Raw genomic sequence first — 72,089 nt, forward strand, 5'->3', positions numbered from 1 at the left:
TCCGTCAAGCCCTCATGTAATTGTAGACACTTCCAAGGAGGGTTCAAGATAAAACTTTTTTTTTTTTCAAGATAAAACTTAAAAAAAAAAGCTCCTAGGCAATTGAACCACTTGAGCTGTGACATAAAATCATTTCCTTTAATCTAGTTTATTCATTGTGGATAGCACTCCAAAATAATACTTTAAAAGTCACCATGGTCTTTTGGCCTTTATTTCTGAAGGTCTTTGCTGGTGGGCCCCATTTGTCTGAGGAGATCGGTATATGAACATGAAACAGCATCATTTCCAGTCTGATGAAAGTTGCCATTTTCCTCTTCTCTGCAAGGGAAACACCACCTCGGCTCACCCCGCAGCTATTTCACAGTGTCAGAAATGGAGACCAAAAAAGCCCCTGTGCTGTACTCATAAGTTTAACTGGATCCCTTAGAAACCAGCCCAGCTAATCTCCACCCTCAGGAGCTTTAACACCTTGCTACTCAAATGCAGCCAGGGGTCTGCAGGAATTGGCATTTCCTGGGAGCTTGTGAGAAACGCGGAACCCCAGGCCTATCCCATCTGCTGCGTCCAATGCCGTAAGTATCCTTTATATCACTGAGAGGAGCGAAGACTGCAGACCCTGAGGCAAAGCTCAGTGCTTCATCTTTCTCAGCAATTGTGAGAGCACTTATCATCCTTCCACCATTTTCTTTTTTTTAACTGATGCATAGTTGACATATCCCTTCATATTCATTTTGGATGAGCAACACAATGACTCAATATCTGTATGTACTGTGAAATCATCACCATGATGAGTCCATCGCACGTCCATCGTCTCACATTGTTACATCTTTTGTGTGTGTGTGATGAGGACTTTTTAGATCCACTCTTTTAGCAACTTTCAAATATAACAAATTAATTGTTTAAAATAGTATCATTAGCTGTAGCTGCCATGCTGCACATGATGATCCCATGAGTGACTTTCTGTAATTGGAAGTTTGTGCCTTTTGACGACCTTCACCTACTTCACACACCCCCACAGCCCACCTTCTGCAAACACCAAGCTGTGCCCTGGAATGAGGACCTTGGTGCTTTGCTTTTTATTTTATTTATTTATTTTTTTAAGATGCCACATGTAAGTGAGCTCACCCTTTTTCTGTGCACCTGTAGGACTAGTGCAGGTCTTAGTAGGTCCTGGATCTGTTACCCTCTCAACATTCATGTGGAATCTTGGGCTGCTGTGTGAGAATGATCATTCAGTGGATGGTAAACTCGTTAAGACGGGAATGTGATCTCCTCCCACCGCCTGTCTTGGGGCAGATTCTCCCAGCCCTGGTGTGTGGCTCTGGGGCACTTCCACTCCACATCAGTAAAGTGTGTGGTCATTCAGTAATCACTCTGTTTCCAACAATCATGATAATGGACATCACCTTTGATAAATGCTTGGAAACACAAGTCCAGACCTGAATCTCTCCCTTTGAAATATCAAACATCCGGCAAGAAAACAACTCCCTGGGAGACTTTCCCCCAGATTTTAGTCACAGAGTCAGCAAACCATGAAAACTTCACATGTTCTATAGGCCTTTACAGAAGGTTGCTTTTACATTAATTAAACCACAGGAGTGGGTTTGAACCAGCCCTAATCCTAGATGATGCAGAACTGACTTCTGTAACTCAGGGAACATTAATTGTGCTCTTGGAATCTATGGACAGATAGGAATGAGAATTCACTCGTATAAAAAGCCACATGCAAAGATCTTAACCCTGTCTCAAATTTTAATTGCAGGCATGGCTGGCAGAGTCTTGCCCCATATACTCCCCATTTCAGAGATTGTTAAAAAACTTTGAATAAGGTGAAATTCCCATGGGGAAGACCCCTTGTGTTTCTAGAGTACAAGTTTCAACCTGATTGATTAGTCCCCCCAGAGGGACCTGGGGTGAGGGAATTAAAGCCAGTTGATCATCAATCACTTTCCAGTGTCAGTATTTACCAGAAGATAAAGACTGCCATAAGTTACCTTCTCCATTGTCCACACATGGCTAGTTCCTAGACCTTCAGAGATGACACTTGGTTCTTTGGCTACAGTGCTTTGGTACCCAGGAAACTATGGCCAAGTGCATGACTATGTGATTTTGGTGGCTATTCTCTGACCTGTGTAACTGGAGAAAGATCACAGAAATTATGCAGATTGTTTTATGTGTCTACCAAGCAGCTGTCACTTTTAACTCTTTCATCCACAGCCTAATCTTGAATCTCAAGTTCAGTACAATGAATCTTCAATCAAATATCTAGGAGCAAATGGAAGAGGCTGGGGGTAAGCCTAAAGATTAATACATGTCAGAGCTGGTGAACGTTAGCAATTACCTACTCCAGTCTCCAAATCCTCTGAAAATGTGTGGCATCTCCAGATCATCGCAGAGCCAGGCCCCTCCCAGCACACCCCCATCACTCATCCTTCAACCATCCAATCAACAGTGACCGAGAATCAAATCTTGTGAAGAGCCAGGAAAGAACCTTGAGCAAGACACAGCCCTGCTCTTGCAGAGTTTTCAGTCCGGCAGAGGTTACATAAGAACTGGCAATCTGATGAATGTTACAGAGGGTGAATGCAGGTGCTCTGGGAGCTGATGGAAGGGTTAGGGAAGACTCCCCTGAACAAGGAGTATTGGACATCAAGATGAAATGATGGGGAGCTGGTGGAACAAGGTGTAGGAAAGAGAGCTCCTCAGGCAGGAGAAACAGCATATATAAAGCCTTGACTCGGGGGAAACGTATGGTGCCAGGCTCTAAAAGAAGTCCAGGGTGGCAGGGAGATTAGAGTGAGAAGAAACACCAGGGTCACTCATGGAAGGTCCTGGACTCTTGGACCTGGTGGTAGTGAGAAACTACTGAAAGTTTTAAGGAGGATTTCGGTTTTTATTTTTTTAGTTACATTTTCTGCTGTAGGAAGGATAGGTTGGAAGGAATGCAGAGAGACTCTTTGAGGGCAGAGGTCAGGCAGAGATGGAAACTTTGACAAATCCAGGCAGAAAAGGGTGGGAGATTCAATTAAGGGGTGACATTTGAGACAGAAAGTAGAGTGAACATCACCCTGAGAGCTCGATTCAGCTTGACCATTCTCCTGAGAGGTTTTCCTGGTGGCTCAGATGGTAAAGAATCCACCTGCAATGAGGGAGACCCGGGTTCAATACCTGGGTTCAGATCTCCTGGAGGAGGGCATGGCAACCCACTCCAGTATTCTTGCCAGGAGAATCCCACGAACAGGAGAGCCTGCAGGGCTACAGTCCATGGGGTCACAAAGAGACACAACTTAGCAACTGAGTAGCAACTGAGTACACAGGCTCAGTGTTCACTCTGGCTGAGATCACTGAGAGCAATGTAACCAGTGTTACATCTGCCTACAGGAGGTTTGTTTCAAGAACAAAATTCACAATGTAATGTGAATTAAATTCACATTAATTTGTAATGGGAACAAAATTCACAATGTTTCTAAAGTATAGCTCTCAGCATATGTGTTAAAACAAACAAACAACAACCAAAAAAAAAAAAAAAACCTACCCTATTTCTACAGTGGAGGTGGGCAAACTTCTATAAAGATCCAGAGAGTAAGTATTTGAGCTTTGCCATATGACATCTGTTGCATCCTCTCAGTTCAGTCATTGTATCCAAGAAGCACCACAGATAAAAAGTACATGAAAGAGCCTGTTTCAAGAAAACACTTATAGACCATGAAATCTGGATGAATATGAGTATAATGAATATAATTTTCATGCTGCAAATATTATCTTTAAGAATTACTTTCAACCATTTAAAAATATAAAAACCATTTTTAGCTTTCAGGCCCTACCAGCACAATCTGGGAGTGGAATTTGGTCCATGGAACATAAGACGCAATGGGCTATTCTATCCATTTATAGTGGATTCTCCCACCCATAGGGACCACCATTCCAAAACAGAGTGACTGTGCTATGTGCTGTGACTATGAACCCTATACTCAAAAAACAAAACCCAAATTACCAAAAGCTGCCTGAGGTGTGAGGGGTTCAAGTCCTCCCCCCACCGGATGCTCCCCCACCCCCCACCTCCCACTCATGGGTGGCCACCCTGTTACTGCCAAAATCTCGCCTTTCTCTGCCCACCAATGCCCAATTAAAAAATACGGAGATGGAATTTTGGAGGAAGTAGACAGCTTTACTCCTCAGCTGGCCAAGGGGAGCCCACAGCAGGCTAGCACCCCAGGAACAGTGCCCTGTCCCCACCCGGGGGGCCTGAGAGACTGTACACAGCCGGGGTCTCCTGGGTCCCTCAGCCTGCCACCTTCCTTCCGAAATGCAAACAGCCCCAAGAGGTGACTGCTACAAGAGGGTGTAGGGAGAGCAAAAATGTGGTGCAGGATGACGATTACGTAGATTAGGGGACTTCTGGTTACAGACACTACAGATTAGTAACACTGCAAGTAAAACTAGGGGCGAATAACTCTGACGACCGGTCGTGTTTCTTCTCCAGGCTTCGCTGTTCACTGTCCTTGTTCTCACAGAGGAAACACTTCGTTTCTATTTTTGCTGCGACAACCTCATCTGTGCGTCCCCAGCCTCCAGCAGGGAGTGAAGCTGCCCTGTCCGGTACCCGCTTTCCTGCTGTGTGCTGGCGCCCATCGAGTTTTGAGCAGCAGTTACTTGCTGGGCAGAGTTCCTCACCCATCAAGTCGTCAGTAGCTGCTGAGGCTCCCAGAGGGACAGAAGCCGCCACGCTTGGTGTCCCCGGCCCTCGGGCTGCAGACGTGGCGGCCGGCGGAGCCAGAAGCCGAGGCGGCCCCGTGTCCCCGTCCGACGGCGCCTCCAGCGGCCGCATCCTCCTGGCTGGGGCTGCCGCTCGGCCGGCCGCTCTGGGAAGCCGCGCTCGTGGGGCAGGCGACGCGCACGGAGGGTCCGGGGCCTTGCAGGATCTGGGGTCCCGTCCCCACAGAAGCTCCGGGCCCCTGGCCGCCGCTGGAACCCGGGAGCCGGGTGCGCCCCGAGAAGCCGGGAGGCGGCGAAGAGAGAGCGGGGCGGTCTCCGGGCGTCGGAGCCGGTTCCGATACCCCGCAGGCCGAAGATGCGGAGGACCCAGGGATCCCGCCGGCGGCACAGCGGCCCCTCCGCCGGGCTAAGGGCTTCCGACCGACCGGGCTCGGCCCCGCGGGGAGAAACTGCACCCGCTCCCCGCACGCGGCCACAGACGGGGCGCGAGTCCCCGCCCACTCGCCTCCCCGGGCCCGACCCCGGGCCTCCGGCCGCTGTGCGAACCCGGAGAGGAGGACCGGGAGAAAGGGCGCACTTGGCACACCCGAGCTCGGTCGCGGGGCCCAGGGCTCAGACGTGCGGGCGCCCGGGCCCCTCTCCAGAAGAGGACCGGAGAGGGAAGCTCCGGGGCTGGGGATCACCAACGGGGCGGGGCGGAAGGAGTCTCCCGGGGCTCCGGGCTCAGCAGCGCTGCTCTTTCTCAAGTGCTTCTTGATCTCAGCGGTCCGAACCGCCCTCTGCAGTCCTGCCACGCTGCTGTTACCACGTTGTGCTTTTCTGTTGAATGGACGCTGTAGATCAGGACATCACGGGGGAACTAGGAGTTAGAGAGGGTGGGCACTTGCACAAATAGGTGGTGAGAAGACTCGGCGTCTCAGGGACCCCCACACCCGCAGCCACATCCTGCCCACCCAGCTCCCACCCTAATGTCTGGGGCTCCTCCTGCCTGAACCCTGCAGAGGCCTAGCTGTCCCTTGGATTCTGTGCCTGTGTTCACCGGGACCTCTCCAGACTCAGCCCTGTCTGTGCAGATCCCACCCACCCTCCCCGACCTCAGGCTTTAGGAAACGACCCTGAGAGGTGTCACCCAAATACAATCTGATCGTTGTTTCTCGCTGGTGAAAAATTAGGAGAGCATTCTTCTAGGCCTGTTCATTGTGAGCCACATTATGACCCAATTGTTGTATTATCTGTATATCATATTTTCATAGGTGATTATACTCTGAGCTGTTGTGAAGGTCCTTCGCAATTGTTTAAAGTAATTTTCTCTCAAGTTGTGCAGAAAGAGTAGTGTGATCAACAGTTTCCCTCCCCCCAAAAGACGTCCAGGTCCTAATCCCCAGAACCTGTGACTGTTAACTCAAATGGCAAAAGGGACTTGTGTGGATGTGGTTAAAGAAAGGATCTACACCCAGAGGCCCTCTGGGTTACTGGTGAGGGTGCAACGTAGTCCCAAGCGTCCTCAGAAGTCAGAGAGGGAGTCAGGAGGGTCACAGCTGGTGAAGGAGACATGAGGACATGAGCCACAGCGGGGCTGAAGTGGCTGCTGGGCCCACAAGCGAGCAGGACAGCGACCCCTAGAAAGAACAACCCCAGATCCTCCAGAAGGAACACAGACCCTCTGACACCTCCATCTCCGCACAGCGAGATCCACATTGGACTGCTCCAGAGGGATGGGAAAGTGAACTTGTGCTCATTTGTTATTCCAGCAGTAAGAAATGAATACAGGTAGGGAAATGTATCTTTTTTAAAGATACATGGGTCCCTACTGGTAGGAAGAATTTCTTTAACATTTAAAATATGTTCTTTAAAAAATGTATCTTTTTAAAAGATACATGGCCCCACTACTGGCAGGAAGAATTTCTTTGTATCAGGAAGTTAGAATGAGAAAAGGTAACTTGATAATATGTATCCTCTGAAAAGCAATTCAGAAGCCACGCTCCTGAGAAAGAGGGAAGGGAGGATGTGGGTAGATATGAAAGGCCCTCCCTGAGGGCAGAAAGGGACTGTGGGCAGAGGAGCCTCAGGGAAACAGCTGGGAGGGTTGTGCTCGTGATCTTACTTAGATCTGGAGATGCTCTGGAGACAGCTGAGCTGAGAGAGGGTGATGCACAAGGGGGTCCTGGGGCCTTGCACCTGCATCTTGACCACCAGGTGAGCGCCGTCTCTCAAAGATGAGCATCCAGAAGCGGGGAGCCGGAGGGGGGGTCCCACTGGAGGGAAAGAGTAACCAGGGGAAAAAATGACCTTATATCACAACGTGCCCCATGGAAACTTAGCTTTGTATCTTTTTTTTTTTCTTCTTCTGATACCTATCCGAAAGTGACAGTGATATGTTACCAAATGCTGAGGTAAGAAACCAGTCGTTCTCAGTGCACAAGCCTGAAGTAAACTGTGCTTGTGAGTCGGGGCGAACACGAGCCGGCTCTGAGTCACACAAACATCCACATCCTATCGCTACCCCTGTCTACTTGTGTGATTTTGGACAGGACACCTAATGTCTTTAATCACCTGTTTCTTTACTTCTAGAGTAGAAATGGCAATCTTATTGCATCATAGAGCTGTGTGGAAAGTTACATGAGATAAGACATGTACTGACACTTAGATGAGGGTAGCTCAGTTCAGTTCAGTCATGCAGTCATGTCCAACTCTCTGTGACCCCATGGACATCAGGCCTCCCTGTCCATCACCAACTCTGGAGCTTACTCAAACTCATGTCCATTGAGTCGGTGATGCCATTCAGCCATCCCATCCTCTGTCGTCCCCTTCTCCTGCTTTCAGTCTTTCCCAGCATCAGGGTCTTTTCCAGTGAGTCAGTTCTTAACATCTGTGAGGGTAGCTAGCGATCTCCCAGATCCCAGGGAATGACTCTTGATACTGAGCACAGGGGGATCATGCTTAGCATCCTCTGGATTCTGGTCCTGCTTTGGATTCTTTCCATCCATCTGGCCTGTCTCCACTTCTGCATCCCCCTTGGTTCAAAACACCTTATTACTCTCAACTTTAAAAATCTACTTTTCACTGTACAAGGTTGGAGGAGTTGGTGAGAAGCAGCCTGTCTCTGTGCCCACTCTGAGCGCTTTGAGTTCAGGAAAGAAGGTTCTGAGGCAGCTGACAAAACTCAGACTTTGGTACTTTTAGAAACCTAGCCAAGATTACATCACAAGTGAGGGTGACCACGATTCAAATGCAGATACGTCCTGTCCCTGGGTCTCAGACCCACAGGAGGTCCACTTCCCATTCTACTCAGATAGCCTCAGCAATTGCTTTCATGTTTCTAACTTTATAGATTTCTTGGGCTTCCCTGGAGGCTCAGCTGTAATAAATCTGCCTGCAGTGCAGGAGATATGGGTTCCATCCTTGAGTCAGGAAGATGCCCTGGAGAAGGAAATGGCAACCCACTTCAGTATTCTTGCCTGGGAAATCCATGAACAGAGGAGCCTAGCGGGCTATAGTCCATGGATTCACAAAGAGTCAGACACAACTTAGTGATGAAACCACCACCACATTATTATCAAAGCAATCTATGTTTTATTGTAGCAAACTTTGAAAAATATTGATAACTAGGAAAGAAGACATTTAAATTTACCTGTATAGAATTCAGAAAATCTACCTATCAGAGATGATCTTGCTTCATATTTTGGTTTATTTCCTTTCCAATTTAAACATTTCCATGGTGTGAAAGTTGCTATACTTTGTTTAACCAAATCTTTATGCTGAGAGTAAAGATTATTTCTCATTTTAGAGTACATATTCTAATAGTCAAAATATTTACCTATTACTTGGTATAAATTCCCAGAATTGAGACTTAAAATTTCCATGCCAAACATAAATAATTTTTACTGCTTTTTGATCTGTATGTACTGTCAAAGGACCAAACAAGAGGGAATGTTGAATACTTAATCTGCTAAGGATGATAGCTACAATCTTTGTTAAATGTGTATGATATATTTTATGAGGCACTTGTCTCTATTTAATAGAAGGCAAAATAATATCTCAGCCTTAATTTGTTGAGGGAAGTTGACTTTTTTTTTTCCTGTCTTCTAACAAGCATTTGTATTTCTTTATATGAACATTTCAGTTTATGGATCTTGTCAAACTTTTTGCTAGATTGTTTTATTACACACTTATAGGGGCTATGTGTTGGTAATGTCAGACTTTTGTCAAGTGTATTATAGTCTTGAGTTTGTAATTTTTCTTTTCCTTTTTGACATGTAAGTGTTTAGCAATGTTGCAGTAAAACCCACAAAGACTTTTCTATGTAGTTTGGCCTTCAATGTAATGCTTATATATTAGTTTTCTGGGGCTGCCATGACAAAATCGCACATCCCCAGAAGCTTGAATGGCAGACATTTGTTTTCTTATAGCCCCAGAGGCTGGACACCCAAGATCATAGTGTGGTTGGGGTTGATTCTCCCAAGGACTTCCTCCTTGACTGGCAGACAATGGCTTTCTCTGGGTCCTCACTTGCCCCTTCCTCTGTGTGCACCCTTCCTGGGGTTTCTTTCTGTGTTCAATTTCCTTTTCTTTTACGGACAAGAGTCATACTGGATTAGGGCACAACTTAAAGGCCTCAATTTATTTATCTCTTTAAAAACTCTGTCTGCAGATATAGTTACATTCTGAGGCCCTGCAGGTTAGCACTTCAACACATCTCCCTGGGGGGACACAACCCAGTCCATCCGAGTTTATCAAGGTCTTCCCCATCTCAAGACTGCATACATGTTTATACTTTATTCTTAAGGTTTACGGTATCAGATTTTATATTAAATGCCAATTGGAATTTCTTTTGATATGTGGCACAAATCTTACTGAGAAATAGATTATACAAAGAAAAGCTTGTAGGTAATATAAGTACATAATTTGCAGAATAATAGTAAAGCAAATTCTCATTTTTTCAACACCCACTCTCATTTTTAAAAATTCTAATTTTTCTGGATATCTCAATTCTATGTCATTCCCTGCCTTTTATTTGAGATTTGCACATGCATATGAGTTCCTAAGCATTACACAGGCTTTTCCTCTTTTGTCCCTTTATGTAAGTAGAATCACAGTGATTATCTTTTTGTGACATACTATTTAATTTGTGTGTGGTATCGGTTTCTGAGGTTCATTCATTCATATGCATGCCATTGAATTACTTTTACTGCTATATAGTAGTCCATACTTTAAATGTACCAGATCTATCCATTCTATTGTTGCTGGATGTTGGAGCTATTTACAGCTCTTTGCTGTTAAGAATGTCATTCACATGTATCTGCTTTATGAGCTGGATGGGAATTAATGAAGCCTAGGGTGTGCACTTGTGCAGCTGTGCTATGTTACAACAGTTGCCATTCTGATTAACAAGGAATGACAGCTTCTTCTGTTCCACATCTGAGCCAACCTTTTCATAGTCACTCACAAATGTTGCTCAACTGTGAGCTGTGAGATGGTGTTTTGTTGCAATTTTAACTAGTATTTAATTTATCACAAATGAAATTGATCACATTTTAAGTGTTCGTTGGACTTCCATGTTTCACCTTCCATGCAATGCCTGTTAGCGTGTTTTTGACATCTACTTTAAAAAAATATTTATTGGTGAAAGACCTTTACACTTGCTGCACATGTCACTTCCCACTCCCTAGCTTTTGCTTTCTTCATTTCATGATGTCTTTTGATGAGCAGCAGTTGTTACTTGTAACATGATCATATTTATCCATCTTTTGCTTACCCATTTGTTCGGCTTTTTAAAGTAGTTCTTCATTCCCCAGACATCATAATAGCATTCTGTTACGTATTATCCAAAAGGTTTCATGTTTTTTGTCTTTCATAGTTAATGTTTATTAATACCTTCAATTTAAGTTTCAATTTACCTGCAGTTTATATTCATGCCTTGTCTCTGCAGAAAAACAGCTTCTTCTCCAGCAAAGCCTGTGGAGAGAAGATAGCACCCTACCCTCTCCCCACATCTCCCTTCACCCACAGCCCCATCCCTAGAGGCTGTCAGAGATGCAAGAAATAAGAGAGAGAGAGAGAGAGAGAGCAGGACGAGTGGAAGAGAAGGATGGCGCTGATGCCCTCCATGTGGTGTGGGGTCTCTCCCCTAGGAGGCAGCATTTAAGTAAAGGCCTGAAGCCAGTGGAGGAATGAGATGTCTGTCGCTGGAAGAGAAGTGTGTTTCAGGGGAATCAGAGAGAAGGGAAATGCTCTATGACTGAGGGGGTGTGGGGATTTCAAAGAACAGCCTGGGGTGCCATGTGGTCCAGCACCTGAGAGGGGAAGGGGTTCATTTTCACAAACGTTCCCATTCTTCACATGAGCTGCCTCCACCTCCAGGTAAAAAAAGTCTCACTTTTAAAGACTCACCTGAACCTCCCCTCCTCTATGAGACTGTCAGGGCCCCCAGACTCCTGGGCGGAGCGAGTGGACTGTCCACTACCCTGTGATGGGGGTTACTTTCTGTATTACCAGCAGAGAATGAGCTTCTCAAAGAGAGATTTGTTCTTTATCACTATTGATAAAAATGTCCAGTAAATATAGGATGAATGTAGAAATGAATCCAAGAAGGAATGATGCTAACATTTTCTTCCATCTTCACCTTGGCCCATTAGAAACTGGGTATAGTAGGAACCCTGGGCTTCTGTTAAAAAGAATCTAGTAACAGTCAGGTCCATCTTTAACCTTGTAGGTAGGTCCTAGGAATGAGACTCAGGCCAAAGCTTCCCGCCCTCCCCTCACTGAGAGTTGGTGACCAGTCAGCATTTCTCTCTGTGTTCCGCCCAGTGAGTGTCAAGGTCTGCAGGCTCCATGGGCCGATCTTCCACCTGGCTTGGCTCTCCTTGGCCATCCCAGATTCACAAGTGCCCATCTGATACAGGGACCAAGACGCTGGTGTCATTACCTGCTGTGAGTCACAGCCCTGGGACCCTGGCTGATTTTTATTTGCTTCTGGTGACAAGGGCACCTGCCTGTCCCTGAATAGAGGGGCTGGCTATGCTGCCCTGGTCAGCTTCCTGCACAGACAGCCTCCTGTCTTTTCACCTTGACTCCTCCTGTCCCTTTGTCTTATTAGGACGTCCTGCCTGTCACAGCCACTGCTGTTCCTCACCCTGAATGAGGAAGTAGGTAAGTTCTTATGACCCCGAGAATCCCCGGGTGGTGAGTTATGCGGCCAGCCCTGGCCTTAGCACCCCAGGATGATCAGCGACCTAGCCTGCACTGAATGCAGTCGATTCGTTCTGCCTGAGAGAGAGGAGGAGAGGGTGGACTTGGGGTGGGTCCTGAAGGTATTTACTGAGTCAGAGATGCTGAGATCAGGCCTGGTTTTCCTGATGGGGAGTCTGAATCATCATTGAAAGATGGCAGCCTTCCCCAGCAGTCTGGGGGCTCAGGAAGCCCAGCCAGCCTGCGGGCTCTCTGCTGCCCTGAGTGAGCCCCGCAGACAGCTGCTCCAGGTTCCATGGGCTGCTCTCCTTGTGGGGTTTTCTGGTGGTTTTTGTTCATTGCTCCCCTCACATCTCCTTGGACTATTCAGCACAAGTGATGTGTGCCTGTTCCCTGAGATGCTGAACACACTGGGAACTCCTCCTTTTCTGTGACCTGGAGTTTTGTAAGCCTCCGAAATATCTAACAGAATCAGGTACAAAATGTGAGAAGAATGAAAATAAAGAGAAATGAAATGTCATTCTTTTTTTTTTTTTTTTTTGCTGGACTCTGTCTTTTAAAAATTTAACTGATTGATTTCTTTTGGCTGCACCGGGCCGTCACTGCCGCACACCCGCTGTCTGCAGTGTGGCCTGCAGAGGCTCCTCTACTGCGGCGCCTGGCTTCTCACTGTGGCGGCTTCCCTTGCTGTGGAGCACCCGCTCCAGGGTGCACAGGCTTCGTTGCTCTGTGGCTTGTGGGATCCCCCAGACCAGAGATCAAACCTGTGTCCCCTGCATTGGCAGGTGGATTCTTAACCACTGCACGTCCAGGGAAGTCCCCGGACTCAATCTTTCAAAAGAACTGAATTTAGTTTCAGAAGGGAAGTATAGCAGTGCCAAACAAGGTCAATGGTGGTTGGGGGATCTTTCAAGAACTACTCTAAAGGAAGTCCCAGGATGGCTGGGAAGAGCCCTCATGGTAAAATAAATGAAACAAGAAGCCAGACCCAGAATTAGAGCTGCTGGGGACAGAATGGGGCGGTGCTGGGCCTCTGGGCACACTCTTCTCTTTCACATCAGCTGCTGCCCACAGACGTCATTTACGACAATAGCCCTGATCAGGGGAGACTTGGCAGGTGAGTTGGGGAGGGAACGCAACTTCTCACCACATTAGCGACAGCTTCTCGTTCTCCTGTGGCCATTAGATCATCTGAGGTATTTATTTTGAGGGCGAACTTATGGCTGAGGCCCGAGCTCTCTTATGAAGACAAGAGAGTAGGTGGGACTTGTATTCAGAGGAAGCACACCCTTCTGGGAAAATGGGAAACCTGGAGATGAGCAGGGTGAAATGAAACAAGTGATTATATTTCTTATCTTTGAAGAAGATGGAGAGTGTCAACTAAATGTCAGAATATGTTTTGAGTGAGCACACAAATTTGTTTGATGAAGAAAGTAATTATTTTAATTTTCCTTCCTTAAAGACAAATACTTTCCTATACAAAAATTATGAAATGAGGAATGTTTCTGCCAATAATATTTAGTAGGACAGAAACCCATGTAGTATTTTATCATGCCTCTGAAGGTGTCAACTAGATTTCACCCCAAAGTAAACTTCCTCTGCATTTGATGAGCGTGTCTGCCCTGTGGGGCTGTGACAACCACCAGGGGACTCATGATGTATGTGCTCCTGCTTCTTTCCTGTGCAAGGGGGTTTAAGAGCTTATCTGTGTGACCAGAGTGCCTGACCTTCCACCAAGACATGACCCCTTAGGTTGTTTCACCCACCACTGAAAAGGTTCACAGTGGCTTGGCCACATATCTGAGGCCATGACAGAAGTAAGGTTAGGGCTCCAAAGCTGCCTGATTCCCCCATAGGGAGGACTCAAGATGACTGAAGGCGCTTGCATCCAGAGGGTCGGGGAGGGCACAGCAGGAAGGGTGGGGACTCTAAATGACTTCAGTGGGTATCAGAGAACAAAGCCTGATGCATTTGATCAAGAATTAGTTATGGAAATGTTTGAGAGTGGTGTTTGTTCTGTGGAGTCAAGATTCCCCAACTGATCATTGTGAGGGTTTTCTGGGATTTGATGTAAATCATAGGAATTGAATATTAATTAAATAACTCTGAACAAGTAGGTCTAATCAGAGTATAACATCTCATGACTTTCATTTTTTTTTTTCTGCATAAAATGGAAATATTACTACCTTGTTTATGTGGGGAGTAGCCCACAGTGCTTTGACCCCAGAGAGGAGGGTTCCCCATATCTCTGCATGCCTGTGGTTTGGTAGGAGGGGTCACCCCCAGGTGAGTGGTTGGGGACTCATGCCTGGAATATCTAGCAGGGCTTTAGAGGCTTGGATATCATGATGGTTTCTGTTTCCTGAGCTTCATCTGGTCAGTTTCAACTGTCCTGCATGAGGATGCAGAGGAGGACAGTGGTGGCTGAGTTCTTGCCTTGAAACAATGAGAGGGACTTGCTCTAACTCCTGGTTTGATCTGTGTCTTGCCAAATTGTCCGGTTTCTCCTTTCAGCCTGGATCTTCTAACATCACCCAGCAAATACTAATGCCAGTAACATCCACCACTCTGTTAGGCATATGGCAGCTCAGGGACTGATATGGAAACAGCCTCTTTCTATCATTCACACCCACTTGTTATAGCATCCGTAAAGGTTGTGACTTTAGAGGATATATCGGAGAGGTTCTATTAAAAGAAAAAAAAAAAAAAAATACAACCCTCAGGCTCACTAGAGAAAAATCCCCTGATTTACCATGTGAATGGCTACAATGGCCTTGGGTGTGTAGTGAGCGTAGAGGATAGTGATGAGTGTGAAAGAAGTCTCCAAACCAGGAGTACAGGCATGTCATCAGGTGAGCCCAGTGTGACAGAAGCTGGGGCAGAGGTGGTGATGGGCAAGCAGGAGTAATGAGGGATTATTTACTTTTCCTAATTTTAAAAAAATATTAAGCTTTTATAGACTATATTTGAACATTTTGGTAGCTACAAAAAAGAAAAATAAAGTTTCCTCACTACCTTTTTCACAATAACTGTTTCTCTCTGTTAGTAAACTTTGTTCAGGCCTGAAAATTGAATGCAGTGTGTGTCGATTCTTATTTCTTAATGGTGACTGTGCATTGAGGAGAAAGGGGAGAGTGGACCGAATAAAGCCCAGGGCGCTGGACAGCAAACTGCAGACTAGGGCGCCCCAAGCCCGCACTCCCCCACGGTGAAGTCAGCAAAGCAACCAGGGTCTGCCAGTGCAGAGGACCTGAGAAACAGCAACAATGATCTCTTTTCTGCTCCCACCATTGCCATCCCTAGCAGGAGTCCAGATTATCTCCTGGGGTGTGTGTGTGCCTCTATGTTTGTATGTGGGTGTGTGCATGCGTGTGTGTGCGTGTGTGTGTGTACTTCGTATTTCTTCCTGCCACATAAGTGAGCCTGGATGCTTCAAGTAAGCAATGGCCATACCATGCAAACAGCACAGTGAAAAGGGTAGTGTCTTTGGGAGTTGAGTGTGCACACACAGTTTGTATAATGGGTCCAGGTGCAAACTTCCAGTTGTTCCCGTGGTTCATACCTGTTTTGTGAGGGGAATGGTCTTCCCTTGGGATATCAGCTCAAAGCTTATGGAGAGAAGGACTGCACAGGTGTATGTTAGAGCCAGCAGCTCTGGGCATGGGTGATTGGGCAAACCAAGTGAATTGCTCGAGGCTCCTGACATGAAGGAAGAGACTGTGGACATAGGGACCCCAGGCCTGCAGAGTCAGAGTTCTGATTGCCTGCAGGGGCTGTGGGTGTTAGTGGAGCAGAGACGTGGAGGGGCTGAGATGCCAGCTGCCTTCCCAAGACTATAGTAGGAGGGAGCAGAAAAGCACGTAGTGTGGCCCATCTTTGTTTCTGGCACTTCTTTCTGTCCAGACAGCAGGTTATAGGAAAGACTTGATTCTTGCTCTTTAAAACCGCTTTAGCTATTCTAACTCTTCATTTTTCCGCTTCACTTTTTTAAAAGATATATATATATATATATATATATATATATATATATACCCCTACGCTATGCTATGCTAAACTAAGTCACTTCAGTCGTGTCCGACTGTGTGCGACCCCATAGACGGCAGCCCACTAGGCTCCCCTGTCCCTGGGATTCTCCAGGCAAAAACACTGGAGTGGGTTGCCATTTCCTTCTCCAATGCATGAAAGTGAAAAATGAAAGTGAAGTCGCTCAGTCGTGTCCAAACTGCACCTTCCTGGCTTCTCCATCCATGGGATTTTCCAGGCAAGAGTACTGGAGTGGGGTGCCATTGCTTTCTTCGATGTATACCCCTGGAAGTGCTAAAACTTTCTGTTTTCATTTGACAGTTTGCCATCTACATCTTTCCAAGTCAATACCTATAGATTTAACTCGTTTAAATAACAGCAGTAAACCAAAAAGCATATTGATAGTCTTGTGTTATGTGAATGCACTGAAAATTTACTTAACTGATCCCTTGCCGTGTTTTCTAAATATTCTGTTTTTACGTAATGCTGATATCAACATTCTTAATATATATGTAGTCACACAAATGTTCTCACACACCCATTTCTTGTCACCTGGCTTTGCTTGGTAAAGACTAAAAGATCAATTACGTAGTTAAGTTTTCAGTCGTTTCCTTTATGTCTTCTGAGCCTTGTATTTTTGTACTTTAGTAACATCTCAACTCTGAAATTACATAATAAGATGTCTTCCGTGCTTTCGTTCTTTCCGTTTTACTTTCGTTCTTTCCGTTTTCCTTTCGCTGTTTCAGCTCACAGTTCACACAGCCCAGCCCCCTGCAGAATCTCCCTTGCTCAGGTTGGCCTGCGGCCCTGCAGTCTCGCGGGGAGGGCCTCTCCGCCGCGGCCTCCCGCTCTCCGCCCGCCCTCGTCTGCCGCCTGGGCCGCTCCGCGACGCCGCGTCGCGCTGTCCCAAGCGGGGGGCCCCCTCCGAGGCAGAGGCCCACGGGCGAGCTCGGGCGTTAGGGCGGTCGGTGCCGCTGCGGCCTGCCGGCGAGTCGTCCCGGGGACACTCGAACCGGTTGTCGGGCGCCCCTGGCGGCCGCTTTCAGAGCGTTCCTTTCCTTCGGCGACCTTCATAAGGGCTGCCACTCAGCCAGCGAAACCGGGATAGAGCTCCAGAGACTGGCAGCACTGGCGGCGATATCCCCGGTGCTGTGGTGACCTAGGCACGTCTGCTCCTGCTGAAGATTGGATCCGCAGGGCTTCGAGAGGCGGTCTAGTGCCGCGGCCTTCGGTAGGTTGCCGCTCGCTCTGGTCGACCAGCATCTCCCCTCATTCTTCCATCCGCAGAGCTTCGGAGCAAGCAGGTAGAAGGTCTTCAGCGCCGGAGTGCCTGTGGCTCGGCGGCCAGGCTCCTGGGTCACCGTTAGGGGCGTTCGTCTCCCCTCCGCGGTCCCCCCGCTCCAGGGTCTGGGTCTTCGCCACAGCTTGGCCGAGACCGTGCTCGCAGGCCTCGTTGGCGAGCGCCCCTGGGCCCCGTCTCCGTGCCTGGACGCGTCCTGCTCACGCCGTACATGAACGTTCAGGCTTGCATGGCGAGGACGTGCCGTGTCTCTAGAAACTGTGCGGCGATCCGAACGTTTCGTCTGCCTGGGGTACAGCTCGCGGCAGAGAGAGTAACGGTGCCCCGCGTGGTATCCTGGGTCCACATTTTCCTGTTTTCCCGCCTCGGGTGATTATGGCCATGTGTCTCCGTCGGCAGACGTTGCAGGGTTCCCGCCTACCGTCCATGAATTCCGGGCGTCCTACCCCGGAGTGGGGCCTAGCCGGACGCGCTGAACAAGGCTGCGCTGAGCTGCACGCCCAGCCCCCCACCCCGAGCTCGGATCTACCGGCGCCACGTCCTCGCCGCTTGGGGGCCCAGGGCCGTGCGGCGGGGGGCTGCTCCCTGACGGACGCTGTCGTGTCACCAAGCCCTGCGTCCGTGCGAGCGCGAGCTGCGTCTTTGCGTGGACCGCCTGTAGTTTCTGCTGTTGCGGGCTCGTCGTTTGTGTGAACCACACACGGGTCCCCCGACGCGGGCGAGCAAGGAGGTCGCCCAATGCGCGTCTCTAGTCCTGCCCGGGCTCGTTGGTGAGAAGCGCCAAACAAAACTTTGAGATCCAAAAAGTGGCCGGAGACGTCCGTTGATGGTACCAGGGTAACGAACCTGGCTCGGTCTTTACTTCTGGAAGAGCCTCTGAACACGCGTCGACGGGAGGACGCTTAGGGGAAAGAAATGCAACCTGCGTCGAACTCGTAGGAAATGAGTGCAGAGTGGTGGTGCTGTACCTTCTCCGCCCTCCGTTCCGGATTTATACAGGTGGCGTTCATGCTGTTTGGTCGTAGCCGGGTGGTCACAGCCGACAGGTGGCCAGGCAACTTTGGCGCTCTCAAATTCACTATACTGTAGGTTGGAGTAGATGAAGGACATTAAAATCTATAATAATGAAAATTACTATTATCGTTATCACTCGCCGTTACTGTAATTATTACCATTGTAATTAATGATAAAAGTTTACCCACAAAATAGCTAGCTGCTCAATTGAAGAGGACCAAAGAGGAGTTTCAGTATGTCTTACATATTCGTTTAAAAGCAGAGGAAACTATCTACAACCCCCGAGGCCCTGCCCCATGCCCCGCAGCAACCATTCTGGAAACCCACACCCCCAAATTCTGCAGCAATAGGCCTCAAGGTCTGGTCTTGGTGAGTGACTGTTTCCTCATTTATCCTTTCCAATTAGAAACAAATCGGCGGGAATATGCTCCTCTAAGCAATCCCGTGGGTGCCCCTGTTCCTGTCAGCCTCCAACTTCCCTACATCACAAGCTCTCAGCAGGACATGCCTTCCTGTTTTGCTACCACTCCTATGCGTACCCCTAGTCTCAGCCTAATGCAAGTGGTGCTGGCTGACCCCTTGCAATGCAAATAGTAGCTGCTCAATGCACTTACTGATCTGTATTTTTAAATATTCATAAACCTGATAATGGAAGGATAATATTGAGTTAGGAACATGTGTGACATTGTTAACAATTTCCTTAGTATTTAGACATTAAATGGAGGGCTCCTTATAACGTTTCCATCCTAAAACTAAACCTATTGAAAGAGGGGAGAGAAGCTCAAGAAGCAAGTGATATACAAATATATACATATATATATAATTATTGGCTAATTTGCACTGTATGGCAGAAGCCAACACAAAATGGTAAAACAATTTTCCAATTAAAAACAATTTTTAAAGACTACTCAAGCTATTCAAATGCCTCTTGTATGCAAAGACATGTTGCCACGTTAATTTTTTCACTTTTAGTAGGATTCTAAAATTGGAATGACAAGAGGTTTGTTGACATCTTTAAAAAATTGCTTTCTAGAAACATATCCATTTATGTATGTGTGTACTGCACACTATCCTTCATTTAATTGCCATATTTTGAAAAAAATTAATGTAGAAGGAATTGATTTTTTGCTTGTGAGACCAATGTTTTATGTTTTTGTGTTTTTATTCATTATGGAATCTCACCTGTGTGTCCTCATATTGATATTCGATAAAGATTTAAAGGGATCATTAAGCAGTTGTGAAACTTTTTCTCTGAGTAGCTCCCTCCTTTTTGATGCTCTGTCACACAGATTATAGCCTCCGTGGCCTCCCAGCTCACCAGTGTTCTCAATTCAGATTTTTGCCAGAATGTTTATGGTTCCTCTACCCTCAGCTGCAGCGTGAAAACCGCCTGAAGGCAGAGAACTGCGGAGTCATGAGGTTGATGTGTGTGCTCACCTTCACTCGAGGAACCTAGTCCTGGAACCCTAACACTGCCTGCTGTTCAGGGTCTGAGAACCGGTTCCTATTTTGTTCAGCTTTCTAACTCCCAATAGTAGGTGAGGAAGTCTAGACACTGTTCCTCTTATCGTTGCAGGAAGGGAAACCCTTTCCAGGGCCCTAGAGTGGGCTCACACGTGCTGACACAAAGCAAGAGACTTGATTGGGAAGGGCAGGTAGGAGGACAGCAGCAGAGTGAGGAAGCCCAGGGGACTTCTCTGCCACGTGACGTGCAGTCTCAGGTTTTATGGCAATGGGGTTGGTTTCCAGGTTGCCTCTGGCCAAGCATTCTGACTGAAGGTTCATTTCATGTGTTTTGTTCAGCTTTCTAATTACCAGTAGTAGGTGAGGAAGTCCAGACACTCCTTCCTGTATTTAGAAGCAGAAATCACATTTCAAGAGAAAATTATGCTTTTGAATCAATAATTTTAAATAGCCTAACCACAAAGGTTTGAAGGTGTCTTTTGTTTCATATTCTTTGTTTTGCTCATGAACATGTTAAAATGAAATATCAGGGGACACACTTAGATGGCCTTCCCCCCGCCACCCCCAGAAGAACTTTCTCCCAATAAATCCTGGGTAAGGTCTTAGGAGTCTCTGAGTTTGAATTCTTAAGGTATATCAAGTCACTGAGGCCATTTTTGCTCCTGTTTTCGTAAGATCTGTTGGTCTAATAAGTTACACTAAATTTTCCCACAGTTTATATTGTGGAGAATTTTTTTCACCGGAATCCCAGTGTCCATCTTCTTTTTCAGTCACTAGCGGTTCATTCTGTTCTAAAGCATGCAGTTCACTATCTCTGGATTGGCTTGAGGTGACCACTTGTGGGAAACTTGGAAGCTCACTTCTCATTTCTAATCCATGAATTTGAATTAAAGGGGCCTTAAGGCTCTTGTATTCATTACTAAATAAATACTTATCAACGGAGAATTGTAATCAATGGAGGCACGTTAACAAATGAACTGATAGGGACCCTGACCTCATGTGACTTTCTGGAGTACACAGACTCTTATAAATATTTTAATTGGGGAAAAAGTTTTGATTAGCATTATAAAGAAAAAACTGAGCTTTCCAGGTGACTCAGTGGTAAAGAATCCACCTGCCAAGCAGGAGACACGGGTTCAATCTCTGGGTCAGGAAAATACCCTGGAGAAGAAAATGGCAACCCACTCCAGGATTCCTCCCTGGGAAATCCCAGGGATAGGGGAGCCTGGCAGGCTGCAGGCCCTGGGGTCGCAGGAGTCAGACATGACTTAGTGACTAAACAAGAACACTGATGGAAAACATCAGGGTCACGAGGGATGGTAAAGGGGAAACACCAGCATTAGACAGGCTGGTCCAAGAATGCTCATCCGAGAGGTTAATATCTGAGCTGCCATCCAGGTGAGCAGAAAACAGCAGCCACTTTAAGCTCTAGGACAACGGCATTCTAGAGAGGGAAGAGCAGGGACAAAGGCCCTCAGATGGGCACCAACTTGGAGGGTGGAAACACATCGGGGCTGAGTTGACATGAGTGAGCGCACACCTGGTGAAGGGAAGGGGGGCGGGGCGGGAGGGGGCGGAGTCAATGCTAGCTCAGTGCTGCCAGTCCCTGATCCCAGGATTTGATCCTGCTCTGAATACTTCTCCATAAATACAGCACATTGATGCCATGTGCCCACACAGATGGATGACGCAGGGCCCTGGCAGTCAGACAGAGTGCATGCGGTAGTCAAGGCACCAGCAACATCACAGGATCTGAGATCAGCAGGAATCTTGATGGTACCAGACAGCCTATTTTAAACTCAGGAGACTGAGGAGCAATTTTTGTAGCCTTGGCCAGTATGGACCAAAATAAATTTATTTCTACAGCTTGCAGAACTGTTGCCTCAAAAAAATGTTGGGCTTTTTATGAAGTTTATGTAGAAAGAAAACAGAACCCATGCCTAGAAATCCTACTTCCATGGGAGAAAGCCCACCAGGAAAACTGCTTGGAAAGTTTAAAGAATGTGACTTTTAAATTATAAAAGAGAAAGACAATGAAATACAAGGAAAGTTCAGAGACAGAAGGGGTTGATCCAAAGCCGGCAGGCTTTGTCCTGAAAAACCCGGCACACAGCACACTTGCTCACCTTGCTGGGTTTATTCCTACCATGCTTTCCCATGAACAGTAGCCCACCAGGCTCCTCTGTGCATGGAATTCTCCAGGCAAGAATACTGGAGTGGGTTGCTATTTTCTTCTCCAGAGGATCTTCCTGACCCAGGGATCAAACCCGTGCCTCCCGCATTGCAGGCAGATTCTTTACGACCCGAACCACCAGGGAAGCCATTGCACTTTACATGGTGCCAATTTAAAATTCAGTTTAGGTAATTTTTTTCAGGTTAAGTAATTCCTAAGACCCAAATAGCTGCCCCTTGATGTTATCTGCACACTGGCGCATGTAGTCTGCAAGAACCCCCTCTTCCCTGAAGACCTCCAGTCACCAGCCTTTTCCACACGTGTCTCCCATCACATCTGTCCGCCGGTGTCATGGGCTCTCTGCCCGACTCTGCACAGAACTGTTGCTGACGGGATCTCTTCTAGGCAGGGAGTCATTCTGTCAGCCATCACCTAAACTTCAACGTCCTCCCATATGAGACTGTATTTCTATGTTCCTTAAAAGAACATTTTAACAAAATCTCGATTTGAACATGAATGGTTTTACCTACCAATTTTATCTGTTTTTCATTGTATCCTATGGTCTGATTCTGCCCTTAGCCTCTAATTAAGCAACTTTCCAGGGCTTATGAATGACTTCTGATCCCTTTTCCATTTACATCCACCCTTCTGTGGCACAGGCTTCTGTGACACGTCCTTATTGCCATGACGCTCTCCCCTTCCTTCTCCCCTTCCTTTTGGAATGCCTGCTGTTGCCTTCCTGCCTCTCTGCTGCATCCTTGCCCGTGTGTGTCTCTCCCTGGCACTCACAGCAGGTTCACAGCAGACTCACTCACACGATCTTCCCTTTGGAGTCTGCACCTCCCATTTTAGCTGTGATATTTGGGTACAAATTCCCAGGTACAAATTCTCCAATCAAGACTCCTACTCCCATGTCTGGGCTCTGTAGAATCGTTACCTGAATAATTACCATGGATCAAACCTAATATACCTTTCCTTCTCCCCAGTTACACCCCTTATGGACACTCCCTCTCTCCTGGGCACCAGGCTCCCTGGCTCAGATCATCCATGACCCATTTCTCTACACTCAAGGAGTTATCTGGCCACGTTGGCTCCAGCTCTAAAGGAGTGAGTTGAGCATGATGGACCCAGAGGAGAGTGGAGACAACAGGTACGTACCCGGTGAGGTTGTAACTGCCCTGAGAATAAAGGGCAGTGCTGATGATAGAACAGACTGTAGAGGGTTTCTGAAGGTTAGAAAACGTTGGAAAGCAGTTTTAAACACAGGTGGGGGAGTGGTGTGATAGAGAAGTTGCAGTTTAAAGAGAAAGGCTCATTGCTGGCTCAGAAGGATCTTAGTGGTAGCATCTTATCAAATGCTCTCTCTGTTACAAACACTCCAGGTTACAAATTCTTTGGAAATATATCCTACACATTTGCTAGCAGCAGAATAACACAGGCCAAAGTTCTACATTGCAGCCTTGTTCATAATATAAACAGATTGTTGCATATCAGTGTTCATCCCACTGTGGATGGGCAAAGTGTATTATAATAGTACATCACCCATTCAGTGCACTGCTCTGCAGGAAATTATGTCCTGATAGAGGACAATTTCCAAGGCATTGTCAAATAAATAAAAGCAACATGTACCAAAACACCATGCTTAATATACCACTATGTATGTTTTGAATTAGGGCATGAAGGAGAAATATATTTTCATGTCTGCTTACAAGGAACTCTAGAAGGATCCGTAAGAAACAAAATACTACCTGTGGAGGCCCGATGGCCCTGGACACACAGGCTAAATGACAGGAGGCACAGATTAAGGCAAAGTGTATTTTCAGTATCTTGAATCATGTGCCTGTATTATAACCTCTTTGGAATTTTCAATAAATTGAATTTTAAAAACCTCCAAAGAATAAAATGCATTTTACTGTTTTTATTTTACTATATTATTTTACTGTTTTTACCAACTGAATGACTTTCTGGTTGTTTTACCACGGTTGTTGTTTGGCTTCTCTAAAATGTCTATTCATGAGTCTTTTCTGGTGGTTTTGACGTTTTTAACTTTGATAAGAAACAAAAAGATTTTTCTCAACACCCTAGGTAGTTCATCCTTTTCTTTTTTCCTCCTTTCAGATACTTTATATACTTTGTAGGTTTTGGCACTATTTTCATAACTTTTATTTGCAAGAAAGAGGATAAAGTTATCTAGTTTGCTAGGGTTGCCAGAATAGAATACCACAGACTGAGGCTTAAACAACAGAATTGCCTCAGGTTATCCCATCTCACAGTACTCAGCTGCTCAGAGCTCTCCCTTACTGTTCTATTGTGTCATGTTAGCAGTTACGTTTCCCCTTTGTTACTAACTTTAGTTGTCTTTTTTCTTAGTCGATATAGCTAAAGATGTGTTACTTCTGTTGACCTGTTTGAAGTAAATTTTGTTTAAAATTGATTTCTTTGGTTTTCCTCTTCTGTATGTTTATCTGAGAACTAATATTACTCTTTTCATTCCTTCTTCTAGCTTTGAGTTTGGTCTGCTCTCCCTTTTCTGCCTAGGTGTAAAGATAGGTTGCTTATTCGAGCTTTCTTTTTAATGTATGCATTCTCAGCTTTACATTTCATTGTTGGTGATGTTTTTGCAGAATCCAATACATGTTGGTATGTTCTGTTTATATTTTGATTTCTCTCCAGGTGTTTTCTAAGTTCTTTTTTAAATTATTTTTTAGCCTACTGGTTATTTAAGACTGTGTTTTATCTTCACATACTTGTGGATTTTCCCACTTTTCCTTCTACTATTAACTTAATTTCATTGCATTGTGACAGGAAAAAGTTCCTTTGTAAGATGTGAGTGTATTTATAGTAGACTTATTTTCTGGCCTAACATATGGTCAATTTTGGAGAATGTGCCCCGTGCACTTGTGAAAAGTATGGAATCTGTCTCTGCCCAGGTCACACGGTGCCCTAGCTGCATGGTTCTTAGGGGTCACCTCTCACTGTCGGGCTCGACTGTTGGGTCGGTCGGCCATTTTCGTGCATTAGTCACACGGGGAGATCACTGGGACAAAAGGGACGCCTTTCTGTCAGCCGGTGACTCTCAGTACCCCATTCTATGGCAGATATGCTAAGAGTGAGCTCTGGTATGTCCCAGGAGCCTCTCTCAGGCTCAGCCCTTGGCTACATTCTCAGAAACTGGAAAATTTAACCCTGCAAAAGGCCTGGCCCAAATACAAACTCAGTTCAGTTCAGTTGTTCAGTCATGTCTGACTCTTTGTGACCCCATGGACTGCAGCATACCAGGCCTCTCTGTCCATCACCAACTCCCGGAGCTTACTCAAACTCATGTCCATTGAGTTGGTGATGCCATCTAGCCATCTCATCCTCTGTCGTCTCCTTCTCCTCCTGCCCCCAATCCCTCCCAGCATCAGGGTCTTTTCCAAATAGTCAGCTCTCCACATCAGGTGGCCAAAGTATTGGAGTTTCAGCTTCAGCATCAGTCCTTCCAATGAACACCCAGGACTGATCTCCTTTAGGATGGACTGGTTGGATCTCCTTGCAGTCCAAAGGACTCTCAAGGGTCTTCTCCAACACCACAATTCAAAAGCATCAATTCTTCGGTGCTCAGCTTTCTTTATAGTCCAACTCAATGTTCACTCTTGCTGTTGTAGCCACACGTTCTTCAAAACAAACTCACCCAGAAGAACGATGCAGATAGTGGAGTGCAGTTTATCACACCAGTGGGCCCGAGGCAGAGTCTCCTCTTATCCAAGGACCCTGACCAGTTTTTCTGAAAATCTTATATACCTTAAGTGTACGTGTCCAAACTCACCTTCCCAAATTCCCTGAAACTACTCTGAACAAAGCAAAAGAAAGATGCAATCAAAGTTAACCCATGATTCATAAGCCTTAAGCCTAGGTAGTTAACAGCCGACAATTATCAATAGGTCATCCCCCAATAAGCATAATAGAATTTCTTATTCTATTTGGTTACACAGATAATTAGGGTATTCTTTTAGGAAATGGAGAGTCTAGGTACGACCCCTGGGGCTCTTCCACCCAGGGGGCCTGGTTTTCCAGTTGGCATGTCGTTTCCATAAATACTAGAAATATAGCTCAAAGTCCATGGTCCGGCCCAAGATGCAGTCCTGCCTTCAAATGGAGCCTGTTCTGTCTGTTTCCTCCTTCATTGCCATCTCCTGTTTGACCACTTCCAATTTGCCTTGATTCATGGACCTAAAATTCCAGGTTTCTATGCAATATTGCTCTTTACAGCATCAAACCTTCCGAGACCAGTCCCATCCACAACTGGGTGTTGTTTTTGCTTTGGGCCCATCCCCTCATTCTTTCTTGAGTTATTTCTCCACTGATCTCCAGTAGTATATTGGGCACCTACCAACCTGGGGAGTTCATCTTTCAGTGTCCTATCTTTTTGCCTTTTCATACTGTTCATGGGGTTCCCTAGGCAAGAATACTGAAGTGGTTTTCCATTCCCTTCTCCAGTGGACCACATTCTGTCAGACCTCTCCACCATGACCCATCCCTCTTGGGTGACCCACACGGCATGGCTTAATTTGATTGAGTTAGACAAGCTGTAGTCCATGTGATCAGATTGGGTAGTTGTCTGTGATTGTGGTTTTCAATCTGACTCCCCTCTGATGGAGAGGATAAGAGGCTTATGGACACTTCCTGATGGGATAGACTGACTGAGGGGGAAACTGGGTCTTGTTCTGATGGCCAGGGCCATGCTCAGTAAATCTTTAATCCATTTTTCTATTGATGGCTGGTGCTGTGTTCCATCTCTGCTATTTACCTGTGACCAAATTGCCAACATCCGCTGGATCATTGAAAAAGCAAGACAGTTCCAGAAAAACAACTATTTCTGCTTTGTTGACTATGCCAAAGCTTTTGACTGTGTGGACCACAATAAACTGTGGGAAATTCTGAAAGAGATGGGAATACCAGACCACCTGACCTGCCTCTTGAGAAACCTACATGCAGGTCAGGAAGCAACAGTTAGAACTGGACATGGAACAACAGACTGGTTCCAAATAGGAAAAGGAGTATGTCAAGGCTGTATATTGTTACCTTGCTTATTTAACTTATATGCAGAGTACATCATGAGAAACATTGGGCTGGAAGAAGCAGAAGCTGGAATCAAGATTCCCGGGAGATATATCAATAACCTCAGATATGCAGATGACACCATCCTTATAGCAGAAAGTGAAGAGGAACTAAAAAGCCTCTTGATGAAAGTGGAAAATGAGATGAAAAAGTTGACTTAAAGCTCAACATTCAGAAAACGAAGATCATGGCATCTGGTCCCATCACTTCATGGGAAATAGATGGGGAAACAGTGGAAACAGTGTCAGATTTTATTTTGGGGGGGTTCCAAAATCACTGCAGATGGTGATTGCAGCCATGAAATTAGAAGACCCTTACTCCTTGGAAGAAAAGCTTTGACCAACCTAGATGGCATATTAAAAAGCGGAGACATTACTTTGCCAACAAAGGTCCGTCTAGTCAAGGCTATGGTTTTTCCAGTAGTCATGTATGGATGTGAGAGTTGGACCGTGAAGAAAGCTGAGTGCCAAAGAATTGATGCTTTTGAACTGTGGTGTTGGAGAAGACTCTTGAGAGTCCCTTGGACTGCAAGGAGATTCAACCAGTCCATTCTAAAGGAGATCAGTCCTGGGCATTCTTTGGAAGGAATGATGCTAAAACTGAAACTCCAGTCCTTTGGCCACCTCATGTGAAGAGCTGACTCATTGGAAAAGACTCTGATGCTGGGAGGGATTGGGGGCAGGAGGAGAGGGGACGACAGAGGATGAGATGGCTGGATGGCATCACCAACTCGATGGACGTGAGTTTGAGTGAACTCCAGGAGTTGGTGATGGACAGGGAGGCCTGGTGTGCTGCGATTCATGGGGTCTCAAAGAGTTGGACACGACTGAGCAACTGAACTGAACTGCTAAGCACAGTGACTGGCGTGTTCATCCCCAAATACTGAGAGCACATGTGCTGTGTGCTAGGTCTGTGCTGGGGACAGGTGTCCAGCCATGACACCTCACAGTCCTTGACATTCAAGAAGAGAATAAGGCAGAAAACCACCATACTTTAGAAAGAAATGATCCTGCTGCTCCCACAGAGCTGATGATGTGGAGGGAGACAACGAATAAACAGAACAGCTTGTAGAAGAGTCAGCTCCATGGAGTGAAGGGCAGGACACGGCACAGCAGGATGGGGTGGCTGCGGCAGAGGGGGGTGGGGAGGAGAGGAGTTCCGGGGCCCGAGAACTGATGGGTGACGAGCCCCAGCGGGTGCTGACAGGGCCGGCCCTGGGTCCATGAAAGACCGAGGTGGTAAGGGCAGGAGACATGGGGGAGCTGTCACCGCAGATGCACACGGGGACATGTCTCTGAGGAGGTGACATTTAAGCTGTGCTCTGGGCCACTGTCCCCTTCCCTTGTCACCCAGAGGCAGACACCGAAGATGGCCGCTAACATCACGTGCACCAGCCAGTCCTGAGCCTGCGCACCCAGCTCACTGTTCCCTCCTGAGGAGTCACAGTAAAGGCCCCTGTGCTGAGTTCCCCTCCCTCCCTCTCCAGACAAGGCCGATCCTTTCCCGTGTGGCCCAGTGGCGCGGCCTGTCCCTCCTCTTGGGAACTTAAAGTCATCAACTCTCTTCTCGATGACAGTCGTCTCCTGATCTATTTGCCTTATTATGCCTCCAATTTCCTATTAATACACTATATTTTAAATTAGCCAAGAATGACAGCGCACTCTAGACACAGAGTGTCTTAACTGAGCACACTCAATTAAGTGTGGACAAATGGAGAATGAACTAGGACACTTCCTGCAATGTCCTCAGTCAGTTTAATGTTTATTGTGTGTTAAGCGTGTGTTCTGTGTTTTCCCGCCTGGTTAGTTTCCTCTGGGTCAGCTGTGCTTTCTCTCACCAACTGTTTCTCCTGACAAAATTACTTGCAAGCACAACTGAAGTTCAGAATATGTTCAAATTGTTCCCTACAGGGCAGGCATCTTAGAGCAGAACTTACTGCAGTGCTGACAAGGCGTCCTGTCTTTCTCCAAGTTGGCTGAGAACGAGCAGAGTAGGACTTGTGTGGTTAGTCCCTCTGTTGTGTCCAGCTCCTTGTGATCCCTCCTTTGAGAGGAGCCTGGCAGGTACAGGCCCTGGAGTCCCAAAGAGCTGGACACGACTGAGTGACTATATATTCTTCCGGATTCTTTCCTGTTACAGGTTGTCACAAGATACTGAGTATAGCTTCCTCACTACACAGCAGCTCCTTGTGTCACCTGGTGTACATACAGCAGTGTGTGCGTGCTGACCCCAAACCCCTGACTCACCTCTCCCCACACCCCTGTGTCCTCTTAGGTAACCATAAGCATGTTTTCTATGTCTGTGACTCTACCTCTGCTTTGTAAATAAGTTCATCTGTATCATTCTTCAATATTCCACATGTGTGATGTCATACGATGCTTGTCTCTTTCTGTCTGACTTACTTCACTTAAAGTGAAATCACCATGTTCATCCATGTTGCTGCAAATGGCATTATTTCACTTGATTTTATGACTGAGTAATTTTCCATTGTATATATATTCCACATCTTCTGGAGCAAGCACTTCTTAGACTGTACAGCTTGACTTCCTTTAAAGAAACAAAAATCGTGAGTAAACCTAAGTTTTTTAGAGATGGAGAACTTCTCTGCAATGATTCATATAGCATTAATTAGCATTTAATGGATTAGGAGACCAAGAATAGTAGGTAAAATTGGTGTGCGGTTTTGTTTTATGTCACTTATGTCAAGTTCTCATGCTGCTGCTGCTGCTAAGTCACTTCAGTCGTGTCCGACTCTGCGACCCCATAGACAGCAGCCCACCAAGCTCCCCCGTCCCTGGGATCCTCCAGGCAAGAACACTGGAGTGGGTTGCCATTTCCTTCTCCAATGCATGCAAGTGAAAAGTGAAAGTGAAGTCGCTCAGTCCTGTCCGACTCATATCAGGGTTAAATTATGTTCACAAAATACAGATTTCTTCTGTTCCTCTATTCTTGATTCTCTAAAATTATGTGGTGCTTTTGTAGTCAGTTGTTCTTTGCTTGCATAGCCTTCACATGATTTTCAGAAGTAATTCTTGAAAGCAATTTATTTTATAGCCTTCCTTGCTTATCTTTCTTTTGTTACAGCTGCTTTAAATATTGGTCTTGAGAATTCATATTTTTCCAGCAAGTAGTCAATTTCTTGAATATTCTAGTATATTTGCAGTGTATATAAAAGGGTTTATATTTATTTTGTGGGTGGGTATGAGATAATATGAAATATACATCAGACATGCTGTCTGACACAAGACCCCTAAATGTTTTGAAGTTTCCTGGGTGAGAGAAATGTCTTTTGGCTTGTTTTCTTGTATTTTTTCTGAAAGTGTTAATTTTGCTTTTTCCTGGTAGGAAATGATTACCTTCATAACAGACACTTTTGAGGATTATTGCTAAGGCTTGTTAGTACAATTCTATGTGCCATTTATTTTAAGGTTTGTGATTAGTTTCATCTCTCTCTCTCTTTCTTTCTTTTGTTTTTAGTTTCAGCTCTAATACATGCATTTTCTGTCTCAGTTGAATGCCCCACATATTCAAGGAGGTTTCTTCACTCTGGCTGCTGAGGATTCTCAGCCCCACATGAATGTTGGACACTTTTCAATCCATTCAGTTTAGTTCACTTCAGTCACTCAGTCATGTTTGACTCTTTGCAACCCCATGAACCGCAGCATGCCAGGCCTCCCTGTCCATCACCAACTCCTTGAGTTCACCCAAACTCATGTTCATTGAATCAGTGATGCCATCCAACCATCTCATCCTCTGTCGTCCCCTTCTCCTTCTGCCTTCAATCTTTCCCAGCATCAGGGTCTTTTCTAATAGTCAGCTCTTCAAATCAGGTGGCCAAAGTATTGGAGTTTCAGCTTCAGCATCAGTCCTTCCAATGAACACCCAAGACTGATCTCCTTTAGTATTGACTGGTTGGATCTCCTTGCTGTCCAAGGGACTCTCAAGCATCTTCTCCAACACCACAGTCCAAAAGCATCAATTCTTCTGTGCTAAGCTTTCTTTATAGTCCAACTCTCACATCCATACATGACCACTGGAAAACCATAGTTTTGACTAGAAGGACTTTTGTTGGCAAAGTACCGTCTCTGCTTTTTAATATGCTGTCTAGGTTGATCATAACTTTCCTTCCAAGGAGTAAACATCTTTTCATTTCATGGTTGCAATCACCATCTGAGGTAATTTGAGAGCCCCCCAAAATAAAGTCAACCACTGTTTCCACTGTTTCCCCAACTATTTGTTGAGCTATTTCAAATCCTGAAAGATGATGCTGTGAAAGTGCTGCACTCAATATGCCAGCAAATTTGGAAAACTCAGCAGTGGCCACAGGACTGGAAAAGGTCAGTTTTCATTCCAATCCCAAAGAAAGGCAATGCCAAGGAATGCTCAAACTACCACACAATTGCACTCATCTCACACACTAGTAAAGTAATCCTCAAAATTCTCCAAGCCAGGCTTCAGCAATATGTGAACCGTGAACTTCCTGAGGTTCAAGCTAGTTTTAGAAAAGGCAGAGGAACCAGAGATCAAATTGCCAACATCCACTGGATCATTGAAAAGGCAAGAGAGTTCCAGAAAAACATCTATTTCTGCTTTCTTGACTATGCCAAAGCCTTTGACTGTGTGGATCACAACAAATTATGGAAAATTCTGAAAGAGATGGGAATACCAGACCACCTTACCTGCCTCTTGAGAAACCTATATGCAGGACAGGAATCAACAGTTAAAACAGGACATGGAACAACAGACTGGTTCCAAATAGGAAAAGGAGTACTTCAAGGCTGTATATTTTCACACTGCTTATTTAACTTATATGCAGAGTACATCATGAGAAATGCTGTGCTGGAGGAAGCACAAGTTGGAATCAAGATTGCTGTGAGAAATATCAATAACCTCAGATATTCAGATGACACTGCCCTTATGGCAGAAAGTGAAGAGGAACTAAAGAGCCTCTTGATGAAAGTGAAAGAAGAGAGTGAAAAAGATGGCTTAAAGCTCAACATTCAGAAAACTAAGATCATGGCATCCGGTCCCACTCAATGCATAGGTCTCCAGTAATAATTCTTTCCTCAAAAGTTGTTCCTGCTCAGCCTTGTGGAATCTCACCTGTGTGTGATCAGATAACAGAGACTCAGCGGGCTCATTAAGCACTTGTAATCATTCTTTCTGTCTGAGTTGCTCTCTCTTATCGATGCCCTGCCCCACACTTATCACCTTCTGCACCTCCCTGGCTCACCTGTGTTCTCAGATCAGGGCTTTGCTGGGCTGCATCTGGGTTCCCCTCCCTGTACCTGCAGCATGGAAATTGCCTGAAGGCAGACAGCCAGGAGTCTTCAGATGGATTTGTGTATCCATCTTCCTCTAGGAACTTAGTCCTGCATGGCCTGCTGTCCAGGATCTGAAAACAGTTGCTCCCAGTATTTTGTTCAGCTTTGTAATTACCAGTGCCAGATGATGACATTCAGATACTGTTCCTCTTAAAGCTGGGAGTGGAAGTCACATTTTATTTTTACAAACACTCTTTGAATCAGTAATTCTAAATCAGTTAACCATATATGTTTGAAAGTATCTTTTGCTTCATTTTCTCTGTTTTGCTCTTGCAAATGTAAAAACAAAACCAGATATCAAGAGACACATTAAAACAGATTTTGTTTTCTGTTTTTCCTGGTTGAACTTTATGCCAACAAGTCCTAGGTAAGAACTTAGGAAGCTGCAGTAAGTCAAGGCACCAGCAAGATCACAGGATCTGTAATCAACAGGGATCTTAATGGTACCAGAGAGCCTTTTTTTGCCAGGCTGTAGGAGGTGGATGCAATAGTTGAGGGGCTAGAGGGACCCCGGACCTTAATGACACCAGTGAGCCAACTAAAATACAGGAGGCTGAGGCCAGGTACAGCACGTTTGGCCAATGTGAGCTGAAACATATTTAATTCTGAATTTCCAGAACAATTACCTCAAACAAAATGTTCACCTTATTCTGATATTCACATAGAAAGATTGCACAGAATCTTTTGCCTAGAAATTCTACTCCCATGGAAGAAAGCCACCAGGAAGATTGCTTGGAGAATTTAAGACATGTGTGGTTTTTAGGTGGAGAAAGAGGAAGTGAGTAAATGGCAAGTGTGGTTCAGAAACGGAAAGGGGTCTGTGCAAACCCAGCAGGCTCTCTTTGGTGGAAGGCAGGCCGTGCACTCACTGCTCCTTCCCCCTTTTGCTGAGATCACGTTTATCATGTTTTAGGTAGCTCCAATGAAAACTTCGAGTACAGGGGCTTCCCTGGTGGTCCAGTGGTTAAGAATCTACCTTGCAGTGCAGGGGACACCGGTTCGATCTCTGGTCCCAGATGACCCCACATGCCACAGAGAAATTAAGTCTGTACACTGCCAAGACTGAGCCCAGGCATCCTAGAGCCCAGCGCTCCACAGCAAGAGGAGCCACCAAAGCGGGAAGCCCAGCCACCCAACTAGAGCACAGGCCCTGCTCGCTACAAGTGGAGAGAGCCTGCTTGCAGCAAAGAAGACCCGGGGCAGCCAAAAAGAAATAAAATTATATTTAAACAAAAACCCCTTCAAGTACAGTGACTCTCAATGGCTCCAGTAACTCCTGCTCGATGTTCTCAGCACACCAGCGTGTGGGGTCTACAGGACCCCCCTCCACCTGTGAAGGCCCAGCATCTCCATCGACCACGTGTCTCCACTACTGTGCTGTGCCGTCTCCCTGCTCTCCTCTGCACAAAACTGCTTCTGATGGTGTCACTCTTTAGGCAGGGGAGTCATTCTTGTGAATCATCTAAGAATTAATATCTCACCTGCAATTTTATTTCTATATTCCTTAAAAGGAGTTCCTTAAAATCCCAATTGTATTCCTTAAAAGAGTGTTTTAACACAATCTTGATTTGAACACCTATGTTTTTATTTATCAACTTTGATGTCTCCTTCACTGTGTCCTGTGCTCTGGCTCAGCCTCTCTCGGCCTCTGCTCTTGGCCTCTCAGGAAACAGCGTACAGGATGTGTTAGTTGCATCCGCCCTCCCTCTCACTGGCTCTCTTCCATCCTCCCTCATCTCCGTGACATGTGTAACTGTGTGCACATCACTATCACCTGACACCCTCCCTCCCTTGGGAAGCCTGTTATCACCTTCCTGCTCCTTTCTCTGCTGCCCCGTGTGTGTCCCTGCCCAACACTCACAGCAGCTTCACAGCAAGTGCTCTCCCTCACTCTTCTCTCCAGAGTTCCTGCTGGAATTTCTGGACACCACCTCCCAAGTATTAACCTCTGACTCGGACTTCTCCTTCCCTGGTGGGCCCTGTAGCATCTTCCCCTGAGTGAAGACCACAGATAAAACCTAAATTCTCCTTCTTCCCCAGCTACCTTAGACTCCCCTGTGGATGTCTCCTTCTCATCCAGGCTCAGTGATTCAATATCATCCACAAACAATTTTTCTATACTCAACCATCTGGCCGTACTGATACCATCTCCAGGGGAGTGGGTGGAGCAATGACGGGCAATGTTGAGATGGCAGGTAGAGACCAGACCAGGCAATGAGGGCGTGAGAATGAAGGACAGTGCTAAGAAGAGGAGCAGATTGTAGAGAAGTCACAAGGGCAGAAGAGGTTGGAGAATGTTTTTAAAAACAGATCAGGGAGAAATCTGGGAGAGGAGAGGTTGAGTCTTAAGGAAAGAGAAATGATCATTGCATAGCTCCTCGGGAGCAGGGCGGGGAATCCAGCAACGTGCTAGTTTACCAGCAGAATCCTATCAGATGCTACATTTCAGTTAGAAATACTTCAGGCTACAAATCCATTAGATTTGTAGAAATTCCATATGCATTAGAAATTGATACATTTTCCTGCAATGGAATAAATTAGGCTAAGGTTATGCATTACATTGTTTATTGTGATGTCAAGATGTCATTTTATATTAGTGTTTATTCCAATGTGGACCAGTAAAGCATATTATAGTACATCATCTATTCAGTGGACTGATTTGTGGAAAATAGTGTCCCAAGAGAGAATATTCCCCAAGATATTCTCAGCTGAATATAAGCAAGATACCATAAAACACTGTGCACACTGTGTGACCATGTATGGTTTTAAATGTGGTTGTGCTCAGTCACTCAGTCACGTCCCACACTTTGTGACACTATGGACTGTAGCCCACCGGGCTCCTCTGCCCATGGCGATGCTCCAGGCAGGGATACTAGAGTGGGTTGCCATTTCCTGCTCCAGAGGATCTTCCAGACCCAGGGATTGAATCTGAGTCCCTTATGTCTCCTGCACAGGGAGGTGGGTTCTTTACCATTAGCACCACATGTGGAGTGAAGAAGAAATAGATAGTCATAGTTGCTTGTGTATCCATAAAATGACATTCTGGGTCGTGTCTCCTGATCCAGGGGCTAAGACTCTGCACTCTCATTGTAGGGGCCTGAGTTCAATCCCTTGTCAGGAAACTAGAACCCACATGCCACAGCTAAGAGTTCCCATGAACAAGGTCCCCCAGGCACAGCCATACAAATACTTAGAAGAAAAAAAAAAAAAAACAAATAAACCTCCGGAAGCTATTCCTGAGAAACAAAACACGTGGCTGACTGTGGAAGCAGCAGGGCCTTGACAAGAAGGGAGGGGGTAGGAAGAACAATGGAATATAAATTATTTTATATTTCTAGGTTCTTGAACCTTGTACATGTATTACAAGTTTCTCAGAAATGCCAAGACATTACAAAAACAATTTAAACTTCTAAAGAATAAAACTCACCGTGTTATTTCTACAAACTGAATGAAAGTCAAGTTTGTTTTATCAGATTATCTGGCTTCTCTAACATATCTTCTCAGGCTTTTCCCACGCTACCCAGACAGTGGTCCATACGGCACTGTCTGGATTCTTGTCATAACGGGAAGTGAATCTTTTACACTATCCTGGGTCCTTGCTGTCCGGCAAATGAAGGACGACGTCATCACGTTCCTTGCAGCAGGGGCCCTCTTAGGTAGCACGGACCTTTACTTCCCAATGGAGCAGTACATCTACAGAAGGAAAAGTGGCGGCGTCTGCATTAGGAATGCGAAGAGAACCTGGGAGAAGCTTCTGTAGGCATCTCATGCCATCGTTGCCACTGAAAACCCAGCTGCTGTCCCTGCTGCGTCCTCCAGGAACCTTCACCAGTGAGCTGAGCTGCAGTTTGCTGCCGCTTCGCTCCTGGAGCCTCCACCAACCAGACCCAGGCAGCTTCCAGGAGCCAAGACTCCTGGTGGTTACAAGCCCAGGGCTGACCGCCAGCCTCTCCCAGAGGCATGTATGTGAACTTCTTACCATCGGTCTGTGTGACACGGACTCTCCTCTGCACTCTGGAGACGACCCATTCCCGGCAACCAGGGAGCTCCGTCCGTGGGTCTGACTTGGCAGATGCTCACCTGGGAAGTTCTGCCTGTGCGCGGCATCGTTTCCTGTGAACACTCTTGGGAGGTCATGCCTGATCTCTACGTCTGCAGATTCTGAAGAGATTAAAAGGGAAGAGCAGGTGGCAGCTGAGCAAGCTCTGACCAAGGAGGACTTCACCATGAATGGGTCACTTCAGCAGCTGAGTGCAACGCTACTGGATCTGAGGTGCTGGCCTAGTCCACAGGCGGGCAGCGAGCTCACTGCCTACTCCGCAGTTTCCCCTGAAGGCTGGCCTGCAGCGCCCACTGCTTAGGCCACTGGACAGGTAGGCACAGCACTGGGTCGGCTTCAGCTGTTCTTTCACAGGCTCTTTTCTTCGGTGGGGGCTGTGCTGGGTCCTTGCTGCTGCACAGGTTTGCTCTGGTTGCGGTGAGCGGGGAGCACTCTGGTTGTGGTGCCTGCCTTCTCGTTGCAGCAGCTTCTCTTGTTATGGAGCGTGGGTCCCAGGGCCCCCAGGCTTCAGTGGTGGCAGAGTGTGGGCTCAGGAGCTGTGGCCCCCCAGGCTGTGGAGCACAGGCTTGATGGTTGTGGTGCATGGCCTTAGTTCCTCTGAGGCATGTGGGTTCTTCCTGGACCAGGGATTGAACTCATGTCTCCTGCATTGGCAGGATTCTTTACCATGAGCCATTATGGAAACCCCACAAACTCTTAAAATGGAAATTGGTTGACAGAAAATAAGCAGTTTCTAAATAAATAAATATGTCTACTCATGAGAAAGTTCCGTGGCTTTTGCTTTTTTCCTTTCACATAAGAGGAAAATTTCCTAATTCATAGTTCATTATGTTCTTCCCTCAAACAACATTTGCAACCGCTAATTTTATTAGCTAAGCTTGATCCAATTTTTAAAACACTTTTCTCCCACTTTCCCCTATGCACTGTACATTCATTATCAATTGAGATAATATTTTATCATTGTTCAGTCACTCAGTCATGTCCAACTCTTTCTGACCCCATGGACTGCAGCACACCAGGCTTCCCTGTCCTTCACCATCTCCCAGAGATTATATTTATATACTTCATATGGATAGGAGGATAATCAGTTGACTTCATCCTTGAATTATTTCTCTGAATCTGACATATTAATATGCTGCTGCTAAGTTGCCTCAGTCGTGTCTGACTCTGTGCAACCCCGTAGACGGCAGCCCACCAGGCTCCCCTGTCCCTGGGATTCTCCAGGCAAGAACACTGGAGTGGGTTGCCATTTCCTTCTCCAATGCATGAAAGTGAAAAGTGAAAGTGAAGTCACTCAGTTGTGTCCGACTCTTTGCAACCCCATGGACTGCAGCCCACCAGGCTCCTTCATCCATGGGATTTTCCAGGCAAGAGTACTGGAGTGTGGTGCCATCGCCTTCTCCGATTAAAATGCTAGTAAGATATAAGACACTTGATTGACTTCAGCATAATAAAAAATAACAGAATCAGGTGACCATATCTGAAGACTGATTATAAAAGCAGCAGCCATGTTTATGAGGAGCAGTGACACACGGGGGGACATTTTATGTGGTGAGAGAGGGGCGCTGGCCTCAGGGATTTAAAGGGCTGCTTGAAAACAGACGAACTCGGCTCAGTGGATGGACCTCCTGGGACTCACTTCCCAGAGACACACGGGACAGAGTCCTGAGCATCCTGAGTGCCCACAAGGTGGTCTGAAGCGGTGGCCAGGGCACCCCTCTGGGTATCAGTGGAGATGGTAGCTGTGTTGTGTGTCTGTACGAGTCTGTATAAGGTGACCCTGCATGCAGAAAACCAAATTTGACTAAATGGCAGATGGCCTCAGCTCTAATAGTAAGATCTTTTCTTAAATCAATTTCTTTCTCCTCTCAGCTTCTCCATCTGAAAGGAGTTACTCTTCATGAGACCCATTCTCTTTTAATTCCATTCTACAAAGCCTCAAATTTTGTAGCTTTTTTTCAGTATCTTTCCATGTTTTTCCTCAGACAAGATAAGCATATAGTGCCAGATTACAGGGCTGACAGCGCGGAAAAGACAGTTTATTGATGGTAAAAAAAAGATCTGCCTTCTGACAAGCAGCCGCCGCTCACGGTGAGGCAAACCGGAAGTGCCTGCAGACGCAGAGCCGCGTGCACAGGGAGCGGGACGCTTTAGCCACAGCCCTTATCAGCGCAGCTGTCAGAAAGGGGTCCTTCCTTGACCTGACTCGTGCTTCCTGTTTCTTTAACTCCCTGTGTTTCGGGGCTGCTCTGCTGAGTTGGACTCCCCTTTGCTTTTCCTAGATCTCCTTGGGGCCTTCTCACAGCGCCCGGCAGCAGGCAGGAAGCAGAGGCACCATTGGGCAGGTCTGCTCCTGTAACTCCTCTGGCAGCCGTGCGGCTGGGACAGCGCGCTGAGCGTCCACGGTCCCTCTCATGGGACCAGAGGTCGGAATGGGGAAGAGGGAAGGGCTGCCTTTGCTTTCTTTCACTCCCAGGCCAGGAGCTCTTCACCTGAGGGATTTGGAGAGCCCAGGGAGCCTGTGGCCTCCCTGAAGTGATGCTTAAAATGTGTCTGTGCACAAGCTTTTGTTCAGATAAGAGTAAATGCCCTGGATTCACCCCTTCAGAATATTTTATCTTTGTTCCTAGTCTGTACAGATCCTGTGCTTTGAAGCACAACACCGCTGCAGTGATTTCATCACACTTCCACTGCTGCCGGTCCCTAGTAAACCCTAGTAAACCTAGCTTTCAGAATCAAGAGAAGCTGGTGGCTGACAAGGCTTAAAAACATCCTTTGAAGTTCCTAGAATCAAGAGCACTTGACTGTACTGGAACATTTTAACGTCTAGTAGTTTGTTTTTCACTTGTGAACAGCTAGGTCAAATTGTTTCCATACAAGAAAACCGAACTAAAGTCTATGTGTCTGACCAGGGTTACAGGACACAAACTACTTTAGGGAGGGTCCCAGGTCAGCCTGAGATTCTGTCATTACCAGGAATCAAGGTAGCAAAGAGCATCTGTGACACAAACGCTAAAAGCATTTTATTACTGGATAATTTGGGTTGGGACGGTCCCCTAGAGAAGAGAATGGCAACTCACTCCAGTGTTCTTGCCTGGAGAATTCCATGGGCAGAGGAGCCTGGCGGGCTACAGTCTAAGGGATCCCAAAGAGTCGGACAGGACTGAGTGACTTTCACTTTCTGTTTTCAGTTTGAAGCTATGGAGAGGTAAAGTCTTTTCTGTGGATATTTGTAAATGCTTCCTACAGATCCAGTTATATGGCTTTGTGTTCTTCTGGAATTGCTCCCATGACATTGATCTGGACTTCATACACTTATGTACCAAATTACTCTGTTTTCTGTGCAATGGTGGTAAAACAGTTAAAAAGCAAGTAAACAAGCCAAAGCCCGTGAACTGTTTCAAACAGGCTGAAAGTGCCACCTACTGTCCAATCTGCAGAGGTGCCCGAGGAATGTAGTCTGAGCCTTATGGACTGAGAGCCACAGGAACTAGGATATTAAGCTAAGTTAGACTCACATCTGACTATACTTTCTACTTATATGCTATTTATAACGAGTATATAGTTATATTTATGCTCTCTCCTGAGCATTCTCAATCTTTGGTTACAGAAAGTAAGATATTGAAAATCACTGAACTGTGGCAGATGTAAGAAACAGTATCAGGCTTTCATATGCTTTCCACGGGTCCCGATTATCCCACACCAAAATGCCTTTAGAGTTCTGGAGCAAAACTGCTCTTTGCCACTTTTATTCCTAGGAACGACTGAGGCCCAGAGCTCCCTGAGTAGCCCCTCCTGAGGGGACTTGACTGTATTTATTTTACATGTTTAAGAGATGACAGCAAAAGAGAAAGCTCTAAAATGGCAAAAGCTTTCAGGTACACCAAAAGGGTGGTTTTTAATGTTGGTTTGAGTGTTTTGTTTTTAAGGGAACAATCCATTATAGAACGGGCCAAAATAAGTTTAGAGAATAACATTTTCTACCTCTGAGAGCTACTAAATAAAAATTGTCTTTACTATGGGCCTGGCATCAATTCAGACTTGCCTTGGACAGGTGACTGACTTCCAGGCTGCCTTAAACCCAGCCAGTGTTCAGGGAATGACCCAGTGACTGGAGGGGACAGCAGCTTGCAGCCAGCATTTCACTGTTTGTGCTGCTCGTGTGCTCTTTCTGTCTCTAGCCCTTCAGCAGATATTCACTCTCTTCTACACAGCTTATCATTTGCTTGACTCTGAAATACATTGGTTCGGTTTTTATGATAAGCTGGTTCGGTACAATCGTATGTAAAGTATTTATTTAAATACAAACAATATACACTCTTGTTCAAGTTCCTCCTGAGTTAAAAGTACACACACACACAAAAACTGGATAATTTAGAGTAAAATAGAATTTCTCTCTCACCCTTATCAAAGTATCTGTGGTTCATTTGTATATATTCCTCCAGTTTTTAAAAAAAATTTTTTTTCAATTATATATTTATTTACACGCAGATAACATAGGTTCATTTTTAGTTCAGTTAGACAAATAATGTGTGTGTTGTTTTACAACTTGGTTTTGTCATGTAACAGTATGACTTTGAGGTGTCACCATTTCCTGTTTGGGGGTTTTCCAGTGGTTTTCAATAGGAATATAAAAATCTTTCTTTAGAACAACATGATTCTGCTATAAGCAAACTAGGTTCATCTAGCATCCACCTTCAGGGAAATTCAGAAATGGCTTTAGTTGCCCTGCGCATCCCACCATCAGGAATGGAGGAAACTGCGAGCAAGGAAAGTCTCAGTAATGAACACCAGGCACCCCGTTAACCCAGCGCTAAAGGAGGAGGGCGGGGCGAGGACAGCTCATGGGCTGCAGGGAAGGTCTTGTGATCCCTGTGTCTCCAGCCTGGCCGGTAGCAGCCCAGAGAATCCAGGAAAGAGAGACGGTAGGCGGGGAACAGTGGAGGGCAGGAAACGGGCCTCCTGGCAGCAAAGCACACAGGTCGCAGCAGAGCCTGGGGAGCACGAGCAGGTCCGCAGAGGACCTGGCGGAGAGACACCAGGAGGAGGCTCCCTCCCGCTCACCCCACCCCAGAAGGTGCCCATTACCTGGGTGCGGGGTCGCATCCGCTCCCCTCACTAAGACTGTGCACTTCAGGCTGGTCTTGGGAACACACTTCTTGTTGCACTTGAGTGATTTAATTATGCCTCCCTGTAATTTCAGGTTGGGTCTTCTCTGCCTGCCTTTCCCTCACTTTTCACTCTGGCCTCAGTCTTCATTTTTTTTTCTGGCAAACAATATATGGTCAGCAGGCAGAGTTGACTGCATAAAAGTCAAAGATCTGCCTCTGAGGAGTAATATATACTCATATCGCTATGCTAGTTTATTTATATTTATTAATTTAATTTAGTACAACATAATGCTACATAAATATATGCATATAATGTAAATAAATATTAAATGTTATGTATTATTGTTATTTTAATATAATATTTACTTATCAATAATATATGTTAATATTAAAAATATAGGCTGATTTAGTTAACAACACCCCTGGTGAGAAGACTAATGAAGACTAAAGAAGTCAGGAAAAAACAGAAATTTGAAGATCTTTGCAAAAACTCCATGCTCAGGATGTAAATGGCGAGATGTGCATGAAGGTTCTTGGCCAGGGCCCCTCACAGGCTTCTCCAGGGCCCTGTTATTGTCAGCAGGGAGAGAGGGAGTGAGGGTCCCGGCAAAGCCCCCAGGCCGAGGCTGGGCCGAGCCCCGTTCCAGTCTCTTTCCTTCTGTCACGTGCGACACCTCCTCACTTACACTAGTGTAAACAAGTGTTATCACTTCTCCCACAGAATGAAGGGTGTGTGTTGCAGGAAAGCTGGAGCGAGCTCACTGGTGACACGAATCTTAAAATGATAGAGAGAGGGAGTTGGAGGGAGGGAGACAGATAAATAGACATATGTGCCCTGGCTTTAGACTGTAGTGTGAAATTTATATTAAAACTGCTTAGCCTTTAGCCTGTATTCTTATCAGTGCCTGTATTAAACAATTGATCAGTCACCTAAATATCATAGACTCTAAATCGTAAACTAGGATTTTAAAATACTGTAGCTTTCTGTGTTACCAAAATGCACTTTTGAAGCCAACGTTCAAGTCATCCAGTGTCTTCTCTTTGTGTTTGGCCACATGTTGTTCTCTTTTTTAACTTTTACTTTGTATTTGGGGTGTAGCCCGTTAACAAACAGTGTTGTGACAGTTTCAACTGACACCAAGGGGAACAGTTCACCCAAACACACACATGCGTCCTTTCTCCCCCACACTCCCCTCCCTTCGAGGCTGCTACATAGCATTGACATCCATGTGCCACACAGGGAGTCCTTGTTGATTCCTAAGCAAAGCGGATGTTTGTTGATTCATCAGAGACTCTGTCAGAATCTTTCCCAGAGGTTAGCGAGGAGTTTCCTGGAAAACACAGCCCACCCCTGTTGCCAGAGGAAGAGTGTTTATATATGGATGTTAGTTTTGGGAGAATTTGGTGAACTGGACCAGCTCATACAGAGATGGAAACAGCTTGTCACCATCAACACTGTCACCACTCCCCAGTAGGTTCAGCCTCCCCCGAATGCGCCCCGAGTCCTGACTGCTGAGCAGGCCAAGCCCGCTCTCAGCCCCCAGCACCTCCTCCCGCAGGGCCGCAGCCCGCACGCGCCGGAGGGACTGACCGCTCGTCCCCTCCTCCCCCTACTCACAGGCCTGCACGAGCCAGCTCCCTGCTCTGGTTGAAGGTGGAAGAAGGCCAAGCAGCAGCCCCAGAAACAGCGCACAGGATACCCTCCATTCCCAGGAGTGCGGGCTCATCATTTAGGGTCTAGGGGACACAGGGGTGGGAGAAGCCTCAGCGCTGGACACTGTGAGAGCCTGTCTGCTGAACAGACTCAGGGACTGTCTGTTGGCCATGGGATCTGAGGAACAGGAGAGATTTGGATGGACTGGGGCTAGCTGGGAGGGTTTGCCATGGTCTAAAGCACAGGCTGTGTCTCTCTGGGCTGAAAATATTAACTGCTGAGCACTAGCTCCCACCACAAGAGGGTATTGGTTAGAGGTGTCCCGAGATGTAAGAGCTTCTTAGGGACACAAGAGGAGATACTAGGAGGATGTGAAATGCCTTGTAGAGCCTGAACCATGCGCCCAGCCTTCTGACCCCAGTTTTGGAAGGTAGCAGTTTCTTATGCATGTCCCTGGTGGCTCAGATGGTAAAGAATACACCTGTAATGTAGGAGACCTGGGTTCCATCTCTGAGTCGAGAAGATTCCCTGGAGAAGGAAATGACAACCCACTCCAGTATTCTTACCTGGAAAATCCCATGGACAAAGGAGCCTGGTGGGCTACAGTCCATGGGGTCACAGGGACATGATTGAGAGACTAACACCCTTTCAGGTGAGGGCAGCTGGTTTGCTTGGGCCTGATCAGGGAGAGGCACAGGTGAGTGTTGCTTTTGACAAGTGAAAGAATCTTTGGCCTAGAAAAGAAAACAGCAGTCTCAGAGGCCATTGCTGAATCATCTAACTTCGGGAAAACAAAACCAAACTTTAGGTCCCGCCCTGATGCTCCAGGCTGGTTGCATCTACCTGGGACTTATCACCCCTTGTCCAGAGGATTTATCACCCCCTGCCCAGTTACACATGCCATCTCAACTAAAGAATACCCAAAACAACCCGCCTGACTAACATTTCCCTTATCACTTCCACAAACCTCCCTTTGAATATGAAGCCTCCCTGATCCCTCTCAGGCTCAGCTGGGTCGCTGGCCGACTGCCGCCCCTTCTTGCCTGAATAAAGGTCACCTACTTCCATTGAAGTCGTCTCTCCTTTTCTGCCTCAGCCCAATCTAGATCTTACAACCAGCACTGTCTGAGAGAAGAGGGCAAACAGGTGCCCCCCGGGAGTCAAGACACAGGCTGCTTAGTCAGCAAGACAGCTGTGAGGGAGTGGAGTGGGCACCTCGTGGGGACTTTCCTGCGGTCCCTGGGTGCCCTGCAGTTCCAAGCTTTGGCCTAAATGCATCATAAGGAAAGAGCCTTTGCATTCTACCTATTATGAGTTAACCACTAAAGGAATGTTGACTATAAGCTTGTACATAAAGTCCCATCTCTGGGAGCCCTGCATCCCAGGTAATGAGCACCAAGCTAAAATAATAACTTTGTTTAGCTCACAGGAAACTCCCTGACCAGACTCTCCTGTGAATCATGGCAGGGAGGCAGACATTAACACATCCCGTCTGGAGCCTGATCAGAATGAGGAAATATTTGACTTTCCTCCCCCACCACCTTTGAGAATTAAGATAAAAGAAGCCTGAATTCTAATTCAGGCAAGATGGGTCCTGGGACAAGAGTCCTGGGTTTCTGAATAAAGTCACCGTTCCTTGCCCCAAGAACTCATCTCTCAATTTATTGGCCTGTCGTGAGGTGAGCAGGACAAGCTTGGACTCAGTTACAGAAGAGCTGACAGTCTTGCTTTTTTGGGGGAAGATTTCCATTTTCATTCATTTAGTCATTCATCATGTATTTGAGTCCTGCTCAGAGCCAGGCCCTGCCGAACTCACCCTTGGAGACCCAGCTCAAACCTTGCCGGGTCCTTTCTTGATCCCATGCTCTGCCCGCACCATTTTCTGCCTCACCCAGGACCCCTCAAGTCTTTAAGCAAACTGCGATGAGCTCTCCAGCTTGTGAGCCCTGTGAGGACCTCGAACAGATGCAGAATGGGGCTCAGCAAATGTGAAGATGACCAATAATCAAATCAATGAGCTGGTCAAACACAAACCAGGCTTAGGTCACATTCACCAAAGGTCGTCTTCTTCTCCTTCCTTCCAGAGCCAGTTTCAGGGAGACCTTTACCAGGAGCCCAAGGATCTTCTCTGACACTAACCTCATCCAAAACATTAACAGTCTGGGTGGATTTTATTTTCAATTTTATTTCTTTTTACATTTGAAGTCACTTCGTGACTATTCCACTGAATACTGAGTAACTTAATGATCACTTCTGTTATGTCTGGGCCAAGAAAACCCAATACGTGGGTAGGATGCTGAGGAGGAGAAGATCAGGGGAATGGGGTGGGGGGAACAGCAGAGGCAGGTGGTGCCCACCCCGTCCTCACTGCCCCACACCAGGAGTAGGATGGTAAGGAGGAAAAGGTCAGGGGAATGGGGTGGGGGGACAGCAGAGGCAGGCGGCCCCCACCCTGGTCCTCACTGCCCCGCCCCACCCGCTTTGTACTTAACCAACCTGACTGTGATTACCAGGGTCCAGATGTCTCCTTGCTAGATGTTCTGTCCTTTAGAGCCAGCTGTAGAGGTCACAAGACAAACCTAAGTTCTGGGGCCCCTGTGTGATGCAGGAGCAGTCACCTGTGCCTTCAGAGGGTCAGTTTCTGACCCACAGTGATGCTCTCCCAGAGTGGGACGTGAGTTGGTGGCCAGCCCTGCTCACTGTGAGATGCTGCAGCTCTTGCCCTGCCCTGAAACCCCTCCCTGCAGCCTGGCTGTGCTCAGGGAACACCTGGACAAAACAGGCATGAGCGAGTAGGAGAGAGTGGGCACTTCCCGGCAGAGGAGATACAGAGAAACTTGATTTCACTCTGGCCACTTCCAACTGGTCCCAGCCTAATGCCATTTGTCATACACCCTGAGTGGACACGATCTCCTGGGAGCTCAGAGGACTCTCCTGAGAGCTGGAATGTGGCGCTGTGGAGGATGGGGCTAGGATAGCCCCTCACATGAGGCTGGGGCTCTGGGACTCAGAAGCTGGCCTGGGTTTGAAGCTGGTCCTGGCAGGTTTGCACTGCAGACTGTCGGGTGTCTGGCTAAAGCTGCTGGCATCCATGGTCACACCTCCCTCAGCCATCTGACCGTTTCTCATCCCAGCAGTTAAGCAGGGCTGGTCTGGCAGGCAAACAGCTGAGATAGGAGCTCAGCGTGGGCGGCTCCTCCACCCACCTTTGCTCTCCTCTCTCCTGGTCTCTCTCCTTCGCCACCTCTGCCCACACCCCCACCATGTGGTTCTCTTCTGAGGCTGCCGTGGGGAGGCCCGCATGGAGTCCTGGTCGGGTGGTTGTCACAGAGGGTCCCAAGAAGGTGTGTCATGGCTGGGCTGGTTGCTCTGTGCTTGCCAGTGGCTCAGGGTGGGTGAGGCAAAGAGGCTTCCTGCACAAAGATGGTTCCTAGTGACGTGGATGGAGCGACAATGGTAATTTTATATTCTGTGAGTTTTTCACAATTAAGAAGAAAAGAACTAGGGTGTGTGTATGTATTATAATGGCCTAGAAAGGAAATTTTTCAAGTCAAACAGAGGAATGAATCGTGTGCTAAAGCATAGATAAGTCTCAAAGACATAGCACCAAGTGTAAGAAACCAGCATACGTGGCCACAGTTGTACAAATCCATGTACTTTAAATATGCAGAATAGGCAAATCATTAGGGTCAAAAAGCACACAGACAATTGCCAAAAGCTGGGGGAAGACGGAAGGGGAAGTGCCTGTTTGGTGGGTAGTGGCTTTCTCTGTGAGGAGATGAAGTGCTCTGACTTAGATAGCCATGATAGATGCACAGTTTTGCAAACAGATGGTGAATCATTTGGAGAAGGAAATGGCAATCCATTCCAGTGAGTTGCACGTTTTACAGAGTAAATTTTATGATATGTGAATTAGATTCCAACTTAAGAATTGTGATTGATAGAGGATTGGGTTTTTTTTTAAGAATTCACACAAGAAACACATCTTATCCTGAGTTTTGCTTGGTTCTTACCCTTCTAACATCTGTAGGCAAACAAACATCTGGACAGGGATGAGGATTCAGGTTTCCCCCTTCAGGGACTGACTTCTCTGAGCTTCCCTTCATCACCAAACAACGAGGATCCTCAGCCTCTGCAGCAGCTGCTCTCCATGTTCCTACCATCCCCTCCCCTTCTCCTCCCTCTGCTCTGACAGGCTTCCTCCCTCCAGCTCCGCCTCCTGAGTTCAGTCTGGGCTCCTCCCAGAGGGCGCTCTTGCTGGGCTCCTGACCACCCTCTGGCTGCAGCCTCTCTGCCCTCCTGTTCACTTTCTCTCTGTGATAACTGCTCTGCTTTAACTGCAGTTCTGAACATGTCCATTCTCTACTCACAGCATCTGAGTGGCTCCCACTTCCCAGGAAGGATAGTGGCATCCCAGGCCAGGCTCTAAATGCCTTTCACTCTCTCTCCCCTGCCCCCTTCCTCTGCCAGCCCTCACACCCTGCGTCCACCCCGCAGTCCACCCCACCTTTGACATGCAGGAGTTGAGATGAACGCTCTGCCTTCACATCTGCCTTTCTGGGGGAACCTGCTCTCTGTTACACCTACCACTGGCCCCAGCTCTGGATTCCTGGCTGCTGAACTGCATGCCTTTGAGGCCTTGGCTTGAATACCATCTGCTCTGCTGATTTTCCTGACTCCCTCGGGCTGTGTCGTAACTCCTTGTCTTTCTTCTGGTCCTGTGTGCCTCTTCTAGGTGAGCATGTGCCACATGGTGGGGCACTTCCGTCTTGTCTGATGCCCCTCTTAGGCCCAGAGCTTCCTGAGAACAGGAATCCAGGCCCCACGACTCTCCACGACTCTCTGAGGCCCGGAGGTGCTCACTGCTCACCTGCACGGTGACTGAAGGCTGTGGCTCCCCCGTCAGGCTTGCAGGGCCATCTGGCTCTCATCTCAGGCACTGTCCGTGCTGTGGGGGAGCAGCTTTCACTCCAAGAAAGCCCCCCGCGCTCTTGTTGCAGAGACAGGCTCTGGGAGGCCCGGGCATCAGGGGTTGTGGCTCCAGGCTCTACAGGAGCAATAGTCGTGGCGCGCGGACTTAGCTGCTCCACGGCGTGTGGGATCTTTCTGGATCGAACCTGTGTCTCTTGCGTTGGCAGGCAGATTCTTTACCACTGAGTCAGCAGGGATGCCTGAGATTACACATTTCTGATTTCTGCCAATATTGCTGAGGCCCAAGGACCGTTAAAGAATCAAAAAACGCCCAAGAGCAGCCGGGCCGCTCGTCTTACACGCGTGGAAGCCGACACCAGCGGAGCCGGTAGATGGTGTCCCTCGGCGCGTGGCACAGCTCAGGCCGGGATCCTCACTCCACACCCAGGGTCTCTCCTGAGCCCACCGCTTCCTCCCCCAGGTCAGAGGAGAGCACCAGGACCCACACCAGTCCTCTCACCGGCTGTGACCCTCAGGAGGCGTGTCTGAGGGTCTGGGGGTCAGACAGAGCCTTCATCAGAGGGGCTGAGAGGGGCGGGAGCTTGGCTGGCTCCTCTCCTGTGGCCCAGCTTCATCTTCTACAGGCTCACTTTCTACTCCTCATGGTGACCAAGAATGTATAGCTTCCCAAGGAGGGCCCTTCCATATTTTAACAAGTGTAGTGAAGGGTCCTTCCTGTCATTGTATATTTTATTTGCCACCAGAGCTTTGAACAAGCAGTGACACACTCCGTCAAGCCCTCATGTAATTGTAGACACTTCCAAGAAGGGTTCAAGATAAAACTTAAAAAAAAAAGCTCCTAGGCAATTGAACCACTTGAGCTGTGACATAAAATCATTTCCTTTAATCTAGTTTATTCGTTGTGGATAGCACTCCAAAATAATACTTTAAAAGTCATCATGGTCTTTTGGCTTTTATTTCTGAAGGTCGTTGCTGGTGGGCCCCATTTGTCTGAGGAGATCGGTATATGAACATGAAACAGCATCATTTCCAGTCTTTTGAAAGTTGCCATTTTCCTCTTCTCTGCAAGGGAAACACCACCTCGTCTCACCCCACAGCTATTTCACACTGTCAGGATTGGAGGTCAAAAAAGCCCCTGTGCTGTACTCATAAGTATAACTGGATCCCTGAGAAACCAGCCCAGCTAATCTCCACCCTCAGGAGCTTTAACACCTTGCTACTCAACGTGCAGCCAGGGGTCTGCAGGAATTGGCGTTTCCTGGGAGCTTGTGAGAACACAGAACCCCAGGCCTATCCCATCACTGCGTCAGAGGCCGTAAGTATCCTTTACATCACTGAGAGGAAGGGGAGACTGCAGACCCTGAGGCAAAGCTCAGTGCTTCATCTTTCTCAGCAATTATGAGAGCGCATATCGTCCTTCATTTTCTTTTTTTTTAACTGATGCATAGTTGACATATCCCTTCATATTCATTTTGGATGAGCAACACAATGACTCAATATCTGTATGTATTGTGAAATCATCACCATGATGAGTCCATCTCATGTCCATCATCTCACATTGCTACATCTTTTTTGTGTGCCTGATGAGGACTTTTTAGATCCACTATTTTAGCAACTTTCAAATATACAAAATAATTTAAAAAAATAGTATTATTAGCTATAGTTGCCATGCTACACATGATGATCCCATGAGTTATTTTCTGTAATTGGAAGTTTGTGCCTTTTGATGACCTTCACCTACTTCACACACCCCCACAGCCCACTTTCTGCAAACACCAATCTGTGCCCTGTATTGAGGACCTTGGTGCTTTGCTTTTTATTTTATTTGTTTATTTTTTTAAGATGCCACATGTAAGTGAGCTCACCCTTTTTCTGTGCACCTGTAGGACTAGTGCAGGTCTTAGTAGGTCCTGGATCTGTTACCCTCTCAACATTCATGTGGAATCTTGGGCTGCTGTGTGAGAATGATCATTCAGTGGATGGTAAACTCGGTAAGATGGGAATGTGATCTGTTACCGCCTGTCTTGGGGCATATTCTCCCAGCCCTGGTGTGTGGCTCTGGGGCACTTCTACTATATATCAGTAAAGTGTGTGATCATTCAGTAATGACTCTGTTTCTAACAATCGTGATAATGGACATCACCTTTGATAAACGCTTCATTAATTAGAGCAACTGCTGTTTGGAAACACAAGTCCAGGCTTGAATCTTTCCCTTTGAAATATCAAACATCTGGCAGGAAAACAACTCCCTAGGAGACTTTCCCCCAGATTTTAGTCACAGAGTCAGCAAACCATGAAAATTTCACATGTTCTATAGGCCTTTACAGAAGGTTGCTTTTACATTAATTCAACCACAGGAGTGGGTTTGAACCTGCCCTAATCCTAGGTGATGCAGAACTGACTTCTGTAACTCAGAGAACATTAATTGTGCTCTTGGAATCTATGGACAGATAGGAATGAGAATTTACCCATATAAAAAGCCACCAGCAAAGATCTTAACCCTTTCTCAAATTCTAATTGCAGGTATGGCTGGCAGAGTTTTGCCCTGAATATTTCCCATTTCAGAGATTGTTAAAAGCTTTGAAAAAGTGAAATTCCCATGTGGAGGACCCCTTGTGTTTCTAGAGTACAAGTTTCAACCTGATTGATTAGTCCCCCCAGAGGGACCTGGGGTGAGGGAATTAAAGCCAGTTGATCATCAATCCCTTTCCAGTGTCAGTATTTACCAAAAGATAAAGACTACCACAAGTTACCTTCTCCATTGTCCAAGCATGGCTAGTTCCTAGACCTTCAGAGATGACACTTGGTTCTTTGGCTACAGTGCTTTAGTACCCAGGAAACTATGGCCAAATGCATGACTATGTGATTGTGGTGGCTGTTCTCTGACCTGTGTAACTGGAGAAAGATCACAGAAATTATGCAGATTGTTTTATGTGTGTACCAAGCAGCTGTCGCTTTTAACTCTTTCATCCACAGCCTAATCTTGAATATCAAGTTCAGTACAACGAATGTTCAACCAAATATCTAGGAGCAAATGGAACAGGCTGAGGGTGAGCCTAAAGATTAATACATGTCAGAGCTGGTGAACGTTAGCAATTACCTACTCCAGTCTCCAAATCCTCCGAAAATGTGTGGCATCTCCAGATCATCGCAGAGCCAGGCCCCTCCCAGCACACCCCCATCACTCATCCTTCAACCATCCATTCAACAGTGACTGAGAATCAACTCGTGTCAGGAGCCAGGAAAGAACCGTGAGCAAGACACAGCCCCGCTCTCGCAGAGTTTTCAGTCCAGCAGGAGATTACATGAGAACTGGCAATCTGATGAATGTTACAGAGGGTGAATGCAGGTGCTCTGAGAGCTGATGGAAGGGTGAGGGAAGACTCCCCTGAACAAGGAGTATTGAACATGAAGATGAAATGATGGGGAGCTGGTGGAACAAGGGGTAGGGAGAAGAGCTCCCCAGACAGGAGGAACAGTGTATATAAAGCAATGACTCAGGGGAAAACATGGTGCCAGGCCCTAAAAGAAGTCCAGGATGGCAGGGAGATTAGAGTGCAGAGAAACACCGAGGTCACTCATGGAAGGTCCTGGACTCTTGGGCCTGGTGGTAGTGAGACACTACTGAAAGTTTTAATGAGGATTTGGGTTTTTATTTTTTAGTTATATTTTCTGCTGTAGGAAGGATAGGTTGGAAGGAATGCAGAGAGACCCTTTGGGGGCAGGGGACAGGCAGAGATGGAAAATTTGACAAATCCAGGCAGAAAAGGGTGGGAGATTCAATTAAGGGGTGACATTTGAGACAGAAAGTAGAGTGAACATCACTCTGAGAGCTCGATTCAGCTTGACCATTCTCCTGAGAGGTTTTCCTGGTGGCTCAGATGGTAAAGAATCCACCTGCAATGGGGGAGACCCGGGTTCCATCTCTGGGTTGGGAAGATCTCCTGGAAGAGGGCATGGCAACCCACTCCAGTATTCTTGCCAGGAGAATCCCACGAACAGAAGAGCCTGCAGGGCTACAGTCCATGGGGTCACAAAGAGACACAACTTAGCAACTGAGTAGCAACGGAGTACACAGGCTCAGTGTTCACTCTGGCTGAGATTACTGAGAGCAATGTAACCAGTGTTACATCTGCCTACAGGAGGTTTGTTTCAAAGAACAGCATTCACAATGTAATGTGAATTAAGTTCACATTAATTTGTAATGTGAACAAAATTCACAATGTTTCTAAAGTATAGCTCTCAGCATATGTGTTCAAACAAACAAACAAGCAAACAAAAAACCTACCCTATTTCTACAGTGGAGGTGGACAAACTTTTATAAAGATCCGGAGAGTAAGTATTTTAGCTTTGCCATATGACATCTGTTGCATCCTCTCAGTTCAGTCATTATATCCAAGAAGCACCACAGATAAAAAGTACATGAAAGAGCCTGTTTCAAGAAAACACTGCTTATAGACCATGAAATCTGGATGAATATGAGTATAATGAATATAATTTTCATGCTGCAAATATTATCCTTAAGAATTATTTTCAACCATGTAAAGATATAAAAACCATTTTTAGCTTTCAGGCCCTACCAGCACAATCTGGGAGTGGAATTTGGTCCATGGAACATAAGACGCAATGGCCTATTCTATCCATTTATAGTGGACTCTCCCACCCGTAGGGACCACCATTCCAAAACAGAGTGATGGAGCTATGTGCTGTGACTATGAAACCTATAATCAAAAAACAAAACCCAAATTACCAAAAAGCTGCCTGAGGTGTGAGGGGTTCAAGTCCTCCCCCTCCCCAGATGCTGCCCGGCCCTCCACCTCCCGCTCATGCGTGGCCGCCTTGTTACTGCCAAAATCTCACCTTTCTCTGCCCACCAATGCCCAATTAAAAAATACGGAGACGGGATTTTGGAGGAAGTAGACGGCTTTACTCCTCAGCTGGCCGAGGGGGCACACAGCAGGCTAGCACCCCAGGAACAGTGCCCTGTCCCCACCCGGGGGACCTGAGAGACTGTACACAGCCGGGGTCTCCCGGGTCCCTCAGCCTGCCACCTTCCTTCCGAAATGCAAACAGCCCTACAAGGGTGCAGGGAGAGCAAAAATGCAGTACAGGATGAAAATTACGTAGAATTAGGGGCTTCTGGTTACACACGCTACAGGTTAGTAACACTTCAAGTAAAACTAGGAGCGAATAGCTCTGACGACCGGTCGTGTTTCTTCTCCAGGCTTCGCTGTTCACTGTCCTTGTTCTCAGGTGAGGAAACACTTCGTTTCTATTTTTGCTGCAACAACCTCATCTGTGCGTCCCCAGCCTCCAGCAGGGAGTGAAGCTGTGCTGTCAGGTACCCCCTTTTCTGCTGCGCGCTGGCGCCCATCGAGTTTTGAGCAGCAGTTATTTGCTGGGCAGAGTTCCTCGCCCATCAAGTCGTCAGTACCTGCTGAGGCTCCCAGAGGGACAGAAGCCGCCTTTCCAGCCCCAGCCCTGGAGCTGGAGTCCAGCCCTGAGAGTCTGCCTCTCTGACAGCTGATGACCAGCCGAGGCTGGCCGTGTTCTGTGCTCCGCGCACCCACAGAGGGTCGGGCTCAGACCTGCCCTTCAGGCTCACCGCCAACTGTGTGGGTAAAGGTGGCGGTTCAAATCACCAACCGCCTTATTTTGTCCGGGGAAAGAACGCCTTCTACAAAACATTTATAAAGAACCTTTCTTCCGCCCAGGGTGGGAAATCTGGGTTCTTTCACACCAGAGACATGGATCAAAGAAGCGGCGGGCGTGCAGTTGACCCCAAGTCGTAGTTTTGGGGCCGCCCCTGCGCTCCACGGGCAGACGGCCAAGCCGCCTCGCTTGGTGTCCCCCTCGGGCTGCAGACGGGGCGGCCGGCGGAGCCAGAAGCCGAGGCGGCCCCGTGTCCCCGTCCGACGACGCCGCCAGCGGCCGCATCTCCCTGGCTGGTGCTACCTCTCGGCCGGCTGCACAGGGTATCCGGGCCCGCGGGGCAGGCGACGCGCACAGAGGGCCCAGGGCCGGGCGGGATCTGGGGTCCCGTCCCCACAGGAGCTCCGGGCCCCTGGCCGCCGCTGGAACCCGGGAGCCGGGTGCGCCCCGAGAAGCCGGGAGGCGGCGAGGAGAGAGCGGGGCGGTCTCCGTGCCCCAGAGACGGTTCCGATGCCTCGCGGGCCGGAGATGTGGACGACCCGGGGATCCCGCCGGCGGCACAGCGACCCCTCTCCCGGGCTAAGGGCTTCCGACCGACCGGGCTCGTCCCCGCGGGGAGAAACTGCACCCGCTCCCCGCACGCGGCCACAGACGGGGCCTCGCGTCCCCGCCCGCTCGCCTGCCCGGGCCCGACCCTGGGCCTCCGGCCGCTTCGGGAACTGGGAGAGGAGGACCGGGAGAAAGGGCGCAGGCGACACACCCGAGCTCGGTCGCGGGGCCCAGGGCTCAGACGTGCGGGCGCCCGGGCCCCTCTCCAGAAGAGGACCGGAGAGGGAAGCTCCGGGGCTGGGGATCACCGACGGGGCGGCGCGGAAGGAGTCTCCCGGGGCTCCGGGCTCAGCAGCGCTGCTCTTTCTCAAGTGCTTCTTGATCTCAGCGGTCCGAACCGCCCTCTGCAGTCCTGCCACGCTGCTGTTACCACGTTGTGCTTTTCTGTTGAATGGACGCTGTAGATCAGGACATCACGGGGGAACTAGGAGTTAGAGAGGGTGGGCACTTGCACAAATAGGTGGTGAGAAGACTCGGCTTCTCAGGGACCCCCACACCCGCAGCCACATCCTGCCCACCCAGCTCCCACCCTAATGTCTGGGGCTCCTCCTGCCTGAACCCTGCAGAGGCCTAGCTGTCCCTTGGATTCTGTGCCTGTGTTCACCGGGACCTCTCCAGGCTCAGCCCTGTCTGTGCAGACCCCACCCACCCTCCCCGACCTCATGCTTCAGGAAACGACCCTGACAGGTGTCACCCAAATACAATCTGATCGTTGTTTCTCGCTGGTGAAAAATTAGGAAACCATTCTTCTAGGCCTATTTATTGTGACCCACATTATGATCCAATTGTTTTATTATCTGTGTATTATACTATCGTAGGTGATTATACTCTGAGCTGTTGTGAAGGTACTTCGCAATTGTTTAAAGTACTTTTTTCTCAAGTTGTGCAGAAAGAGTAGTGTGATCAACAGTTTCCCTCCCTCAAAAGACGTCCAGGCCCTAATCCCCAGAACCTGTGGCTGTTAACTCACATGGCAAAAGGGACTTGTGTGGGTGTGATTAAAGAAAGGATCTACACCCAGAGGCCCTCTGGGTTACTGGTGAGGGTGCAATGTAGTCCCAAGGGTCCTCAGAAGTCTGAAAGGGAGTCTGGAAGGTCACAGCTGGTGAAGGAGACGTGAGGACATGAGCTAGAGCGGGGCTGAAGTGGCTGCTGGGCCCACAAATGAGCATTGCGGTGACCCCTAGAAAGAACACCCCCAGATCCTCCAGAAGGAACCCAGCCCCGCTGACACCTCGATGTCCCCACTACTACTACTACTAAGTCACTTCAGTCGTGTCCGACTCTGTGCGACCCCACAGACGGCAGCCCACGAGGCTCCGCCGTCCCTGGGATTCTCCAGGCAAGAACACTGGAGTGGGCTGCCATTTCCTTCTCCAGTGCATGAAAGTGAAAAGTGAAAGTGAAGTCGCTCAGTCGTGTCTGACTCTTCACGACCCCAGGGACTGCAGCCTCCCAGGCTCCTCTGTCCATGGGATTTTCCAGGCAAGAATACTGGAGTGGGTTGCCATTGCCTTCTCTGCACAGTGAGATCTATACTGGACTTCTCCAGATGGATGAGAAAGTGAACTTGTGCTCATTTGTTATACCAGCAGTAAGAAATGGATACAGGTAGGGAAATGTATCTTTTTTAAAGACACATGGGTCCCTACTGGTAGGAAGAATTTCTTTAACATTTAAAAGTGTTTTCTTTAAAAAATGTATCTTTTTAAAAGATACATGGCCCCCCTACTGGTAGGAAGAATTTCTTTGTATCAGGGAGTTAGAATGAGGAAAGGTAATTTGATAATATGTATCCTCTGAAAAGCAATTCAGAAGCCACGCTCCTGAGAAAGAGGGAAGGGAAGATGTGGGTAGATATGAAAGGCCCTCCCTGGGGGCAGAAAGGGACTGTGGGCAGAGGAGCCTCAGGGAAACAGCTAGGAGGCTGGACTCAAGATCTTACTTAGATCTGGAGATGCTCTGGAGACAGCTGAGCTGAGAGAGGGTGATGCACAAGGGGGCTCCTGGGGCCTTGCATCTTGACCACCAGGTGAGCACCGTCCCTCAAAGATGAGCATCCAGAACCGGGGGGGTCCCACTGGAGGGAAAGAGTAACCAGGGGAAAAAAATGATCTTATATCACAACGTGCCCCATGGAAACTTAGCTTTGCATCTTTCTCTTCTGACACCTAGCTGAAAGTGACAGCAATATGTTATCAAATGCTGAGGTAAGAAGCCAGGCATTCTCAGTGCACAAACCTGAAGTAAACTGTGCTTGTGTGAGTCGGGGGAACACGAGCTGGCTGTGAGTCACACAAACATCCACATCCTATGGCTACCCCTGTCTACTTGTGTGATTTTGGACAGGACACCTAGTGTCTTTAATCACCTGTTTCTTTACTTCTAGAGTAGAAATGACAATCCTATTGCATCATAGAGCCATGTGGAAAGTTACATGAGATAAGACATGTATTGGCACTTAGATGAGGGTAGCTCAGTTCAGTTCAGTCACGCAGTCATGTCCAACTCTCTGTGACCCCGTGGACACCAGGCCTCCCTGTCCATCACCAACTCCCTGAGCTTACTCAAACTCATGTCCATCAAGCCAGTGATGCCATCCTGACATCTCATCCTTTGTTGTACCCTTCTCCTGCTTTCAATCTTTCCCAGCATCAGGGTCTTTTCCAGTGAGTCAGTTCTTCACATCTGTGAGGGTAGCTATCGATCCCCCCAGATCCCAGGGAATGACTCTTGATACTGAGCACAGGGGGATCATGCTTAGCAACCTCTGGATTCTGGTCCTGCTTTGGATTCTTTGCATCCATCTGGCCTGTTTCCACTTCTGCATCCCCCTTGATTCAAAAAGACCTTATTACTCTCAGCTTTAAAAATCTACTTTTCACTGTACAAGGTTGGAGGAGTTGGTGAGAAGCAGCCTTTCTCTGTGCCCACTCTGAGCCCTTTGAGTTCAGGAAACAAGGTTCTGAGGCAGCTGACAAAACTCAGACTTTGGTACTTTTAGAAACCCAGCCAAGATTAGAGCAAGTGAGAGTAAACACGATTCAAATGCAGAGGAGTCCTGTCCCTGGGTCTCAGACCCACAGGAGGTCCACTTCCCATTCTACTCAGATCACCTCGGCAATTGCTTTCATGGTTTTTTTGAAGTGACTTTATAGATTTCTCGGGCTTCCCTGGAGGCTCAGCTGTAATAAATCTGCCTGCAGTGCAGGAGATATGGGTTCCATCCCTGACTCAGGAAGATCCCCTGGAGAAGGAAATGGCAACCCACTCCAGTAATCTTGCCTGGGAAATCCATGGACAGAGGAGCCTAGCGGACTACAGTCCATGGGTTCCCAAAGAGCCAGACACAACTTAGTGATGAAACCACCACCACATTATTATCAAAGCAATCTATACTTTATTGTAGCAAACTTTGAAAAATACTGATAACTAGGAAAGAAGACATTTAAATTTACCTGTATACAATTCAGAAAATCTACCTATCAGAGATGATCTCGCTTCATATTTTGGTTTATTTCCTTTCCAATTTAAACATTTCCATGGTGTGAAAGTTGCTATCCTTGTTTAACCAAATCCTTATGCTGAGAGTAAAGATTATTTCTCATTTTAGAGTACATATTCTAATAGTCAAAATATTTACCTAATTACTTGGTATAAATTCCCAGAAGTGAGACTTTAAACTTCCACACCAAACAGAAATCATTTTTACAGCTTTTTGATCTGTATGTACTTTCAAAGGACCAAACAAGAAGGAATGTTGAATACTTAGATCTGCAAAGGATGATAGCTGCAATCTTTGTTAAATGTGTATGATATTATTTTATGAGGAATTTCTCTCTATTTAATAGAAGACAAAATAATACCTCAGCCTTAATTTGTTGAGGGAAGTTGACTTTTTTTTTTCTGTCTTCTAACAAGCATTTGTATTTCTTTATATGAACATTTCAGTTTATGGATCTTGTCAAAGTTTTTGCTAGATTGTTTTATTACACTCTTATAGGAGCTATGTGTTGGTAATGTCAGACTTTGTCAAGTGTATTATAGTTTTGAGTTTGTAACTTTCCTTTTCCTTTTTGACATGTAAGTGTTTAGCAATGTTGTAGTAAAACCTATGAAGACTTTTCTATGTAGTTTGACATTCAATGTAATGCTTATATATTAGTTTTCTGGGGCTGCCATGACAAAATCGCACATCTCCAGAAGCTTGAATGGCAGACATTTGTTTTCTCACAGCTCCAGAGGCTGGACATCCAAGAGCATGGTGTGGTTGGGGTTGATTCTCCCAAGGACTTGCTCCTTGACTTGCAGACAATGGCTTTCTCTGGGTCCTCACTTGCCCCTTCCTCTGTGTGCACCCTTCCTGGGGTTTCTTTCTGTTTTCAATTTCCTTTTCTTACATGCACAAGAGTCATACTGGATTAGGGCACAACTTAAAGGCCTCAATTTATTTATCTCTTTAAAAACTCTGTCTGCAGATACAGTCACATTCTGAGTCCCTGCAGGTTAGAACTTCAACACATTTACCTGGGGGGACACAACCCAGTCCATCTGAGTTTATCAAGGTCTTCCCCATCTCAAGACTGCATACATGTTTATACTTTATTCTTAAGGTTTATGGTATCAAATTTTATATTAAATGCCACTTGGAATTTATTTTGATATGTGGCACAAATCTTACTGAGAAATAGATTATACAAAGAAAAGCTTGTAGGTAATATAAGTACATAATTTGCAGGATAATAGTAAAGTGAATTCTCATGTTCTCAACACCCACTCTCATTTTAAAAGATCCTAATTTTTCTGGATATCTCAATTCTATGTCATTCCCTGCCTTTTATTTGAGATTGGCACATGCCTATGAGTTCCTAAACAGTACACAAGATTTTCCTCTTTTGTCCCTTTATGTAAGTAGAATCACAGTGATTATCCTTTTGTGACATAGTACTTATTTTGTGTGTGGTATCGGTTTCTGAGGTTCATTCATTCATATGCATGCCATTGAGTTACTTTTACTGCTATATAGTAGTCCATACTTTAAATGTACCAGATCTATCCATTCTATTGTTGCTGGATGTTGGCGCTGTTTACAGCTCTTTGCTTTTAAGAATATCATTCACATGTATCTGTTTTATGAGCTGGATGGGAATTAATGAAACCTAGGGTGTGCACTTGTGCAGCTGTGCTATGTTACAACAGTTGCCATTCTGATTAACAAGGAATGACAGCTTCTTCTGTTCCACATCTGAGCCAGCCTTTCATAGTCACTCACAAATGTTTGCTCAACTGTGAGCTGTGAGATGCTGTTTTGTTGCACTTTTATCTAGTATTTAATTTATCACAAATGAAATTGATCACATTTTAAATGTTCATTGGACTTCCATGTTTCACCTTCCATGCAATGCCTGTTAATGTGTTTTTGACATCTACTTTAAAATAAATATATTTATTGGTTAAAGATCTTTACACTTGTTGCACATGTCACTTCCCACTCCCTGGCTTTTGCTTTCCTCATTTTATGATGTCTTTTGATGAGCAGCAGTTGTTACTTGTAACATGATCATATTTATCCATTTTTGCTTACTCATTTGTTTGGCTCTTTAAAGAAGTTCTTCATCCCCCAGACATCATATTAGCATTCTGTTAGGTATGCTCCAAAAGGTTTCATGTTTTTTGTCTTTCACACTTAATATTCAATTTATTAACATTAATTTATGTTTCAATTTACCTGCAATTTATATTCATGCCTTGTCTGAAGAAAAACAGCTTCTTTTCCAGCAAAGCCTGTGGAGAGAAGATACCACCCTACCCTCTCCCCACATCTCCCTTCACCCACAGCCCCATCCCTAGAGGCTGTCAGAGATGCAAGAAATAAGAGAGAGAGAGAGAGAGAGAGCAGGACGAGTGGAAGAGAAGGATGGAGCTGATGCCTTCCGTGTGAGGTGCGGGATCTCTCCCCAGGATGGAGTGTTTAAGTAAAGGCTTGAAGCCAGTGAAGGAATGAGCTGTCTGTCACTGGAAGAGAAGTGTGTTTCAGGGGAATTTCAGAGAGAAGGGAAATGCTCTGTAACTGGGGGAGCGTGGGGATTTCAAAGAACAGCCCGGGGTGCCATGTGGTCCAGCACCTGAGAGGAGAAGGCGGGGGTTGGGGGGCGGGGGGGATGAGGTTCATTTTCACAAACGTTCCTGTTCACACTAGCTGCCTCAACCTCCAGGTAAAAAAGTCTCACTTTTAAAGACTCACCTGAACCTGCCCTCCTCTATGAGACTGTCAGGGCCCCCAGACTCCTGAGTGGAGCGAGTGGACTCTCCACTGCCCTGTGATGGGGGTTACTTTCTGTATTACCAGCAGAGAATGAGCTTCTCAAAGAGAGATTTTGTTCTTTATCACTAGTGATAAAAATGTCCAGTAAATATTGGATGAATTTACAAATGAATGATGAAGGAATGATGCTAACATTTTCTTCAATCTTCACCATGGCCCATTAGAAACTGGGTATAGTAGGAATCCTGGGCTTCTGTTAAAAAGAATCTAGTAATGGTCAGGTCAGTCTTTAACTTTGTAGGTAGGTCCTAGGAATGAGACTCAGGCCAAAGCTTCCTGCTGCCTCCCCTCACTGAGAGTTGGTGAGCTGTCAGCCCTTCTCTCTGTGTTCCGCCCAGTGGGTGTCAAGGTCTGCAGGCTCCATGGGCTAATCTTCCACCTGGCTTGGCTCTCCTTGGCCATCCCAGATTCACAAGTGCCCATCTGGTACAGGGACCAAGAAGCTGATGTCATTACCTGCTGTGAGTCACAGCCCTGGGACCCTGGTTGATTTGCATTTGCTTCTGGTGACAAGGGCACCTGCCTGTCCCTGAATAGAAGGGCTGGTCATGCTGCCCTGGTTAGCTTCCCGCACAGACAGCCTCCTGTCGTTTCACCTTGACTCTGCCTGTCCCTTTGCCTTATTGGGCCTTCCTTCCTTTCACAGCCACTGCTGTTCCTCACCCTGAATGAGGAATTAGGTAAGTTCTTATGACCCCAAGAATCCCCAGGTGGTGAGTTAGGTGGCCAGTCCTGGCCTTCGCACCCCAGGATGATCAGCAACCTAGCCCACACTGAATGCAGTTGATTCGTTCTGCCTGAGAGAGAGGAGGAGAGGGTGGACTTGGGGTGGGTCCTGAAGGTATTTACTGAGTCAGAGATGCTGAGATCAAGCCTGGTTTTCCTGATGGGGAGTCTGAATCATCATTGAAAGACGGCAGCCTTCCCCAGCAGTCTGGGGGCTCAGGAAGCCCAGCCAGCCTGCGGGTCCTCTGCTACCCCTGAGTGAGCCCGCAGACAGTTGCTCTGGGGTCCATGGGCTGCTCTCCTCTTGGAGTTTTCTGGTGGTTTTGGTTCATTGCTCTCCTCACATCTCCTTGGACTATTCAGCACAAGTGATGTGTGCCTGTTCCCTGAGACACTAAACACACTGGGAATTCGTCCTTTTCTGTGACCTGAGTTTTGTAAGCATCTTAAATATCTAACAGAATCAGGTACAGAATGTCAGAAGAAGAATGAAAATAAAGAGAAATGAAATGTCATTTTTCATTTTTTTTTTCTTTTTGCTGGATTTAGTCTTTTAAAAAATTAACTAATTGATTAATTTATTTTGGCCACAGGTGAGTGGTTGGGAACTCATGCCTGGAGTATCTAGCAGGGCTTTAGAGGTTTGGCTGTCATAACTTCTTTCCATCTCCTCAGCTTTATCTGGTCAGTTTCAACCGTCCTGCATGAGGATGCAGAGGACAGTGGTGGCTGAGTTCTTGACTTTGAAACAATGAGAGGGACTTGCTTTAGCTCCTGGTTTGATCTGTGTCTTGCCAAATTGTCCAATTTCTCCTCTCAGCCTGGATCTTCTAACACCACCCAGGAAATACTAATGCCAGTAACATCCACCACTCTGTTAGGCATATGGCAGCTCAGGGACTGATATGGAAACAGCCTCTTTCTGTCATTCACACCCAATGTTACAGCATCCGCAAAGGTTGTGACTTTAGAGGAGAGATAGGAGAGGTTTCTATTAAAATTTAAAAAAAAAAATACAACCCTCAGGCTTACTAGAGAAAAATCCCCTGACTTACCATGTGAATGGCTACCATGGCCTCAGGTGTGTAGTGAGCATAGAGGATAGTGATGAGTGTGAAAGAAGTCTCCAACCAGGAGAATAGGCATGTCATCAGGTGAGCCCAGTGTGACAGATGCTGGGGCAGAGGTGGTTATGGGCAAGAAGGAGCAATGAGAGATTATTTACTTTTCCTAATTTTAAAAAATAGTAAGCTTTTATAGACTATATTTGAACATTTTGGTAGCTACAAAAAAGATAAATAAAAGTTTTCACTACCTTCTTCACAATAACTCAGTTTCCCTCTGTTCTTAAACTTTGTTCAAGTTTGAAAATTAAATGCAATGTGTGTTGATACTTATTTCTTAATGGTGACTGTGCATTGAGGAGAGAGGGTAGAGTGGACCGAATAAAGCACAGGGCGCTGGACAGCAAACTGCAGACTAGGGCGCCCCAAGCCCGCACTCCCCACGGTGAAGTCAGCAAAGCAACCAGGGTCTGCCAGTGCAGAGGACCCAAGAAGCAGCAACAGTGATCTCTTTTCTGCTCCCACCATTGCCAGCCCTAGCAGGAGTCCAGATTAGCTCCTGGGGTGTGTGTGTGCCTCTATGTTTGTACGTGTGTGTGTGTGTGCTTCGTATTTCTTCCTGCCGCATAAGTGAGCCTGGATGCTTCAAGTAAGCAATGGCCATGCCATGCAAACAGCACAGTGAAAAGGATAGAGTCTTTGGGAGTTGAGTGTGCACACAGAGTTTGTATAATCAGTCCAGGTGCAAACTTCCGGTTGTTCCCGTGGTTCATACCTGTTTTGTGAGGGGAATGGTCTTCCCTTAGGATATCAGCTCAAAGCTTATAGAGAGAAGGACTGCACAGGTATATGTTAGAGCCAGCAGCTCTGGGCATGGATGATTGGGCAAACCAAGTGTATTGCTACAGGCCCCTGACATGAAGGAAGAGACTGTGGACATAGGGATCCCAGGCCTGCAGAGTCAGAGTTCTGATTGCCTGCAGGGGCTGTGGGTGTTAGTGGAGCAGAGAGGTGCAGGGGCTGAGATGCCAGCTGCCTTCCCAAGACTATAGTAGGAGGGAGCAGAGAGGCACGTAGTGTGGCCCATCTTTGTTTCTGGCACGTCTTTCTGTCCAGACTCCAGGCTACAGGGAAGACTTGATTCTTGCTCTTTAAAACCGCTTTAGCTATTCTAACTCTTCATTTTTCCACTTCATTTTTTAAAAAGGTATATATATATATACCACTGGAAGTGCTAAAACTTTGTGTTTTCATTTGACAGTTTGCCATCGACATCTTTCCAAGTCAATACCTATGGATCTAACTCATTTAAATAACAGCAATAAACCAAAAAGCAAGTTGATAGTCTTGTGTTATGTGAATGCACTGTGTTACTTAACTGGTCCCTTGCCGTGTTTTCTATATTCTGTTATTATGTAATGCTGATGTCAACATTCTTAATATATATTTAGTTGCACAAATGTTCTCACACACCCATTTTTTGTCACCTGGCTTTGCTTGGTAAAGACTAAAAGATCAATTACATAGTCAAGTTTCCAGTCATTTCCTTCCTGGCTTCTGAGCCTTGTATTTTTGTACTTTAGTAACGTCTCAACTCTGAAATTATAGATTAAGATGTCTTCCGTGCTTTCGTTCTTTCTGTTTTACTTTCGCTGTTCCAGCTCACAGTTCACACAGCCCAGCCCCCTGCAGAATCTCCCTTGCTCAGGTTGGCCTGCGGCCCTGCAGTCTCGCGGGGAGGGCGTCTCCGCCGCGGCCTCCCGCTCTCCGCCCGCCCTCGTCTGCCGCCTTGGCCGCTCCGCGACGCCGCGTCGCGCTGTCCCGAGCGGGGAGTCCCCTCCGAGGCAGAGGCCCCGGGCGAGCTCGGGCGTTAGGGCGGTCGGTGCCGCTGCGGCCTGCCGGCGACTCGTCCCGGGGACCCTCGAACCGGTTGTCGGGCGCCCCTGGCGGCCGCTTTCAGAGCGTTCCTTTCCTTCGGCGACCTTCATAAGGGCTGCCACTCAGCCAGCGAAAGCGCCGCGGAGCTCCAGAGGCCGGCAGCAGTGGCGGCGATAACCCCGTTGCTTCGGAGACCTGGGCACGCCTGCTCCTGCTGAAGATTGATTCCGTAGATCTTCATGAGATGGCCTGGCGCTGCGGCGGTTTGAGGTGGCTGGCGCTCGGGGTCGACCAGCATCTCCCCGCGTCCTTCTATCCGCGGGGCCTTGGAGCAAGTAGGGAAGGAGTCTTCGCACCGGGATTCCTGTGGCTCGGCGGCCAGGCTCCTGGGTTACCGTTAGGGGCGTTCGTTTCCCATCCTCGGTACCCCGCTCCAGGCTCTAGAGCTTGGCCAGCCCGGCCGAGTCCGTGCTTGGAGGGCTCGTTGGCGTGCCGCCTGGGCCCCGTCTCCAGCCCTGGACGCGTCCTGCTCCCGCTGGACTTGAACGGTGAGGCTTGCGTGGCGAGTACGGCCGTGTATCTAGAAGCTCTACGGCGATCCGAACGTTTTCTCCGCCCGCGGGGACGCCTGGGTTAGTGCTTGCGCCCAGGAGAGTGATGGTGCCCCGAGCGGTGTCCTGGGGCCACATTTTCCTGTTTTCACGCCTCGGCTGGGAATGGCCGTGTGTCTCCTTCGGCCATTCCTGGATCACGGGCGTCCTCACACGGACTGGGGCCTGGCCGGACGCGCAGAACAAGGCGTCGCTGGTCTGTGCGCCCGGCCCTCCCCGCGGCACCGAGAATCCCGTGCTTGGATCTCCCGGCCCCACGTCCACGCCGCCTGGGGGCCCAGGTCCGCAACAGAGCCGGCCGGCGGGGTAGCTGCTCCGCGACGGCAGCTGTCGTGTCACCAAGCTCTGCGATCGTCCGAGGCCGGGCTGCGTCTTCGCGGAGAACGCCTGTAGTTTCTTCTGTTCACCTTGCGGGCTCGGCGTTTGTGTGGACCACACACGGGTCCCTTCCCGCGGGTGACAACAGGGAACGAGGCGGGCGAGCAAGGAGGTCGCCCAATGCGCGTCTGTAGTCCTGCCCGGGCACGGTGGTCAGAGGCACTAAACAAATGTTTGAGACCCGGAAAGTGGCCGGGGCCGTGCGGTGAGGGTACAAGGAAACGCAAGCCTGGCGCGGTCTTCAGTCCTGGGAGAGCCTCTCAACACGCGCGGACGGGAGACCGCTCAGGGGAGAGAAATGCGAACTCGGAGGAAACGAGTGCGGAGTGGTGGTGCTGTGCCTTTTCCGCCCTGCGATTTGGGTTTGTCCCGCTGGAGGTTATGCTGTTTGGTTGTAGCCGGGCGATCACCGCAGACAGGTCGACCAAATGGCCAGACAACTTGGGTGCTTTGAAATTTCCAATAGTGTAGATTTTACGTGAAAGATAGAATATTGTATATGAAATATATAATGAAAACTATTATCGTTATCGTTCCACGTTACTGTCGTTATTACCATTGTGTGTAGTTAATGATAAACTTTACCCACAAAATAGCTAGCTGCTCAGATGACCAAAGAGGAGTTTCAGTAAAAGGAGAGGAAACTACAACCCCCGAGGCCCTGTCCCATGCCCCGCAGCAACAATTCTGGATATCCAGACCCCCAAATTCTGCTGCAATAGGCCTCAAGGTCCGGTCTTGGTCAGTGACTGTTTCCTCATTTATCTTTTCCAATTAGAAACAAATCGGCGGGAATTTGTTCCTCTAAGCAAGCCCGTGGGGGCCCCTATTCCTGTCAGCCTGCCTCCAACTTCCCTACATCACAAGCTCTGAGCAGGACACGCCTTCCTGTTTTGCTACCACCCCTATGCGTACCCCTAGTCTCAGCCTAAAGAAAATGGTGCTGGCTGACTCTGCAATGCAAATAGTAGCTGCTCAATGCACTTACTGATCGGTATTTTTAAATATTCATAAACATCATAATGGAACGATAATACGGAGTTAGGAACATGTGTGATATTGTTAATGATTTCCTTAGTATTTAGACATTAAATGTAGGGCTCCTTATAACTTTTCCATCCTAAAACTAAAGCTATTGAAGGAGGGGAGAGAAGCTCAAGAAGCAAGTGATATAGAAATATATACATATATATATAATTATTGGCTAATTTGCTTTGTTGTATGGCAGAAACCAACACAAAATGGTAAAACAACTTTCCACCAATTAAAATTAAAAGAATACGAAAGCTATTCGAAGGCCTTTTGTATGCAAAGACATATTGCCACATTTTTTCACTTTTTTAGTAGAATTCTAAAATTGGAATGACAAGAGGTTTATTGACGTCTTTAAAAAAATTGCTTTCTAGAAACATATCCATTTATATGTGTACTGCGCACTATCCTTCATTTAATTGCCATAGTTTGAAAAAAATTTTAATGTAGAAAGAATTGTTTTTTTGCTTGTGAAACCAATGTTTTATGTTATTATTCATTATGGAATCTCACCTGTGTCTCTTCATATTGATATTCGAGAGACTTAAAGGGATCATTAAGCAGTTGTGGTGGAGAAGGCAATGGCACCCCACTCCAGTACTCTTGCCTGGAAAATCCCATGGAAGGAGGAGCCTGGTAGGCTGCAGTCCCTGGGGTCGCTAAGAATCGGACACAACTGAGCGACTTCACTTTCACTTTTCACTTTCATGCACTGGAGAAGGAAATGACAACCCACTCTAGTGTTCTTGCCTGGAGAATCCCAGGGACAGGGGAGCCTGGTGGGCTGCCGTCTATGGGGTTGCACAGAGTCGGACACGACTGAAGTGACTTAGCATAGCATAGCATAAGCAGTTGTGGAATTTTTTCTCTGAGTAGCTCCCTCCTCTTTGATGCCCAGCCACAGAGATTATAGCCTCTGTGGCCTCCCAGCTCACCAGTGTTCTCAATTCAGATTTTTGCCAGAATGTTTATGGTTCCTCTACCCTCAGCTGCAGCGTGAAAACCCCCTGAAGGCAGAGAGCTGTGGAGTCATCAGGTTGACACGTGTGCTCACCTTCAGTCGAGGAACCTATTCCTGGAACCCTAACACTGCCTGCTGTTCAGGGTGTGAGAACCGTTTCCTATTTTGTTCAGCTTTCTAATTCCCAATAGTAGGTGAGGAAGCCTAGACGCTGTTCCTCTTATCGTTGCAGGAAGGGGAACCCTTCCCTGGGCCCTAGAGTGGGCTCACAGGTGCTGACAAAGCAAGAGACTTGATTGGAAGGGCAGGCAGGAGGACAGCAGCAGGGTGAGGAAGCCCAGGGGACTTCTCGCCACGTGACCTGCAGTCTCAGGTTTTATGGTGATGGGGTTGGTTTCCAGGTTGCCTCTGGCCAAGCATTCTGACTCAAGGTTCATTTCATGGATTTTGTTCAGCTTTCTAATTACCAGTAGTAGGTGAGGAAGTCCAGACACTCCTTCTTGTATTTAGAGGCAGAAATCACATTTCATTTTAAGAGAAAATTATACTTTTGAATCAATAATTTAAAATCACCTAACCATATAGGCTTGAAGGTGTCTTTTGTTTCATATTCTTTGTTTTGCTCATGAACATGTTAAAATAAAAATATCAGGAGACACACTTAGATGGCTTCCTCCACCACCCGCCTCCCCCCACCCCAGAAGAACTTTATGCCAATAAATCCTGGGTAAGGCCTTAGGAGTCTCTGAGTTTGACTTCTTCAGGTATATCAAGTCACTGAGGCCATTTTTTGCTCCTGTTTTCATAAGATCTGTTGGTCTAATAAGTCACACTAAATTTTCCCACAGTTTATAGTATGGAGAGTTTTTTCACCGGAATCACAGTGTCCATCTTCTTTCTCAGTCACTAGCAGTTCATTCTGCTCTAAAGTGTGCAGTTCACTATCTCTGGATTGGCTTGAGGTGACCACCTGTGTGACACCTGGCAGCTCACGTCTCATTTCTAATCCATGAATTTGAATTAAAGGGACCTTAAGGCTCTTGTATTCATTACTCAATAAATACTTATCAACGGAGAATTGTAATCACTGGAGGCACGTTAATAAGTGAACAGATAGGGACCCTGACTTCATGTGACTTTCTGGAGTACACAGACTCTTATAAATAAACATTTTAATTGGGGAAAACGTTTTGATTAGCATTATAAAGAAAAAACTGAGCTTTCCAGGTGACTCAGTGGTAAAGAATCCACCTGCCAAGCAGGAGACCTGGGTTCAATCTCTGGGTCAGGAAAATCCCCTGGAAAAGAAAATGGCAACCCACTCCAGTATTCCTGCCTGGGAAATCCCAGGGATAGAGGACCCTGGCAGGCTGCAGTCCCTGGGGTCGCAAGAGCCAGACATGACTTAGTGACTAAACAACAACACTGATGGAAAACATCAGGATCACGAGGGATGGTAAAGGGGAAACACCAGCATTAGACAGGCTGGTCCAAGAATGCCCATCCGAGAGGTCAATATCTGAGCTGCCATCCAGGTGAGCAGAAAACAGCAGCCACTTTAAGATCTAGGACAACGGCATTCTAGGAGAGGGAAGAGCAGGTACCAGGGTCCTGAGATGGGCACCAACTTGGAGGGTGGAAACACACGGGGGCTGAGTTGACATGAGTGAGCGCACACGTGGTGACGGGAAGGGGGCGGGGCGGGAGAGGGCAGAGTCAGTGCTAGTTCAGTGCTGGCAGTCCCTGATCCCGGGATTTGATCCTGCTCTGAATACTTCTCACATAAATACAGCACAATGATGCCACGTGCCCACACAGATGGATGACACAGGGCCCTGGCAGTCAGACAGAGTGCATGCAGTAGTCAAGGCACCAGCAAGATCACAGGATCTGAGATCAGCAGGAACCTTGATGGTACCACAGAGCCTATTTTAAACTCAGGAGACTGAGGAGCAATTTTTGTAGTCTTGGCCAGTATGGACCAAAATAAATTTATTTCTACAGTTTGAGAACTGTTGCCTCAAAAAAGTGTTGGACTTTTTATGAAGTTTAAGTAGAAAGGAAACATAGAACCCATGCCTAGAAATCCTACTTCCATGGGAGAAAGCCCACCAGGAAAACTGCTTGGAAAGTTTAAGGAATGTGACTTTTAAATTATAAAACAGAAAGACACTAAAATACAAGAAAAGTTCAGAGACAGAAGGGGTTGATCCAAAGCCGGCAGGCTTTGTCCTGGTGAAAAACCCAGCACACAATACACTTCCTCATGTTGCTGGGTTTATTCCTCCAATGCCTTCCCATGGACTGTAGCCCGCCAGGCTCCTCTGTGCATGGAATTCTCCAGGCAAGAAAACTGGAGTGGGTTGCCATTTTCTTCTCCAGGGGGTCTTCCTGACCCAGGGATCAAACCCGTGCCTCCTGCATTGCAGGCAGATTCTTTACAACCCGAACCACCAGGGAAGCCATCGCACTTTACATGGTGCCAATTTAAAAGTCAGTTTAAGTAATTTTCTTCAGGTTAAGTAATTCCTGAGACCCAAATAGCTCCCCCTTGATGTTATCTGCACAGTGGCGCATGTAGTCTGCAAGAACACCCTCTTCCCTGAAGACCTCCAGTCAGCAGCCTTTACCACACGTGTCTCCCATCACATCTGTCTGCTGGTGTCATGGGCTCTCTGCCCAACTCTGCACAGAACTGTTGCTGATGGCATCTCTTTTAGGCAGGGAGTCATTCTGTCAGCCATCACCTAAACTTCAACGTCCTGCCATGTGAGGTTGTATTTCTATGTTCCTTAAAAGAGCATTTTAACAAAATCTCAATTTGAACATGAATAGGTTTTAGCTACCGATTTTATCTGTCTTTCATTGTATCCTATGGTCTGATTCTGCCCTTAGCCTCTCATGAAGCAACTTACCAGGACTTATGAATGACTTCTGATCCCTTTTCCATTTACCGCCACCCTTCTGTGGCACATGCTTCTGTGACACGCCCTTATTGCCATGACGCTCTCTCCTTCCTTTTGGAGTGCCTGCTGTTGCCTTCCTGCCTCTCTGCTGCATCCTGTCCCGTGTGTGTCTCTCCCTGGCACTCACAGCAGGTTCACAGCAGACTCACTCACAGGCTGTTCCCTTTGGAGTCCCCGCCTCCCATCTTAGCTGTGCTATTTGGGTACAAATTCCCAAGCACAAATTCTCCAACCAAGATTCCTGCTCCCATGTCTGGGCTCTGTAGAATCTTCACCTGAGAAATTACCATGGATCAAACCTAATATACCTTTCCTTCTCCCCATTTACACCCCTTACGGACCCTCCCTCTCTCCTGGGCACCAGGCTCCCTGGTTCAGATCATCCATGACCCATTTCTCTACACTCAAGGAGTTATCTGGCCACGTTGGCTCCAGCTCTAATGGAGTGAGTTGAGCAGTGATGGACCCAGAGAAGAGTGGAGACAACAGGTAGGTACCTGGTGATGTTGTAAATGCACCGAGAATAAAGGGCAGTGCTGATGATAGGAAAGACTGTAGAGTGTTCTGAAGGTTAGAAAGCATTGGAAAGCAGTTTTAAACACAGGTGGGGGAGTGGTGTGATAGAGAAGTTGCAGTTTAAAGAGAAAGGCTCATTGCTGGCTCAGAAGGTTCTTACTGGTATCATCTTATCAAATGCTCTCTCAGTTACAAATACTCCAGGTTACAAATCCTTTAGAAATATATCCTACACATTTGCTAGCAGCAGAAGAGCACAGGTCACAGTTCTCCATTGCAGTGTTGCTCGTAATATAAATAGAGTGTTGCATATCAGTGTTCATCCCAATGTGGATGGCCAAGAAGTATTATACTACTACATCATCCACTCAGTGCACTGCTCTACAGGAAATTATGTCCTGATAGAGGACAACTTCCAAGGCATTGTCAAATAAATAAAAGCAACATGTACCAAAACACCATGCTTAATATACCACTATGTATGTTTTGAATTAGGGCATGAAGAAGGAATGTATTTTCATGTTTGCTTATAAGGAACCCTAGAAGGATCCCTAAGAAACAAAATACTACCTGTGGAGGCCAGATGGCCCTGGACACACAAGGTAAATGACAGGAGGCACAGATTAAGGCAAAGTGTATTTTCAGTATCTTGAATCATGAACCTGTATTATAACTTCTTTGGAATTTTCAATAAATTGAATTTTTAAAAACCTCCAAAGAATAAAATGCATTTTACTGTTTTTATTTTATATATTATTTTACTGTTTTTACCAACTGAATGACTTTCTGGTTGTTTTACCATGGTTGTTCTTTGGCTTCTCTAAAATGTCTATTCATGAGTCTTTTCTGGTGCTTTTGACATTTTTATTTTAACTTTGGTAAGAAACAAAGAAAAAGATTTTTCTCAACACCCTAGGTAGTTCGTTTTTTTCTCCTTTTGGATACTTTATATACTTTGTGGGTTTTGGCACTATTTTCATAACTTTTACTTGCAAGAAAGAGGATAAAGCTATGCTAGTTTGCTAGGGTTGCCAGAATAGAATATCACAGACTGAGGCTTAAATAACAGAATTTCATCTAGGTTATCCAATCTTACAGCGCTCAGCTGTTCAGAGTTCTCCCTTACTGTCATATCAGCAGTAACGTTTCCTCTTTGTTGCTGATTTTAGTTGTCTTTTTTCTTAGTCAGTATATCTAAAGATTTGTTACTTTTGTTGACCTGTTTCAAGTAACTTTTGTTTAAAATTGATTTCTTTGGTTTTCCTCTTCTGTACATTTATCTGAGAACTAATCTTACTCTTTTCATTCCTTC

The 72,089-nt window shown here is 46.9% G+C and overlaps 1 long non-coding RNA gene and 1 pseudogene across 2 annotated transcripts; both read left to right on the forward strand.

Moving 5' to 3' along the window:
• Positions 1-32,626: 32,626 nt before the first annotated feature.
• Positions 32,627-37,121, forward strand: LOC147373348 (small ribosomal subunit protein uS2 pseudogene; annotated as a pseudogene). Its single transcript, XR_015161815.1, has one exon. The product of XR_015161815.1 is annotated as a small ribosomal subunit protein uS2 pseudogene (transcript).
• A 12,035-nt stretch (positions 37,122-49,156) lies between these two features.
• LOC147373349 (uncharacterized) lies at positions 49,157-53,768 on the forward strand. Its single transcript, XR_015161816.1, has 2 exons — positions 49,157-49,374; positions 53,284-53,768. It is a non-coding gene; the product is annotated as an uncharacterized LOC147373349 (long non-coding RNA).
• The last annotated feature ends 18,321 nt before the right edge of the window (positions 53,769-72,089 follow it).

The sequence above is a fragment of the Bos grunniens genome, chromosome 4 (assembly GCF_055505025.1).
Source record: "Bos grunniens cultivar Pamir isolate PY7600 chromosome 4, Bosgru_T2T1.0, whole genome shotgun sequence".
NCBI lineage: Eukaryota > Metazoa > Chordata > Mammalia > Artiodactyla > Bovidae > Bos > Bos grunniens.